Here is a 72089-nt window from a genome sequence, read left to right as displayed (position 1 = left end):
GACACTGTACCAATAGGATGAATTAAAACATCTTACTAACAAAGGTCAAGGAAAAAAGTAACCCCGTCGATTCCTGAACATGTATAATGTAAATTTTACATAAATACCAGTTTATCACATATATCACACAAGATTTCAAAATGGATCAAACATAGAAATAAATATACCATTGCATTGTTATTTGGAAAATCATAACTAGGATTAACCTAGCTTAATCTTATCTAGCAATATAGAAATCACCGTTTGTCAAGTGATCTAGGTATTGAAACTACTTCATCAACATTGAATTATCCGTTTCGAGGTCTATCCCTCACGTGCCAGCTACGCTCAACTCCAATTATATTTGACTAGGACTGTCAGTTTTCATACCGCATGCCGATAGTTGAAAGCCACAATAAAAAAAAATAATGCTGAAAGTGGAGCTGAATACCAATCAGTCAATCACATTATGTAGAGGGTTTCGCGTTTTAAAAAAAAACGACCCTGAAAACGTAAAATTGGTAACAATTGTGTTCATATTTTGTAGATATTGAAAATAGAATTTATTATTGTTTTTTTTCTGGTTTAAAAGACTACACGTACAGAAAAAAATTCGCTGAATGTGCAATAATGCAACTACAGATGAAAGATGTTGCACGCCCAATATGTCGCTAATGATTTGTTTACACCTACAGCATTCATCGATTAAATACTTTAATTGCCTGTGCTATTTAAGTAGCCATTTCGTTTCAACGGTTATCTTATTATCATTAGGTCTGCTATTGCACATTGGGGTAAGTGTTTATTAAGAAACAAAAATCCGTCTGATCTGAAATTGTCAGCTTATGTTGTTTGTCAATGAATTTAAGTTGTTTGACACAATTGATACTTTATTTAAATTGATGGTATTGGTAGTATATATAGTCCGTTGTGTAGCTCGGTGAATGTGATGAATATTTTTTTATGAACATATCGACGTAGACGCAGTCATGGTCATCGTCATTATACATCACCTGCTCTGCATGATGTCTCTATTAATGATTTGCTGTCATTTAAATAAAAGCCGTTAGGTATTCGTCACATTCATACGAATCTTTATTCATTACCCCTTTTAAAACTTCATTCTATGTTCTCTCTATCAATACCCATCCTACGTCAATATTAAAATACCCAAATGTTGCAAAACACTTGTCATACCTCCATGAAAAATATGTTTTTGTCACCGCAGATAAAGCCCTAAGCATGAACATTTTTGTGTGTAAAACTCAATTCATTAAATGCTTGATAAATGAAATAGGTATTGACATTCACTTGGAAACATAAAGGACTGGTACCTTTTGATAGCTATTATTTGTGTGTTTCTCTGTTTTGTATGTTCTCCCATTTATTTGTATTGTAGTCCTATCATGTTTAATTTTTCATTTTAATATCATATTTAACATTGTCATAAAAACGGGAGGTTTGACTAGCCACAAGACCAGGTTCAACCCACCATTTTTTCTTAAAACGTCTTGTACCAATTTAGAAAAATGGCCGTTGTTATATTATAGTTCGTTTCTGCTTGTGTTGCATTTTAGTGTTGTGTTTCTGTTGTGTCGTTGTTCTTCTCTTATATTTGATGTGTTTCCATTAGTTTTAGTTTATAATCCGGATTTGTTTTTATTCTCAATCGATTTATGAATTTCGAACAGCGGTATACTACTGTTGCCTTTATTTATACCCTCCCGACACTTACCTTAGAGGAAATCCTGGATAATCATATAGGTCTGTTCTATTTCAACTAAAGACGAAGAACTGGATCTTCCATCACTGTATTGGAGACCTAAACAGCATATACCGTACAAACAACGGTATGTTGCTGGGTCTTCCAAGTGCTCCACGAAACCTTTTTTAAATTATTAACATCTGTTTCATCAGCATTCGAAACCGGGCTTCAAAGTTATTGTTAAACTGTCTATTCCAGATATACTACAAAAAAATCAAAGATTTTTTAGAGTACATACAATCTAAGACTCTTTCATCTTGTAGTATTATTGAAGCATTTGCCTTTTCCTACCAATTCAAAACTTAAGGATAAATTGAAAGAGTTGGTATTGCTTTCTTTCATAAAAAAAGAAAGACCAACGTAGATACAAGTACATTGTCTTAAGGAGGGATACATTTTACTTTGTAAAGGATCACTCTGATTAAAAAAGAATAATTCTCTGAAACTGAGATTATCAAGATGCTTGATTTCTTGATTGACAACATATTTGTTACGTTTGGAAGACGTATTTTCCATCAGACTGTCGGCATTCCAATGGGAACCAATTGTGCCCCACTTCCTGCCGACTTGTTTCTTTACTATTATGAGGCTGACTTCATACAGGAATTTCTTAGAAAGAAAGATAAGAAGTTAGCAATATCCTTAAATTTACTTTCCACTGTAAAGATGATGTTCTCTCACTAAATTATTCCAAATTTGCTGACTATGTTGAACACATATGTCCTACCGAACTAGAGATAAAGGATACAACAGATACAGTTAAGTCGTCCCCATATCTTGACTTACATCTAGAAATTGACAATGAGGATCGATTGAAAACAAAAATTTACGACAAAAGATATGATAACAGCTTCCCAAATATCCGTGCTTCCATTTACTATCATGATTTCCTTGATAGAAGTTTGATGCTCACAAGAAAGCTATAAAACCAAGAGTTCCAAATGGTGAAGTTCAAATCATTCCTTCGTAAATTTTATGGACGCCATCACGAGTTGGTTGACAGTTATGGAATAACCGTTTCACAGATGATATCCGATATGTTTCTTACGTCGTAACTACAATCCCCTTCCCTTTTCATGAATGCGACCTATTGATTTAGACTACTTACCGGTATTGTAATAACATAAGCAACACGACGGGTGTCACATGTGGAGCAGGATCTGCTTACCCTTCCGGAGCACCTGAGATCACCCTCAATTTTTGATGGAGTTCGTGTTGCTTAGTATTTAGTTTTCTATGTTTTGTCATGTGTACTATTTGTCTGTTTCATTTTTAACCATGGCATTGTAAGTTTATTTTCGATCTATGAGTTTGACTGTCCCTCTGGTATCTTTCGCCCCTCTTTTATTTCACCGTTCTAGTTACTGTTGTCCAATCCAAAGTTTCTTTATATTGTTTACAATTTCTGTTAGCTTGATTTCATTGTTTTTTTTTTAGTTTATGTACTGATGTTATCTGATTTTATTGGTTTAAATAGAAAACTGATTTGGTATTTTGTCTCTTTCTTTTTTACACCTTGGTTTGACGATGCATTACTTTCTGAACGTTCAATGAGTTATTCGATTGTTTCCAATGTTTATATTGAAATAAGGAGATGTGGTATGATTGATGATTCTATCCCCAGATCAATGAAGTGGATGCATACAATTCTAGACAACCAAATGGCCTGAAATAACCAAAAAAAATCAATATCGTACATATACGTTTAGTCGGCTATAAAAGAATCCGAAATTAACATAAGTCTATCACTAATAGTTATCCCACAAGGACGCGGTGTGTCAGTGTAAGATCACCCCGATTACCGGAGGCCAGAGGGTGATCTAACACTGACACACCAAGTCCGAGTGGTGTAACCATTTTACATCCCAGCTGTTTTAGATAAGACGAAAAACCATGAACAATTCATAAAACCTAGTTTAGAACGCCACACAAACATATAATTATTTATTACTATATGATGTAGACCCTTTATGACCCCGAACACGATGAGTAGATATCAAACAATGCCAACTCGCCCCACTTGCCACTCGGCCCTCACTATATGGCCACTTTATAAATAACTCGCCCTACTCTTGTTTACCGACTCGCCCCACTTTTGAAAAAGTGTAAAATCAAATTGAACAATCATTCTGACAACTCACTTATTAACGAAAAAGGTTTAAACCTCACTACATAAAGGTCTGGTAACTCGCCTCACTTATAAAAATATCTTGCTTCCTTTAAGTATGTTAAAGTACTGTTAGTTCGTATCCAGTCGTCCTGGTGTAGTGGTATGTGCCATGGCTTGATATGCTAAAGGTCTTGAGTTCGAATCCCAGCATATACACTGGATTTTTTCTACGTCAATTTTGATAGATAGTCTTTTCCGTATAAATAATTATAAGTTTTATAGATTTGACATTCCCGCCAAAATGTTACAGAACAAAGAAAAGCATGCATAACAAAGAAACTCAAACTGGGGTGATCTGGTAGAACAAATGAGCTGGGATGTAACATTAGAACTCATATCAAACATATAAATAAGAATAAAATACTCTATGATTGACATACATGTACATGAACAAAAGTAGGAACATTGTAGAGAACGAAGGAAAATGATTTCAAAATAATCCTACAAAATTACATCAGAAATTGATTTTTTTCTAATAAAGCGGACAGAAAAAAAAAAGATATTGCAATGGATTTTTTTTGCAGTGAGTAATATTTAGGTGAACGGAAGTCAAATTCACATTTCAGCAACAACATATAGCACTGTTCTGTGCATCCCAGAACACAGTGCATATTCTGAATTAACTCTATCCTCAAACATAAGCTGTTTTATTGAAAATCAAACCCGTCTTTTCGGCTGTTTATGGTTACTTCGAACTTATGTATTAGCATATTTTAGGAGCCTGAAGCTAACAGTCAAAATTTCTCATTTAATGCATACAAGTACAAAAGCACATGCTACTGAGTGACGATTCCCCTCTGAATAATTTTGAATATAAAATCAATGTTGACAAATTTTCGTTTTAGTATTACACTATCGTGATGAAATTTTGTTGTTTGATTGTAATCCTCTTCTGCACAATTCATGTTACTACTGGCGGAAGTAAGTATTCTTTATGTATCATTACAGGTATGTGCTGTCCTTATTTATACACCGTGTTCACTAAAGGAATAAACAAGATTGTTTTGACTGCTTTTTTGTTTGCTTTAAATTTTCTTGTTTTACGTGTTCACTATTGAGAAAAAGACGAAAGTTTTTACCTGATTTCATACCAATACATAATTGTATTTATGTGCTAGACCACTTTAAATCAATAAAATTGAACTCATAAAATGAAAAAGTATACAACGCTTGTATACAAGAGAGGTCAGGAATCTAGCAGTTGATTCATATAGTCCGTTTCTTGCTTTGTTGGCGTTGACCTTGTTGACGTTTAGTGATTCTGTTGTTTCTGGATTTTGTCCTCTCATAGTTGATGTGTTTACCTCGGTTTAATTTGTTACCTAAATTGGTCTTTGAGTAGTGAAATTATGACTTAGAACAGCAGTAACACAATGGAGCTACATGAAAAGCAGGATAAACTTACCCTTCGGGAGCACCGAAATCACCCCCAAATATTTGGTTGGGCTTGGGTTGTTGTTGTACCCCTCTTTGTGACACTTTGTTCACGCATCGATGTCAATATAATGATATTTGATGCGATTGTCGTACAAGTGAGAGGTTTAGTGCTATAAAACCAGGTGCAATCTACCATTTTCTACATTTGAAAATGCTTGCACCAAGTCAGGATCAGAAAGTTGTTGTTCATTCGTTTGATGTGTTTTTTCATTTGATTTTTTCATTTGATTAGGAACTTTCCGTTTTGAATTTTCCCAGGAGCTCAGTATTTTTGTGATTTTACTTTATAATATTGTTGCCTTTATTGTAATTAGCGGTTTCACGATATGGGTCATGCTGAATCTAAGACAATGATGTTTCCGTAAATTAAATTCGAGTAAAAAATATAAAAAAAAAACCACTTTATTAAATGTTTCTTTGAATTAAATCTATCAGAAAAAAATGTTGTTCATATAAAAAATTATCAAAAAAAGATTATGACTGAAACCTATTTTTGTAAAAGTTATTATGTATGGAGAATTTCATAAAAGGTATCAAAAGCCCTCTCCCTTTTTCCAAAGTCCGGTATTTGTTTCCTTTCTGTTAAATTCAATTATTTTCGTGCGTCTGGCCTCATACCACAACTATTCTTCTCCTTTGCTACAGTGCTTCTTTTGATAAAAGTCTAAGACCGACTAAGGCTATTTCGAGGTGTGGTCGGAGGGGTCCTGATCCCGAAATCCCGGGCTTAAAACCATGAAAAACCGAGATGCAGAATTTAGAGAATTCATATCCCGAAATGCCAAAATCGAAAAATATATTCCCGGATGCCGTAAGGATCAATCCCCAAATCCCGAGCATAAAAACACCCGATCCCGACGCTCCGAAAAAAAGTCCTGCCTCCCTCTTATCTCTACCTTACTTTCATTTTTGCCAAATCACTATTTTCCCTTTCAACAATAAATTTGTATGCCCCATTTATGGGCATTATGTTTTCTAGTCTCGTTCGTTCGGTCGTCCGTCTGTCTGTCCCGATTCAGGTTAAACTTTTTGGTCGAGGTAGTTTTAGATGAAGTTGAGCATGTTTTACTTTTTTTAAGATATATGCAAGTGGTATGACCCCTTAAATAGTAAACAATTCAAAGAAAACAATAGATAGAATCAGGGGCTTTCTATACTCACATAGAAAGTCCCTGTCAGAATACAGAGAGTCTATATATATTAAAGTAGTATAATCGTAGTTTACATGTAGATAAACGCTAAAAATAATTGTCCTCTCTAAGGATGTATAATGGTTGTGGTTCTTGCGATCTAAACACCATGATATGAAACGCGAAAAATAATTGTCCTCTCTAAGGAGGCATAATAGTTGTGATTCTTGCGATCTAAACACCATGATATGGAGAACGCTCTGTATGGCTTATTTATTTTTCATTTTTGTTATCCATCATACGATTGGTTGTGTCACATGTTTTACTTATTTTAATATATATGCAACTGATATGACCCATTAAATAGTCATTTCAGAGAAAACAGTAGAGAGAATACAGAGAGGCTATATATATTAAAGTAGTCGTAGTTTACATGTAGATAAAAGCGAAAAATAATTGTCTTCTATAACGAGGTATAATAGTTGTGGATTTTTTGCGATCTAAACACCATGATATGGAGAACGCTCTGGTTGGTTTATTTATTTTTCATTTTTGTTATCTATCATACAGTTGGTTGTATTTGTGCATGTTTTAAACCGGAAGTCTTATCTATGACCAAAAGTCAGTCCGATGATGGAATCATATCCGGACTCCTTTTTTGTCGTTTTTCTCCCAAAATAACTCAACCTGAATAATCATAAGAATGGATGACAGATGCGACTATGCATGTTACCTATAGGACACAGAGGCATGATGATTGATTTATTGTGGAAGGAAGAGAAGCGACACACAAATTGAGGTCTTCTCGTTTAATAGTATAGATATTAAATGCATGCCAATTTGATAAAACTCATTATTCTGCAGTAGTCAATATACGAATGTGCAAACAAATTTTATTGGATTTAGAGCATGGGTTTATTCACAAAGCGAAAGAAGCACATCATATTACAATATTGTATAATGCAGAGATTGTAGCTCATAAGGTCACATTGTATTTAAGAACTTTACTCTTTAGGACTCACTGGGAATTGCCTGGCTTCGAATGGCAAATGTGGACGAAAAGGTCTGACTTGTGATGATGCGTTTGGTAAAGGTTGGATCGAAAAAGGGAAATGTTGTAATGGAGGACCATGTTGTAAATGTAAGCATGATCGATATTTCTTGTCCCTTCTATTTCAAAATGAAACATAGGCATGTGTTGGAATAAAGGATCATGTTGTAAATAAAATTAAACAATATAAAACGCAATATATTATTGTCTTTAAATTAAACGTACATATATGACACAATTATCCAAATTATAATAACAACAAAATATAACAAAATATTATTAGAACACAAGGTTCTCAAACAATTGCGATATTATACATTTGTTTTTACATTTTTATAGGAAAACAATGCCGATAATGTTTACTCTTGTTTGTGAATTCAATTGGACTTATCATGAAGGATACAACAGAAGAACAAAATTAAATTATAAGAAGTTTATTTCTAGTTTCGGCTAAGTTTTATAGATCAATACCCGTAACTTTATAAATATAATTTGGAAAATATCAATTTAAACACGTCACGATTTGTTTTATGTGATCTGGAAAAAGTTAATAAATGGAATCATTTAGCAACCAGTCTTATTGTTGGCTACTTTTCTGCAACTTTGTCTACGTGACAGATTTTTTACGTGATTCTTATGACCAAGTTCCTGGTTGGAGACCACAGTCGACCTGCTCTTTCTCAATAATATGTTTACAGTATGTTGTACTTTTGGGATGAATTATATCAAAATAATGGAATATTTCATCTGTTCTAATTTAAAATATGGACAATTTTAAAATTTATGTTAAGGGAATCTAGAAAACTGTTGACAGCTTCTGAAATGGTAATTTTTTAACAATTTTCAGCTTGACCAAATCACTACCCGTGTATAAAAACTTAGATATCTAAACTTAAGTCATATCACTGTTATTACTTAAGTCTGAAAATGTATATTTTACTTTATATACATCGATAGCGCTGATACAAATACGGTATGCATAGTACTCACCTCATAGCAATCATATTATTTTGCGAGTATACAGTATATTGGTCATTCTATTTCAAACAAGTTATATCACCTTTTGTGTAATCTCCTAGACAGAATGTATTACTGTTTTTCATTGATAAATTTTGTTTTAGATATAGGAAGATGTGGTGTGAGTGCCAATGAGACAACTCTCCATACAAATAACAATTTAAAAAGTAAACCATTATAGGTTAAAGTACGGCCTTCTACACGGAGCCTTGGCTCACACCGAACAACAAGCTATAAAGGGCCCCAAAATTACTAGTGTAAAACCATTCAAACGGGAAAACCAACGGTCTAATCTATATAAACAAAACGAGAAACGAGAAACACGTTTATATTACATAAACAAACGACAACTACTGTACATCAGATTCCTGACTTAGGACAGGTGCAAACATTTGCAGCGGGATTAAACGTTTTAATGGATCCAAACCTTCTCCCTTTTTCTGAAACAATAGCATAACATCACAACAAAGAAAAACATACGATAAAATATCAATTGGCAGACTTAACTCAATTTGTTTTACCCTATTTAGTTGTTAATGGCTGCCTTATACAGTACAATCATTCTATATAGGTTTATCACTGTGTGTATGTCGTCAAAATACCATGGGATTAATTTGACGAAATAGTACTCTTCTCCGTGACAGGTATACATTACATTTTCATCCTGCCAATGTTATACATTTAACCTAATAATATTTGTTGATGTCATCAGTCAATTCAATGTTGTATCTATTTTTTTAACATTTTTAACTCTTATTGTGTTATATAAATAGTATCATGTGTTCCCTGTCCTGAAGGATATGTGGAGTTAGATGACCAAACCGCTAGCCGTAATTGCTACGTTTACGCTAAACCGGATCGGCTTTACGAAAGATGGACTACTGCTTCGGTGAGTATGTTTTATGTTGTATCAGATTTAATTTCCACTTATTCAGGTATTGTTGATTTTGAATGGTTGATATTTAATAAAATATGAAGGCACACATTTCTGAGAAATAATGCAAACGGATCAATCTTTTTTCATGTCTACCATTATTTTATTATCAATCAACAAGCTGAACATTCTCATATAGTCAGGCTTTGTCGAAACCATGAGATCAAATATCCAAAAAAATATATAATTGTTCCCAAAGCCACAGGATTAAGTAGCCACGAAAATGAATGAATCTACAGAACTTAAAATAACCTGACAAAAATCGGTAGTAATATTTAGTTGCAGTATCGATAAGTTAAAAGCTGAACAAGTTATTATTATCGTGCTTTTCCGGTGTAAAAAATGTATTTTTTGTTGTATTATCTTTATTTATTTTTAGACTGTTTTTAAATTTTAGTCGATATGTTCCCGGACACCAGGAGCTTATTTATGGAGACCAAATAGTGAAGAAGAAACTAAGGCTGTCTATAAACAGTTTACAGTCCGTAAGTTATTATTAATTAATACTCACTTTTAACATCAATCAGTTAAACGACATGTATCTAAACACATAGGTTTTGTAAATCTTGATTTTACAACCATTCTATAGCACAAAAGATTGAGAGAGCAAGTTATTCCGACTTGATGATTTTTTTGTCTTAAAAAGTGTTTGAAATGTGCTAAAACAACAGATAAGGATTGCATTTTCAAAGCTTAGGTTGCAAATTTAATATGCATAAATATAAAGATTTGGGTTTGAAGTTTGGTTGTTCCTGTAAAAAACTAATTTCTAACGGTAAAAAAACTCCTTTATTTATGAAAATGTTGTTTACCGTGCCCGGAAATTAAGAAACAACCCTGATAAACTTATCGATCCTTTAAATAAACTTATCCTTGGTTTTGGATACTCAATGCTCTTCAACTTTGTTCTTGTTTGGCTTTATAAATATTTTGATATGAGCGTCACTGATGAGTCTTATGTGAACGAAACGCGCGTCTGGCGTACTAAATTATAATCCTGGTACCTTTGATAACTAATTACCAATTCAACACTGTAATTCGATCTGAATATTGTTTTTATTTGTATAAATATTGATTTTGAATTTGGTAAATTAAAAGGAAACTAAATATTTTTGTTAAATTCATATGTACACATTCATGGATATCTGTGGATACCTATATCTTGGCATTGCACAATGTCAGGTTTTTCTCTGACTGTTTATGACGTCTTCACACTAAATCCATTCGATTTTGGATGTGTTCTGATTGATAATTTATTCGTAGATACATGATTTTTTTATTAGTTGTTTGTGGCTTTGAACCAGCTGTCAGAAACTGCAAGTACTCTCAGATCTGTACCTTCTTTCTTTTTGTTGTTAGGATTTACAGGTATCCGGTCACGTTTACTTGTATTTGTAGTATTTTTACTTTTATCCATCTGACGAGTTAAGCTTTTTACAACTCATTTTATAGTTTGTTCTTATTTTGTACTGTTATACCACTGTCCCATGTTATGGGGATCCTGCTTACATGTTTAACCCCGAAACATTATCTTTGTATGCGACTGTCCTAAGTCAGGAACCTGAAATTCCGTAGTTGTCGTTTGTTCATGTGTTACATATTTGTTTTTTGTTCATTTTTTGTACATAAATTATGTCGTTGGTTTTCTCGTTTGAATTGTTTTACATTGTCATTTCGGGGCCTATTATAGCTGACTATGCAACATTGGTTTTGCTCATTGTTGATGGTCGTAGGTGAACTATAGTTGTTAATCTATGTGTCATGTTGGTCTCTTATGGAAAGTTGTCAAATAGGCAATCATACCACACCTTCTATTTTTATATTTACGATTCAATACGTTTCATGCATTTCTTATTATTTTGCACTAAACAGAGACAAGTGGAAAAATCGAGGAAACAAACTAAGGGAGTCGCATGAGCTCCAAAGGGAGTGATACCGAGTGATATCGAGTGATATTGAGTGCGTCGACAGGATATGCGTTTTCTGAAATACATCCTACATGTTCCATATGAACCAATACTCAGACAGAATTTTATAATCGGGAAAAGGAAAAAATTGGAAACGTTACAGATGAAACGACTTTTCCAATATTAAAAGATTTGAGAATGCGAAAGCATATGGTTAGTGAGTTGAGATACAGACCTATCATACGGGTCAGATTGTGAGGACAATGAAAATTTTGTTTATTTAAGTTTTAGTTGTCTTTCATATAACTCTGTGTGATAGGTTTTGGGCACGTCTAAGACAATATGTGCTAACTGACTGTGATTATGAATCTTCCTACAAGTCCTATGATACTAATAATAAGTCAATTCCTTTTAGCGAGCTTAGAATTCATATGGACTGGTGCAAATGGTCAAAACGGAAATTTTGTATTTGCCGTCGACAATGGTGTTTTTAACTATGCGAACCCTCCCTTTGGAACCAGTAAGTTTTATCTTTTAATATAATTAAGTAAAACAAATATTGTTTAAAATGTACTGTTTATAATAAAATGTCAGGTATGTGTAATAAAAGCAGAAGGATTTTGAATTCAGAGTTTGGGATATATGGATAAAATTGATGTGAGATAAACGTCAGTGGGAACACAAAAAAGACATAACGAGGTCAAAATACGCATGGTTCTGTCATCAACAAAAGAAGTCTTAAATCGTCCCGAGGTGGCAAAATTTCTTATAAAATTATTTAAGAAATAACATTCATCACTTCTAATATAAAGGGATTTCTCGAATGAGAATACAATAAACAAAAGTACAGCAGTATTAATATCCGTTAAAAGACGATACAACGATAACGATACCACAAATAAGGGCAACAGTACATTACCGATGTTCTGATACCATAAATCGATAAGGAAGACAAACGAAGGTTAAACAAAAACAAAGGAAATCACAGAAACAAAAGATGGAGCAATACAGGATGTTTCGAAAATGTTTGCGTCTTTATATATACATACACCTTCCACCATACAAATGTACATTCAGTTAAAATGTGATAATATGGAATGGGAAAATATCAATCAAATTGAATATAAGACATCTCTTCTGATATCTACAGATCTAAGTCTAAGAAAAGACAGAAACATGTGGCAAGTGAGTTGAAACATTGATATATCGATCATTTCAATCAACTCATTTGTGATGATGACATGTTATCTTATATAGTGTCATTTTCATTCGGTTATCCTCATATCTCTTTTAGAGCGGTTTTTAAGTATGAAGCGCATCCCTATTAATGGAGTTGATAGTGTGGGACATACTCGATTAGGAATATACTTCATACACAAAAACTAAGATATGAACAAATGGAGTCATCACTACAGAAGATAACATGTCAACATCGCGAATTAGTTGACCGAAACGATATGTCTTTGTTTCAACTCACTTACAACAGGTGAATGTATCAATTGAGAGATGTAAACATCATACGATTGGGCAGAGGGTATGTTACGAACCATGCATCTGGTAAAGTAAAATGTGTAAACTTGAGAGTGTTATTCTAAGACGAATTTTCCTAAAATGACTTTTGTTTTATAAAAGCAATCTCTGCTGTTTTCCCGAAATGACAACATTTCTCCGATGAATCCTTTTAATGAGATGTTTACCTTGAATGACGTATTTCCCCCTTCGTGTGTTTTCCCAAAACCATATCAGATAGAGAAAACTGTAAATAAATATATCAATTGAGTCAAATGGCCGAATGATCTTGTGTGACGATTTTTGATCGATTTCTTGCTTTTCTACAAAAGCTATTGGATATATTTCTGACAACGGCTTAGTTTATCAAACTGTCAGTTTGATTTCCTTATCTTTTTTCTGATTTCTATTTAGTTGATTTATACAATATTCAGCATTTATTTTAAAATAAATACCCTTTTTTGTGGGTTTTTTTCAGCGTTTGCTTTCAGAAACCGCAACTGTCTTGGTATTTCCGGAAATAGTCAAGGATTTCTTTGGAGTGATTTGAGCTGTACCTATTCGAATCTATATATTTGCGAATTTCCAAGGGTTAGTAGGAACATTATTTGTGAAATTATTTGATAAAATTGAACATTTGTTGTATCTTATTAAAAGAAAATCACTTATCTACAATCATTTGTGTCATCATGTTTAATCAAACATCAATCTGATAACAGTAATATTATTTTGTCGTTTTGCAAATTTACCAAAATATCGGCCATGTTGTTTGTTAGACTAAGTTATAAGACAAACATTATTAACTGGATGATTGTAGTAAAGATTGATTAAACTTGGATTAGTAGTTTCAGAGAACATTATTTTAAAAGACAACAACATATGATGATGACACGAGCACGACAGACAACATACGCCAGACAACATACGACAGACACAAGGTGAACTAAAAACAACAAAAGACAAAACAATAGTCTACAAAATATATAGAGCTGAGTAAAATTAACTCTACCAAAAACTAGTGATGCTATAATGTGCTCCTGTAGGGTAAGCAGATCGTGCTCATCATGTGACACCCGTCAAGTTGATCAACAATAATGTAGTTTCGATTGATTTCTATTTTTTAAGCATCTTTTGTTGTACCATTACATTTTAGTTTAGTTATATTGATCACATATATTTAAAAAAATAAACAACATTTCAATAAATATTTGTTTCAATCATTTTATGTCATTTTAAAGTAATTTGATTTTGATAGCTAAAATATTTTTTCTTAACGATATTATTGTTTTTTTTTCTTCTTCAGAAAACCTGTCCATAAAAGTGTATGTTGTCAGCGTAATAGTATAACCACAGAGTTTTGGGATGCGTCGAGTAATAAGATAATAAATTTGTCATATCTTGTTTGTATTGTTTTTTTCTTATGTTTTTTTAAGTATAAGTACCGAAACAGATGAAGTCTGTTAGTTCTGTATGACAATACACATAAAAAAATGGCCAAATTCATATAAGGTCAACTTTGACTGAGGGAGTTGAAATCTTAGTGTCTTTATAATTCCAAAATATCTTAACAAAAAAAAATATAAAGGTTTGTTTATATCATGTTAGTACCGAAGTACTGAATACTGACCTGATGATACCCTCGTTGGACTGATATTCCACACGCAGAGGTATCGACCCACTGATGTAAAACGTTATCAAAGGTACGAGGATTATAATTAAATACGCCGGACGCGCGTTTCGTCTACTTAAGACTCATCAGTGACGTTCAAACCAAAATACTTATAACGCCAAACAAGTACAAAGTTAAAGAGCATTGAATACCCAAATTCCAAAAAGTTGTGCCAAATACGGTTAAGGTAATCTATTGAAAACAACACGTCAAATAATTTCATGCATCTGAAGTGTTTTTTTTTCTGGATTAACCTTCGTCAGGAACGCAAAGCCAATCGATTGAAATCCGAGGGATGTTTAAGTATCAAAACAGTTAAAAAGCTAAATGGCAAAAACACATAAAATAAATGGCCAAATTCATCCAAGGTTAACTTCGCCTGAGAAAGTTGAAACGTTAGTTTCGTTATAATTTCAAAATTTGTTAACGGACAATTTAGAAAGGTTTGTTATAAATCATGTCAGTACCGAAGTACTGATTACTAAGCTGATGATACCCTTGGTGGACTGATTGTCCACCATCAGAGGTATCGACCCACTGATGTAAAAAATTGAGGAGAAAAAAACACGTCAAATAATTTCATGCATCTGAAGCGCTGTTCTGAATTAACCTTCATCAGGAACGCTCAAAGCCAAAAATTTAAAATCCGAGGGATGTATAAGTACCGAAACAGATGAAGTCTGTTAGTTCTGTATGACAATACACATAAAAAAAATGGCCAAATTCATATAAGGTCAACTTTGACTGAGGGAGTTGAAATCTTAGTGTCTTTATAATTCCAAAATATCTTAACAAAAACAAATATAAAGGTTTGTTTATATCATGTTAGTACCGAAGTACTGAATACTGACCTGCTGATACCCTCGTTGGACTGATATTCCACACGCAGAGGTATCGACCCACTGATGTAAAACGTTATCAAAGGTACGAGGATTATAATTTAATACGCCAGACCCGCATTTCGTCTACTTAAGACTCATCAGTGACGTTCAGACCCAAATACTTATAAAGTCTAACAAGTACAAAGTTGAAGAGCATGGAGTAATCAAAATTCCAGAAAGTTGGGCCAAATAAGGCTAAGGTAATCTATTCCTAGGATAAGAAAATCTTTAGTTTTTCGAAAAATTCAAAGTTTGTAAACAAAAATTTTATAAAAATTACCATATAATTGATATTCATGTCAACACCGAAGAGCTGATAACTGGTCTCGTAAAACCCTCGAGGACGAAATGTCCAACAGCAGTGGCATCGACCCAGTTGTATAAAACGTTATCAAAGGTACCAGGCTATAATTTTGTACGCCAGACTCTTGTTTCGTTTACCAAAGACTCATCAGTGACGCTCAGACCAAAATAGTTATAAAGCCAAACAAATACAAAGTTGATGAGCATTGAGTACCAAAAATTCCAAAAAGTTGTGCCAAATAAGGCTACGGTAATCTATTCCTGGGATAAGATTTTTTGAAAAATTCAAAGTTTTCTAAACAGAAAATATTTAAAAATTACCATATAATTGACATTCATGTCAACACCGAAGTGCTGACTTCTGGGCTGATGAAACCCTCGAGGACGAAACGTCCACCAGCAGTGGCATCGACCCAGTAGTGTAAACGTTATCAAAGGTGCCAGGATTGTAATTTAATACGCCAGACGCGCGTTTCATCTACTTAAAACCAAAATAGATATAAAGCCAAAGAAGTACAAAGTTGAAGAGCATTGAGTAATCAAAATTCCAGAAAGTTGGGCCAAATAAGGCTAAGGTGATCTATTCCTAGGATAAGAAAATCCTTAGTTTTTCGAAAAATTCAAAGTCTGTGAACAAAAATTTTATAAAAATTACCATATAATTGATATTCATGTCAACACCGAAGTGCTGACTACTGGGCTGGTGATACCCTCGGAAACGAAATGTCCACCAGCAGTGGCATCGACCCAGTGGTGTAAAACGTTATCTAAGGTACCAGGATTATAACTTAATACGCCAGACGCGCGTTTCTTCTACCTAAGACTCATCAGTGACGCTCAGACCAAAATACTTATAAAGCAAAACAAGCACAAAATTGAAGAGCATCGAGTACCAAAAATTCCAAAAAGTTGTGCCAAATACGGCTAAGGTAATCAATTCCTTGGATAAGAAAATCTTTAGTTTTTCGAAAAATTCAAAGTTTTGTAAACAGAAAATTTATAAAAATTACCATATAATTGATATTCATTTCAACACCGAAGTGCTGATAACTGGTCTCGTAAAACCCTCGGGGACGAAATGTCTAACAGCAGTGGCATCGACCCAGTTGTATAAAACGTTATCAAAGGTACCAGGCTATAATTTTGTTCGCCAGACTCTTGTTTCGTTTACCAAAGACTCATCAGTGACGCTCAGATCAAAATAGTTATAAAGCCAAACAAATACAAAGTTGATGAGCATTGAGTATCCAAAATTCCAAAAAGTTGTGCCAAATAAGGCTACGGTAATCTATTCCTGGGATAAGATTTTTTGAAAAATTCAAAGTTTTCTAAACAGAAAATTTATAGAAATTACCATATAATTGACATTCATGTCAACACCGAAGTGCTGACTTCTGGGCAGGTGATACCCTCGAGGACGAAACGTCCACCAGCAGTGGCATTGACCCAGTAGTGTAAACGTTATCAAAGGTGCCAGAATTATAATTTAATACGCCAGACGCGCGTTTTATCTACCTAAAACCAAAATAGATATAAAGCCAAAGAAGTACAAAGTTGAAGAGCATTGAGTAATCAAAATTCCAGAAAGTTGGGCCAAATACGGTTAAGGTAATCTATTGAAAACAACACGTCAAATAATTTCATGCATCTCAAGTGTTTTTCTGGATTAACCTTCGTCTAGAACGCTTAAAACCAAACAATTGGAATCCGAGGGATGTATAAGTATCGAAACAGTTAAAAAGCTAGATGACAAAAACACCTAAAATAAATGGCCAAATTCATCCAAGGTTAACTTCGCCTGAGAAAGTTGAAACGTTAGTTTCTTTATAATTTCAAAATTTATTAACGGACAATTTAGAAAGGTTTGTTATAAATCATGTCAGTACCGAAGTACTGACTACTGAGCTGATGATACCCTCGGTGGACTGATAGTTCACCAGAAGATGTATCGACCCACTGATGTAAAAAAAATTGAAAACAACACGTCAAAAAATTTCATGCATCTGAAGCGTTTTTCTGGATTAACTTTCGTAAGGAACGCTAAAAGCATAACACTTGAAATCCGAGGACAGAATAAGAATCGAAACAGTTCAAGTCTGTTAGATCTATATAACAAAAACACCTAGAAAAAATAGCCTATAATTTTTTTTTTATAAACCCAGTCAAATTTGGATGATCGCTATGGAATATCTGTGAAACAGATGCATATCTGTATAAATCTTATCTTTTCCTTCATAACGACATCGACTGAATGTGTCGTTTCGTCGAATCGTTACTTTACATCTTTAACAATACGAGTGTACCATTAACAGCCAACAAGTTAACCCCAATATTTTGGTGGCGTTCATGTTACATTTCTTGTTTTTGTGTAGTATGTGTGTCTATTCCCGTTTTCTATTTTCAACATTTCCGTTGTCTGTTTGTATTCCAACGTTGGTTGTTCTTCCTCTTTTTATTATTGAAATTTTCGTGAGGCAATTCTACATTTTTAAAGTGTATGATGTATTTATTCTATTGATAACTTTTTCATGTATAGCAAATTCACACTCAATTGAAGGTCTGAATTCCTTGAACAGTTTGAGTGAAAAAAACACCAGTAACAGTGAATAAAAATATAAGAAGCTGTCAAAGGTCCGGTTTGACTGTAGGAGTTTGAATCACATTATCAGATGCAGTTTCAATCAACATTGCAGTAATTTGAGATTGTGAAATGATAAGTGTGACTTTGTTCATTGACAATTGTTGTTTGTTGTTGAGTTCGGTCTAAACTAAAGCCCACTTTTATGAAGATGCAACTCAATACAAAAGACGGTCAACACACACCAAATTTCAGCATTGTTTAATTGCAAGTTATTTATTTTATTTTAAATACGCATTTATATGAAATCTATTAAATTTGTTACTTTTGTCATCCCAATTTTTGTACATTGTGCTAGCTTGGTGGCTATTCAAAGAGAAATGTGCAGTGGGCACTTAAATCTGTGTCATATATAGATAACAGAAGATGTGGCATGAGTGCCAAAGAGACAACTCTCCATCCAAGTCATGATTTGTAGAGGTAAACCACTATAGGTCAAAGTACGGCCTTCAACACATAGCATTAGCTCACATCAAACATCAGGCCTCAAAAATGACTTATGATAAACCATTCAAACGGGAAAACCGATGGTCGAGTCTATATGAAAACTAGAAACAAGCAACTCTTATGAACAAACAAAGGATAATAACAGAACATCAGATTCCTGACTTAGGACAGGTGCAACAAATGCAGCAGGTGTAAACGTTTTAATAGGTGCCAACCTTCACCCAACTTGTGTAACATCAAAACGTAGTCTATTAAGAATGTTATCACAGTTTGGTCTAATTTTGTGCTTGGGTGCCATTGTCCAAGATTACTCTGAGAAATGAACATGTATAAACATAGTTTAATCTGGTTGTTTTAACATACACCATAAAGCATTGAAATATCTAATTAAAATATGAAATTTATAAACAGTAAAATTCAAAGCCCTACTTTAGAAGTGTTTGTTTTCTGTATCAATCAGCTAAACATGATTGAAATCTCCTGTGTTTAAAGGTATATAGATATTAGTATAGAAAATAAATTTTGGAATACGCTACATCTTTTTAAATCTGTATTTAATGAAATGGGAAGAGAGCTAAAACTTTTCTGGCTATTTCATATCAACTTTTTGACGAATTTTAATAAATGTATGAATGACAAAAAAATGTCTAAAAATAGTACATTGATGTTCTTTGTTTTTCGACACATTAAATATATTCCTTTTAGATTTTGATTTGCATGAAACGGAATAATTCAAGTTTTTCCTAATACTAATAATCTCGTTGGTGTAGTTTTCGAATTGACAAAATACATCAGTCTGTTAATGTGACAGCTATAAAAAAAAAACATCCGAAGTCCATTTAAGGATGTTTGCTCCTCAACTTTTTGAATTTCTGCCAGATTTTCGGAATCCTCTGGTTTTATCCATGTATTAACATTAAAAAAATTTGCACACTAACCCCTACTTTTCTTTTTATATTTTTATTACATATTATTTAAAAAGCCATATTTCAAAATCTTATGAAATCCTTGTTATTTTTTCATAGTTTTTTTAAACAAAAAAGGTACCAATGTTAAGTGAAAGAAAAATCTAGAGAGAATTATTTCCGGCCAAATTTTCAACGGCTTATATCTCATAAACAGGAACACGGACCCTCCATTTTTTTCTGCTTTTTTATTTTCTTTATTTATATACTTTTAATTTATAACAGTCTTTTAAAAAGCTTGTTATTTTTAAACAGAGTAGCGAACATCCTTAAGTTCTATTTTGTTCCAGCAAATTATAAAAAAATCTACATTTCGTATTAAAGTTGCGTTGGTTTGAAATAAAAGTTGAAATAAAGCTCTATATCTATTAATTTTTTATTATAAAATTATAAAAAAGAAGATACATGAATATGTTTTAGAATGATATTGCAATTTGTTGTCTAGATTTATTTGTCCCACTACGCATATAAACTGACGCGTACACATACATTACATCCATTTCTGCTGACACAATCCTCGTTGAAGTTGCATTGATTCCTAGAAATACACATGTTTTCGCAGCCTTTATGATGAGTTGAATCAACTGGACCGATTGACCTGATACGATCAACAAGACTGCCTGAACGAATACTGCCTAATGAAGCCCCTGGAAAGGTACGGTCTACTGAGGATCCTTGAAAGGAATGGTCCAAGGAATCACCTGGGAATCTTTGGTCTACTAGAAACTGATCTCCATTTTATTGACAAAGTCGTCTACAACCAACCCTTCCTTGTTGTCTACATCTTAGTTTGCATTCCAATGAAAATGAATCTTGTGAGACTACTTGGTCAATATGAGCATTGCCAATTGATAAATTTAGAGATGTGCACCTTCTATTACATCCTATAGTTTGGCAATAGTATCCTCTTTCTCAATCTAAACGGCTCGAGCATTCACTATCACACTTTTTCTTGGCTGGATAACCTACTGAAATAATAAATTTGGAAAATTATTAATGATGAAATATGAAATAACGTTAAACTTCTAACTTTTAATTCTTTGTTTATTAGTTTTAAAAAATCATAGTTTTTTTTCTTTCAAAGTATTCCTTATTTATTTATGATTACTACTACACACGTATCAAATGTCATTGTCTCGCATCATAAAGGTGAATTTTCGTCCATATAAAAAAAATGCATTGAAGGTGATAAGTAAGCTTGTCTTTCGGTAAAAGATAGGTATTATACTGAAGTAGTTATTTTTGGAATGTTTTATATTTATTGACAAATACAAAATACTTTCGGATTTTTAATATTTGGGTTCGAATGTAACTTAAGGAAGCACAATACAAAAGCAACTAAATTTTATCAAAATTTCATTTTCAGCTGTTTTTGTTACTTCTTAATATTCCAAAACCACAGAAGAAAAATTTATTTACATATCTTGCACTGTTAATGAGTTTTGATGATAATTAGTTTTATAAACAAATGCACGTGTCTGACTGATACAAGATAAAAACATGTGGGCAGTACTTTGTGGTTAATCAATAGAATCATTTGATAGCTTTATGATCACTGACCAGCAATAAAAATAACAGTTATGAAAAAGAGGTGGATTAGGGATTTATGAAAAAATGAAGTTATTGAATTCCAAATAAAAATACATTTCTTTATTGGATCTGCCAGGAGAAAAAAAATCCAACTATTTGGAGATATAGAGGGAATCAAAATATAAATGTACAGATATTAAACAAATATAATTTTACAACAATTAATGTTTCTGATGTTTATACTAGAATTTCTTAAGGAGAATGTTGAAATATGGATTTTTTTTAAAAGAAAATATAAATTGAATATTTCATTATCAAACTGCAAAAATAAAAAAAAATGTATTTTGTGTAAAATACCATATCGTCATTGTATACAATTGCAATTTTAGAAATCCCCCATATGGATCCTCTAGACTGACCAACTGATCATTTTGTGTACACATGCATAACTTACTTTTTTTAACAACACAAAAATCAAAGCATATTATTTTATGTACTAAATGAATAAAATCCATATTGAAGAAAGTAAATGCAATGTGTAATTAAACTTCTGAGATCATTAATAGTAAAGGTTTATCATGGTGGGCGGAGTTTTTACCATATCTGTAGCAACTGACTTCCAGAAAGGTCACTAATGATATAACATTTCCCGCCAGATCTGATTTTTGTTGCGTAGGGTGTGCATTTTCTTTATATATTTAGAATTGCTGAAACGGAATTCTTTCTTACTGGTCAAAACCTAATTGATTTATGATTAAAGGCCAATCTTGAAGTATCCCCATGGTACATGTGTGAATTATATTGAAGTTAATGGGGTACAAATAGGAAAATTCTTATTTATTCAATTGTGACACATTCATTTTTGTCATGAAAATGTAGTTTTAAATGAAATAAGCTCCTAGATGGGTGCCCCTATATGCCTGATCTTCACACATGTTGTTCCTTGACCAGTTATCTTCAAAACTGTGTCTCAGATTTCCAAAAACATCAATAGAACAAATGTTATACCAGATTAAATTTAGTGATCTCTTATGAATTGAGGTTGCAAACTTCATTGGAGGTTTATAAGAGAATAAAATACAATAGGAAAAATCTGAGACAAACTGTGTTGTACAAGAATCTATAAAATATTTTGGGATGCTATACATAACAAAGAAGATAATTTCACTCAAGTGTGGACATCACAATATAGCAACTAGCTACATAATAATTAATTATGTAATAATTATGTCATAATGAAATTATCACCATTTGAAAGATTAATCTTTCTTCTTTCTTTTGGTACCTCATTTATAAACTTCAAAGTTGGAATGATGAAAATACACCAGTTTATAGTTGTCTGATTGGGGGTTAAAAAATCTTTGTATTGTGCTATCTTAATGAAGCAACGTCGCTACTGTAAGGGTTTTTTTTTAAGTTTAATAAATGATTATCTCTGGTATCTTGCTAATTTAAATGGCTCTCTCTGGATATTTTCTACTGTTTGTCAAATTAAATGTCCATCAGCATATCATACAAAATAGCTTCCTTGTCAGTAGGGAACTACTCTCTGATAATAATTTTTGAGAAAATATTAGACAGTGAGAGATCATTAAATGTTCAAATTATATAGTAAATTTCGGTATTTTGCAGGATTGCTATTCTCGTTTAAGTCAAATTTCATAGAGGAAGAAATGGTTTTCATAACTTTTTTGCATATTTTCACCAAATTTTACTTGTACTTTATAGAAAAAAAAGTCTATCGATAGAAAACGAATTATATTGTAATCTATATATTTCTGTATATTGGAAAACTTAAAAAGAATAAAAATAAAAAGCCTCGACTAATGAAATAGTTTATACGAGGTGTAGTTTATTTTAATGTACAATGAATCAATCTTCTAAATGAAACAGGTAAAATCCTGAAAATATAAACTTTTACATAGCTTTTGTAAAACGTTGCAATTCAAACACAGATTGACGGAGTTCATGGAACTCAACTAGGAAATAGTTTAAAAGGTAAAACCGACATACTTATGTCATTTCATTTCTTCTGTGTGGTTTGTGGGTAATAAATCAGCTAACATGTATAACAAGCACGCCAATTACATAATCAGTGCAAAAACTTTTAAACAAATACAGTAACTGTAGTTTCTGCTGGTGTGTTTTTTGTTTTTTTTATTAAACAACAAATTATTTTTATTATTATTATTATTATTATTATTATTGCATAGCAATATAATATTTCCCACAGAAAGTAACCAAAAGTTAGCGTGCAATAAATTCCAATATTGCACAAGTGCAATAAATCTTTAAAATTAATGACGTCATCAACGACAAAATCTTAGTTTAAACCAATTTTTACTTTCAAATAATATATTGCTATACAATAAAAGTGTTATTGCATGAATATTGAGGAATATTCATGCAATAACCCTATATTATTATTATTATTATTATTATTATTATTATTATTATTATTATTATTATTGTTATTATTATTATTATTATTATTATTATTATTATTATTATTATTATTATTATTATTATTATTATTATTATAAACAATAGTTCATGAATTATCATCAATTCCTTGATTTTTCACTGCTTATTCACGGTGGGTATGGTTGTCCTGCGAGAGAACGTTCTGTGCTGGTGATTCGGTCCTGACGGGTGCTGGTGATCAATGAAAAAATGTAAACAAAGACGAAAATGATGATTTTTGACGTTTTCACTCATAAAAAATGGAAGAAAACAGTTGAGATTTTTCAATTTTGTTTCTTATGGGTTCATATGTAAACCATTAAAAAGTTGACTCTCTAAACTGTTTCAGTAAGCGTAACACAAAAATGCTCATTTTCAGAAAATCTAGCACTGAAAAATAAAACAAAAATGCTCATAGTGTCCGCTTTCTACAAAGCAATCCACACGACAAAACCATTTTGTGAAAAAACATTGCAATTTATTAAAATTAAGCATTTTCTCAATTTATTCATGTCCTGATACTGTGCTGGTGGGTCCTGTCATTGTGCTGGTGGGTCCTGATACGGTGCTGGTGATTTCGGATAAGAAGTTGGTCATATTTGAAACAAATGTTACAAAATCAATAAAATTGGGCAGATAATTGTTGTCAATAGGATCTATGACTCCTATTTTAGCTCTTGTGCATCCATTTGGCTGTTTAATGTGTGTTTTCAAATGATCGTAACTTGTATTACATAATTACATAAAAGGGCATCATCTGTCGTCCAATATCAGATAACAATATATAGTATCTAAAATAAGAATAGTTTTATTAAGATATTAAATGCCCCTTACATTGATGCTTCAACAATGATCAAAGCCCATGTCGCATAGACATGTTTGTTAGCGCTCCGCATACCCCTCCCCACTTCCACCCAACCAACCCTCCTCATTTCCTGCTTCATTGTTACAGTGGTGTACCAACACAACAATTTATCACATAAAATAATAACACAAAGACACACATTATTGGTCAACGAATGCTCACAGATACTGAAAGCTAGTTCAAAGTCGCATTTTCAACTAATAGATAAACCATGTTCTCATATACAAAAATCCTAATCGTGTGTATTAAAAAAGTCTTAAAACTTAAGTTCACATTTTTAATGTTTGATGAAGCAGAACTTTAAAAGTGTGCAGTGAATCTTGTGCTCACAACAGTTATTGTCATTATTATTTTTACTTAAGACTTATAAAGGAATTAAGAAGGTACCAAAAAATATTTTACAGTTCAATTTAATGATCATGAATGGAAGGAAATGGTACGGAAGTTTACATAGGACAAAAAGAAATTGATAGTATTTTTTGGCGAAAAACTTAAACGCTTCTTTGCATTATATAGTACAGCTCTTCTATAAAAGCATGCAAAAAAAAAAAAAAAAAACTTTGATTGACTTGCTTGCTATGTTTGCTTGGATGTTTTCAAACAATAGGTTGGCGGAGTTTCAATACATACTGGGATTTGATTGGACAAAACAAACTGACAGGAATTGAAGTTAATGTTTATTGTCCAAACAAATTCTAGTATATAGTAAACAGACATTTGTCGTTTACAAACATCCAAACAATCATAGCAAGCAATTTTATCAATGGTTTGCTTTGCATATATATAAATAGAAGAGCTGTAAATTCTAAAAAAAAATCTTGTTGTCGTAGATGGTTAAATTCTCAACAAAATCTCAATAACTTAGTTGTAACGAATAAAGGTTTTAAATCAAATTTTCATGGACTTTTTAGCTTCCACCCTGACAAGGCATGTTAGCTGTTCGTATGCTATTGCACCTGACGCACGGAAACTTTCACATTTCCATCTTCTTTTCTGAAATATTTTACCCAGCTCATACTTGACAGGATTGTTATCCTAGTAAAAGGTGTAACCAATGAATTGAACACAAGTTAAAAATTCCACAATACTATACAATCCATTTTATGTGTCAATTTGTTCGAAAAAAATCGAAAAGAAGAGAGTTTTTTTAATGTCATGATTATCTGTCGCTTTCTAGATCTATGCTTAGCATTTGTTTCAGATGACATGGACTCCTCACCCTGGTGATCCTGCTGCCTTTCATAACTTTATCCGTATACATATATTAATAGATAAACAAAAGGCTGCAACTGGTAGGTCGAAGAAAGTACTGCAAATAAACTTTCTTTTCGCAATATGTCTAAAAAAAACCACGAAAACTGAGTGAAAGAAAGAGAAACATCCCTCTAAAATTTCGGCAATTTACATTTTATAAAATCTTTTCAATATTATAGCAATTTCTATTTTTTATATTACAGAATACTCAATGAAGCCGAAATGTGATAAACAATGCTTAAGTGACAGAGGGTGTGGACTAGGATACTACTGCAAAACCGTAGGATGTAATAGTTTTTGTAGACGTGTTGAAGTCATTGGACCACTAGATCGTGTACCAATAGACTCAATAATTCCTGGTAATACAGTCTCATCAGGATGCTTAAGAAGTTGTAGATTGACAGGAAAACAAGATTGCAGAAGATTTTGCCAAAGAATGGTTGATAATTCCAGACTAGACCACATTCTTCCCGGCGGTTCAGTAGATCGTATTACCCTAGGCGGTAAAGGAGATAGTATTATTCGAGGAGGTTCATTAGATCGTATTATTCCAGGCGGTTCATTAGATCGTATTATTCCAGGCGGTTCAGTACATAATCTTATTCCAGGCGGTTCAGTAGGCCGTGTTATTCGAGGCGATTCAGCACGTCGTATTATCCAAGGCGATTCATTAGACCGTATTGTATCTGGTGGTTCAGTTGATCGATTTTTCCCAAAAGGCTGTGTCGACACTTGTTTTTCAAGGAAACAATGCGTCTTCAATGAGGATTGTCAAAACAGAAATGGATGCAATAAATGTGTTCGCGTTAATAGCTACACATGATTATGACATGATCAAAGGCCAGAAAATCGTGCAATGCTGTTCTTACTTTATCCAAATATCGTGATATTATGATAGTTTTTATATTTGTAAAGATACCGAAATAAAATATGTATTGATATAGAATTTTAATCTTTTTTTTTTATTAAACTGGAAAAGAGACAAGTAGATGATGTCTTAACTTACCAATTTTACACGAGCCTCAAATGGTCAGTATGTCAGAAAAATCAATGGTTTCAACGAACATATTTCTTGAAAGATCTAGAACAAAATTATGATTCGTAATTGCTTCTTTTTTTTATTTATATGAAATTGAGGGTCAACTTATATTGATGTCATCCCTTCAAACATTTTATAAACCCAATCAAATTTGGATGATCGCTATAGAATATCTGTGAAACAGATACATACTTGTTGTAGCCTCCTCTTTTCCTCTAATACGACATCGACTAAATGTAGCGTTTTATCGAATTGTCACTTTACATCACTAACAGTAAGAGTGACGCATGTGGAGCAGACAATATCTATCCTTTCAAAGTACACAAGTTAACCCAAAGCTTTTGGTGGAATTCGTGTTACAATTCTGGTCTATGTGTAGTTTGTTGAAAGTTCTTGTTTGTCTATTCCCGTTGTTTTTATACATTTCAGTTGTCTGTTTGTATTCCAACGTTAGTTTTTATCTCCTTTTTATTTAAAGAAATTCATAAGTCAATTCTACATCTTTAATTTGTGCGACGTCTTTATTCTATTTTTAACTTTTTCATATATCCTTAGCAAATTCACACTCAATCGAAGGTCTGAATTCCTTGAAAATTTTGGGGTGAAATTACACCTCTAACAATGAATAAAGATATAAGAAGCTATCAAAGACCATATTTGACTACAGAGTTGGGATCACATTTATCAAAGGCAATTTTAATCAAAATTGCAGTAATTTAATGATAAATGTGACTAACAACATGTTCATTCTAGAGTCGTGTCTAGAATAAAGCCCACTTCTGTGAAGATGCAACTCAATATAAAAGACAATCAAAACACACCAAAGTTCAACAAGTTATTTATTTGATTTCAATACACATTCATATGAAATCTATTAAAATCGTTACTTTTGTCTTCCCAATTTTTGACATTGTGCTATCTTAGTGGCTAATCATAATCGGACCGTATGAGTATACGCGTACGGTCCAGCTAACCAGACATGTTTTGAGATCATATGGGTTAAAAACAAATATTTATCAAAATCTTTATTTTTAGTTATACAAATTGTTATTATTACAAATAGATGGATGAAGTGAATAAGCGAACAATTGACATTAAATATTTGTTTAATTGTATATCTGAATCCTATTTTGTTACTCTGGCCCAAGGTGACACTAGTCTTGCTACCACAAGGAACGTCATATTTTTTTTTACATTAACATGTTTTGTTCATGCATGTTCCTTTGCATATGCATGTTTTTGTAAAGTTCCTAAATATTCTATGACAATTATCCTCCCACATTTAATATGTTTACTTCCGATAACTTCAATTTCAATGAGCATACTGGGCTGCAATTAATGAATTACTGACATGCTAAATACAGATTAAATAAGCGTGTTTTTTTTTAAATAGTTAAAATATTAAGGTTTTATTTCAATTATTATTGAAGTTTTTATATTAATTTGAGATATAAGTTATGTTGATCTGTTATATACATTTGTATCTAATAAACTTGACCAACTTCTTAATATTAGTCAGACCGTACGCGTACGGTCCAACCGTATACGTATTTTGAAAAAGTACGCATACGGTCCAGACCGTACGCGTACGGTCCAAATACTCATACGGTCTGGAACATTTCTAAATTTATCAAAACACAAAATATAAATACTGCTCAAATCTGATTTTCCGTGTTGTTAAAAACAGGCATATAAGTCAAGAGAAATATCAAACATGAAGATTATGAAAAGAACATTATAGGAAAGTTGTTTAAGTTCAATCCCTTTGTTTGTTTCTACCTTTTAAAGCAAGACAATCATACGAATCTGAGATGTTCCTTAGTGTTTAGAATAAAACGGTTGACGTGAGGGCATGGACCTGAGCCAATGGTAGAAGTCTACAGATTGCTTGAAAACAATCGTATCCCAAAAACGAGAAACAAGCAACACTTATGAACCACATCAACAAACGACAACCACTGTACATCAGAATCCTGACTTAGGAATAGTGCAAACAAATGCAGCAGGTTTTAACGTTTTAATATGCACCAACTTTTACCCAAACTGACACTAGTGTACATCGAAACATAGTCTATTTTAAGAATGTTATCAGAGTTTGTTCTAATTTTGTGCTTGGACACCTCTGTTCAGGATTACTGCGAGTTTTAGGATGTTGTGAGTTTTTAGGATGTTTTCATCATGGTTTTCTAGGAAATGAACATGTATGGACATAGGTTAAGCTGTATGTTTCTGTCACATACACCATAAAACATTGAAATATGAAATCAATAAACAGGAAAATTCACAGCCCTAATTTAGAATTAAATGTATTCTATATCAATGAGTTAAACATTTTTTATATCTTGATATATGCTGAGCAGTTAAACATGTTATTATAGGATTAAACACATTTTTTCTAGAGGTTATTGATGTGTAAACCGGGGCGATTAACTCACAAACTGAATAAAAGTCCGAAGGACTTTTATGTCAAGTTTGTGAGTAAGAGACCCGGTTTACACATCAATAACCTCTAGAAAAAATGTGTTTAATCCTTATAATTCTTCAGCCAAAATACGCTATTATTTATTTACATTATTTGTTTGATGGCTGCTATATTTCCCATCAATGGCATGTCGTAACTAACTTGCGGAGTACGTCGCCATCTTGACTTTCTAAAAACCATAACTGAAATGTTCAATAAATGCAACAGAATCTAAAATGAAATAGCACCTACCTCAAAAACTTCATTTTAATTCAATATTATCCGAATTTGAAGCGTACACGTAACGAAATAATCTTTCCCTTGAAAATTTTTATCCGTTTGACGTCGTGTTTTGCTATGACATAAATTCGCCAAATCCTCCATGAAATTTCGCGGAATTTTATTTAAATTTTATTTAAATTTTATTTTTATACATTTTCGAAGCTTTAGTGCATTATTTTAATTCTTTTTTTTTTTGTTATATATGCATTAGAATAGAAAAAACTGTTACGCAATTGCTTTATAATCTCAATTTGCTGAAAATCCCAGTATCCCTGCAAGAATGTGTATCGCGCATGAATAGATTACAAAAGTAGTTTCGGAAACATGGTTTATCGAAGTGTAAACCTAGAGAAAAATTCTAATTGACCAATCCAATTCAAGTATTTATAGATATGCAAATGATATAAGAATTATATATATATATCATATATATAAGTGAAGCCCAGATGGTCGGGTGGTCTAGTGCATTGTATACGGTGCATGGATTTGGTGTCAAGATATCTCAGTAGCATGAGTTCGAATCAAGGCGAATGAAGGCAAAAGCAAATTTACAGATCTAACATTGTTGGGCTGATGTTTAGACGAATTTTACATTATATATATGTATATAATGCAAGGTTAAAAATGTCAAATCTGTCAGTCCTTTGTAGACAAAAACATACAAATAGATAACAAACTGTGGTATAATTTAATTCATGATTAACTGATTCAATTAGAATTACAGATTGTAAACAAAAAGAAAACAAATAAATGTATGCTGTCCTGTAAATAGGTTAAATGCCACAAAAAACAATACAAATACAAGTATTAAAGAAGTGCTAAAGAGAAATTGTAAATTTAACCAGTTACTAGCAAAAGTTGCATAACAAATGTGAAATTAAAACCATGTGTGTTGCAATTATGTATAAAAAAAAATTGAATTACTTGCATGTACATTTCTACAAAAATATTCTATGAATCAATAATTTGTTTAGTAGAGACCATAATTATCAGGAAAATTATGCACTGGTATTTTGTAAATTGTGTCCATACAACCATAATAAACTCTTAAAATTTATATAATATTTTCAATAAAAATTACTACAGCATCCTGCATGAATCAAAATGTCATGTGACCTATTACAATTTTTTTCAAAGATTCATAGACTTAAACATGTACATAAATTACGATTAACACTACTTACTTACTTACTTCAGAGTATTATATAAACCTTCATACAAGTATGAGGGTCTGGATGGGGGAGAGAGGGGGGTCCTACACTATTTTATAATTGAATTTTTACGCTATTATCTTTATCCTGTATTTATTTCCCCTTTATTCTATATTCTTTTTATTTCAACACACCATTCTCTTTCTTTATATTTTTGAATTGTCTATTTTATTTGTTTGCCTTTCATTCTACAGTTTTTGTTCATTATTCTGTATTCTGAAAACCCCATCCAGACCCTCTAGGATATACTCTAGTACTGCATGGCAGATATAAGTATTCATCATCTTTTACAATTTCTTTTTTTGTACATTTTGAACAGATATTAAACTTCAACTGAGATTTCCTCCATCCTTCATTTTCATACAAACATTCTTATCTAAAAATAATTACATGTCAACATATATGTTTTATCTAAAGCACCAAAAAATAAAAACAATTTCCTTCTACTATCTACAAATATTTAAAAACTACTCTACAAAATTTTTATAAATCTATACAAAATGTATATCAATCCATGAAATACAAAATATCTTTCGAAAAAAAGTAAATATTTTGTTTACTGGAAAAAAAACTTGTTAGCAACGGAAAAATTGAGAATTAGATGTTTTCTGGTTATCTAATGTAAAGCACTGAATCGAATAATTTGTAAGTCGATAAATTACAAATAGATTGGTCTAGAAAGCCTCGTCAATAAAAAAGACCTATTGAACCTATATAATCATAATCTGTGACCTTTAATGCAAATATTTCAACTACTTTTTAAAAATTAACATTATGAATAAACTCATCAAAAATTCATTTTTGAACAATAATATATATTTCCTCTCTCTGCATTGAAAACCTTGGTTATAAACAGTTATGAATCTTATTTCTAAATTAAACATTTTTGTCAAATAAGCATAAAGCAGAGAAAATATTTTTCTCTTGTTATGCAAAATATAAAAAAAAATATACAGTTCTTTGAAAGACATGCAGATCTAAGGAAGACAGATACTCATTTTTGGTTCAATCTTGGCAAGAATGCAGTAATTTATGCAAAGTTTCATTCACATTTAAAAGTAACTTCAATTTTGCACTTTCAAATTAAAGGTATGCTACTACACAAATTGCTTTTATATTTTACCAAATATATGATGTTCTACATAAGAAAACATAAAATGTTTTGACATTACTACATACATTACATTTATATCAAGAAAAATTACATGATAGACATGTGTATGTAAAATATCATGCACATTTGAAAAAAAAACCAAAAAAACAATCATGACAACCAAAAAAAAACTATTCTTGACAACAAAAAAAATAACTCTTGACATCTGAACAAAATGACAATATGATCAACGTGAGAATTCAAATATGTTCCCAATATAAAATATTACTGACCACACAGGAAAAATGTATCTTGGGAAAATTGCATCAATGAACCTTAACAGGCAATGTAAAGAAAAAAATATATCGTACACAACATTATGTCATTATAAACTAAAGAAATGGTAGGAAGACAATAAAATGTATATATGAATGACTAATCTTCGAATTTAAATGATTCCTTAAGAAAAAAATGTCTAATTCCTATCCAATATAATATTGTCAATTATGATTTGATAATACTTTATTAATAGAAAACTGTACTGTATTGTCAATCTTGATTGAATAATGGTACATGTATAAAAATGCATTGATGTATAAATGTCAACTGTATTTGGATCAAAATATTCTAATTTAAAATTGTTTTGCTGATTATGATTGGGTAAACTATTCTATTGTTAAAAGTGTATCGTCAATTCTGATTGGGTAAAAATATTCCATTGAAAATCTGTATTGCCAGTTCTTATAGGGGAAAATACAGCTGCATCAAACCCAGGACCTGAAAAAATATTAAGATGTCCTCTATTTGGTAAAAAATCTCTCCAAAAATTGAGATTAATTTATATAATAAACAAACATTTGTTTAATGTCAATGTCAAATGTATCCTTTAGAGTTCCAACAACAATTTCTGCACACTTTAAACACAATTGGTTTATTTCAAAAAATGGCCACTAGGGAACAATACAATGAAGCAAAAAAGTTACATGTACATTAATATGGCAATTATTCAAACTTTGGTAAACATAATATGGGACTTAGTAATAACAAAATTAAATAAACAAAATTAAATAAATGATTAACAACCTTTGATTCATAATATTGCACATAAGATAGTCTCCAGAGGATTAAAAAAAATAATATATATGTTTTTTTAAACATGTTTGGGTTGTTGTCTCTTTGACACATTCCCCACTTCCATTCTAAATTTTATTATGAAATATAATTTGAGCTGTGTTAGATAGAAAACGACCTTATGCAAATGAATATCAAAACATCGAACTTATTTTGAGTTGAAAAAAAAATATCCATGCAATGTCTGTAACTACATAAATGTATATGAAAATTGAGTTGATATAATTCGTCTTTTATTTTGCATTTGAATATTCCAGAAAACTACATAAATGTATATGAAAATTGAGTTGATATAATTCGTCTTTTATTTCGCATTTGAATATTCCAGAATCAATCGAAGACTTGTACATGTACATGTTTATGTGCACTTGCATAAGGTCAATTTCTATCCAACGCACCTCATATTTTATTGCAAAAATTTAAACAGGAAAACTCATTTAAATTTAGAGAAATTCAGTATAATTTTTGTTTCATTAAACTTCAATTATTCTTCACATATTTATAGTAGGTTTATATTTATATGCTGAATTCTATATTTGCAATGTTTAGTACGTTGAATTCTATATTTGCAATGTTTTGTACATTGAATTCTATATTTACAATGTTTTGAACGTTGAATTCTATATTTGAAATGTTTTGTACGTTAAATTTTATATTTGCAATGTTTTGTACATTGAATTCTATATTTGCAATGTTTAGTATGTTGAATTCTATGTTTGAAACATATCATGATTAAATAAGGATCTGTATGTTCCTGCTCTTTGTAATTGCCCCCCAATAGCAAGAGAACAATCTAGCATCAATCTTTAAATACATTAAGATATTTAAAAAAATGTTGGTATGAAGTTACGAAATATATCGCTTATCAATTAATAGAAATTATCACTTGTCATGTACATGTATGTATTTACAACCTAATGATTCAATACAGCAGTAAATAGATCAAATAAAATAAAATAATAACAAATTGTATTACTATATAAATTGAACCTGACTGAACTTGATTAATATGACAACATATAAAAGAAATATTATATGCAAGTTAATTTTCTCTTCCTCTTATGCATTCAGGAAACATAGTAGTATTCAGAAATTAAAATATTCAAAATCTGAACTTGTAAAGAATATTCCTATATATAATGTTGCTGTCAATCAAAGTCTAGTCAGGTAAAATCAATGAAGTAATAGTTAACAATGAGGTATATTATGAATAATAATGGTAGATTATAACTTTAAATAGTTAGTCATGCATGAATAATAAGCCAGCAGCAGCTCATTTGAGAGTGTAGATAAAACCGGGATTTATCAATTAAATAACAAAAAATATTGAAAAAATATTTTGTCCAAGCAAAATTCTTGGTATCTTGCTGAGTCTTAATAATTTTAATTGATTAACTCTGAGATATAGAAAGAATTAATGCCTTTTCTTCTGCTTTCATTTTGTAATATCAAAGTTCTTAAAAATTTATCATTGTTTATTAAGAAATTAGTTAAAATATTGTAACCGCTATATGATTATATGTTAACATAAATATATTGTTTTGTAGTAACCATAGTAATGACTATGTATTTTGCCTCTTGTTGCACATGTAAATATGTGTCTGAGTGTTTCCAAATAAAGTATATTGTTATTGTTATTGCTTTAGTTTGGTTTTTTTTCATGAGGACAAAGAGATTTTGTGTCAAAAATTGATACATTATATCTTTTCAGTCTATCTTCTTTCTTATGGTTTCAAGACCCTGACATTAAAGGGGCACTAGCTGTCAAATTCATGTTCACCAATTTGACTCAAGTTCTCATATTAGGTTTATAACAATGTACAACTTTTATCCAAATTATAAAAAGTCTAAAATAAACAAATTACAGGGCATGGGTTCGATTCGGTGTAGCTTCGTTTCGTGTGTATTTTAGTTTAGACGCCATCTAATTAACTATAGAGATGACTCCGATACAACAGACAGTCACATAACTGGATATTAGCATAAACATAAATATAAAGAGATATATGGACCTCGTGCGAATAGATTTTTTATGTCTGTTTGATTGCAATTCTAAGGTTGAAAAAATAAGTTAATCTTCAATTTTACCTGTATAAGAATGATTTTTTGAGGATATTATCAGTCAATCAAATGATTTACTTTTGTTTCACTTTCAATTTGACAATCTTTTTTTTAATAGGCCAACACACATCTTTAATGCACAATCCATCTCTAGCTAAAGGGTTAAATTGAAGTTCACATGAATACGAGTTCAATGAGGTTGAATTATTCACTTGCAAATCATAATTCATCATAAATGTTTCTCAGCTTATTTTGACAAAATTGAACCATACTGGCTGCTTATAGCAAACTAGCCTTTCACTATTTTGCTTCTATTAATGATTGAACAAATAAACTTATATTTTTTTCTTATGTATCTCATAGCTAGTGCCCCTTTCAAACAAATATTTGAGAAAGAACACAAAATCTCAAAAAAGTTTAGAATAAATAATATATTTATGACATATATATACCCAAATCTTCCTTTAAATAATATCAAAAATAAAGAAAGTATCATTCCAAGATTTTAAAGCTATTGACATATGCCACTAAAAAAAAGGGCTGTTCCACAACATCTTACAAAAAAAAAACAACACAAAAATCAAAAACAAAAAACTACATTAGAATCTCACAAAACTGTAAATTACTGAGAACTGAGTGCTATAACTTTGCTAAGTCAACAAAAAACTGCTTATAAAAAATAAATAAGCCAAACAAACAAAACTTTTAAATCTGGAATGTTTAAGTACACTCAAACAAGCTACCAAGGCAAATGAATATAAACTTAAATATGGAATACAAAATATATTTGGAATAAACTGGATGGTGATTACATTTGAAATAAAAAAAAATAATAACATGCATAACAAAAAAATAAAATCTATTTTGTATCTTATTATATTGTGACAAAAATATCTCACATTGTATTTAATAAACAGTTCAATAGAGCCAATTAAGGTGGTACCTAACACTACAGGGAGATAAGTCTGTAAAATCAGCTAAACGTTTTAATTACGTTGTGTTGTTAAGGGAATATTAAGCTTCTCAATGATCAAAATTAGTGTTTGTCAAACTGCTATATAACCAGTGTAATTTTTCTGATAAAATGGTTGGTTCAAATTTTTTGAAATTTTTATATTTTTGTCAAAGGGTCAAAGTAAATACTTTGCCAAAATTTTATGAAAATTGAACGAGCCAAATTAATCTAAGTGAAAGTGTTGGATACCACCTTAATGAAGTAAACATTATGTTTTTCAAGGCTATTCCACATCTGTAAAATATCTACCTCTTGGACAATAAAAATGTGTGATACAGATTTAAGTCATATACTTGCTTCTTTCAATAGTAATTTTGGTAAATGTAATGAAAAAATGCCTCATTTTAAACTTTAAAAATGGGCCAATACAGCTCAGGACTTATCTTTTTTTTTTCATCTAAGCTTAGTATACATAAAAAGGCCTTGCAATACATAATTCATTTCTTTATTTGTAGAAAAGAACAAAAAATAACATCTTCTTCACTTTTTTCAATAATACAACTTTAAACTGATACAATATACATTTAAAGATATTTTAAGACTTTCACTTTACGACAGATAAGTATCAAAAATAATTTACAGAAAAAAAATATCACTTGAGAAAAATACTTATTGCTTTAGAGTATTACATAATAAAGAGTATTATCATAAATGTATTTAAAATATTTATTTATTCATCAAGCCTTTCTTATTATTTAATTGTAGGAACTATAAGAACATTGAAAATAAGTTTTGAAAATCTTGAAGTGTAAAAAAGGTAATTTTGAAAACAATTTTTCATTCATTATTTGAAAAGTGGATTTTGTACTGAGTTCATTTTAAAACTCAAACTAATGATTTATTAGACCTACATGTATCACCCTAAACATTTTTTGTCTAATTAAGGGGGTAGACCTTGGTTCAGGGAGATAACTCTTTAAATCAGTTAAGCGTTTGTAAAAGTCAAGTTCATCAATGTATTTTAAGCATTTACCTGAAACAGATTGAAAATAATCTATGTAACCTAGAAGCTTAGAATATATTTTTGAAAATGGTTGACACAAACGTACTGATGATTTTAAGAGTTATTTCCCTTAACCTAGGTCTACCTCCTTAAGTCCTAATCTGTCACATGAAGGTTTTCAAACAAAGCAAAATAAAGAAAAACATTAAGAAAATGCAAACATGATGCTGGCTTGACTTGATATACAAACACTAAAGTCAGAAAGACTAAACTTTATTTGGATTTTTGTATTTTTGAAAACAAATTCACGAGTAACAGAATTAAACATTGAAAAATTAATAATCCTATATATCATTATAAAAAGAAATAATTTTTTTTTTTCAGAATGAAATCCTTCAATTGTGAGTAACAAACATGTATATGCTTGCTTCATCTCTATTTATAGAATCTTTCGATCATCTCTTTTTATACAATCTATACAAATCTTCTCATAAGGTTAACTTTACTCAGAGCTCCATCACTCAACATTAACATTGAAGAAAGGTTGCCTATCAGAAAATGTAGAAATCTTGCAACACATATAAAAATAAATCTATGCATGAATAACAATTTCTATCATTCAAATATATTCCAATTCTTCTACGAAATCCTATCTCCTCTTCCTCTAATAATATCAAACACTTTTAGGTGTATTGAATCCGTTTTTGTTTGGTACATTCATGTACACACTGCCTTCATCACAAGAATTATATTCTCTGACTGGTTTACTTGTGACTTTCTGACTAGATTCACCATTAGTAACTTTGGCTATAGGGTTCCTGCACACAACCAAGTCTATAGCGTTCCCAGCTTCTGTAATTAATGGTATGGCTAAACAACAGTCAAAATCTCTTGTTCTTATTCCATTTACCTGTAAATAACAACATATTTGATACAGTTAGAGCTGACAATTGAATATCATATTAAAGAAAATAACAGTATAATAAATTATAAAGTAAACTCTAATCATATCATAATGTTGGTTTGCTATCACAATGACATCTACCCTATTTGTCATTTTATTTTATTTTCTATTTATAATTAGAGGCTTTAAGGAACATGCCTCCTTAACCATGTATATGGGTTCCTTTGGTCAAAAACACCCCAAATTGGTAAATATTTTCATCAAGTGCAATAACTCCAATAGGAGGAATTTTGGCCAATAGACTTATTTGTAGATCTTGCCTTGCTGATATTTTTTTTGTTATTTACAGATTTTATTTTTTTTCAGTATTATTTTTAAAGATATCAGGCAAACTAATAAAATAGATAGAACATTCAAAAGATCTTTGACTACCGGCATTTAAAAACATCTAATAGTTGCCATAAAGTATAACAATGGTTAGGTCTAATCCCTTACTGATAGAACAAAACATGGTAAACAATCTTTGTTCTGCAAGGTCATTCATCTATAGTACAAATATTTCTTAAAAGTATTAAGTTGTGGTAAATATAGGGATTTGTGAGTTTTGTGTAGGTTGATTGCTGTTTCATGAATACATATCTAAACACCTTCTTTCAATCACATGTGCAATGAAAAACTTCAATAATAACCTGTAATATTCTGTCAAACTGTACTAAACCAGCTTTTTCTGCCAGTGAGCCTTCTCTTACACCACTTATATATACACCCTTTTCATACATGCCATCTGACAGACCAAATCCAAAATCATCTGCGCCAGGGTCCTTCACCATCTTAATTTTATGTAGCTGAACAGGTGTTGGTGAGAATATGGTCTTGACATGTTCTTTGTATGCATTTGGTCCAAGTTTTTTCCCAGGTTTATTTGTGGTCTTTTTTCTGCTTCCTGCACTGCAAAGTTCATCCTCACTATGGAAATCTTTGGCCGTGCTGTGAGAAAAGTTTTTAGTCAAAAGTGGTTTTGCTGTTGTTGACCTTGGCCTGTCCAAACTAGCGGACGATCTCTGTTTCAAACTTGCATTAATTTGTTTCAACATTTCTGACCCATTTTCATACTCCCCAAATGAACCTGTCCACTCATCAGCCCCATTTGCATTTTCACTATGACTACTGTTGCTATGGTTTTCCCACTCAAAATCTGATTGGTTAAAATCTGCCAATCTGTCTCGACTTGTGTCAGTATTGTTAGAGTTCACAGCTTTGATACCTGAAACAAAAACAAAAAAATCAGTAAAATCAATTTTCAAATACATTAAACCTCAACAAAATGAATGATTTGGGATAATAGAAACAGACTTATTGTGTCACTCATATATACATATCAATTATATATATGAGGTAAGGTGGATTCTCACAGTCTTATTTTAACTAATGCACAAGAACATGTATTACTGTGGATTCATTTTTATTCGTGGTATACCAATTTTCGTGGGTTTCGTGGGTCACAGCGAACCACGAATTTAAGATTTCAACAAAGAATAATCCCGAAAAATATGTATGGAGTCGGATGTTTATTTCCGGTTTTGTTATGCAGTTCTAGTATAGTGTTGACTAGCGATAAACATTGTAACATAACATGTGTTTTTTATTGAAAGAAGATACAAGTATTTTAATAAATCAATAATAAATATATCTAATATCAGTGATCATTTACTTTTTAAAATTGATTAAAACTGTTCATGGAAAATAACTGCAAGTTGTTAATAACCGTGTCATAGTTTGGTTAACTAGTGATTAAAAAATCAATAGGATTAAGTACGGGCATATTGCCCGTAGGTAATATTGTTTATGACACCTTTTACTTATATGATTGTTTATTATATCGTGATTAGGGAAATGAGTTTTCAATCATAAAGTTTTGAAAGCCTTATAGAATTCCGACAATAATTTATATATTGTAAAACAACCAAATAATTAGTTGTCTCTGTCCATTATTGTAATAGAAGTTTTCAATGAACACTTTAACCTAGAATGACCAAGCGAGGATTTTGACAATTCAAAACTTTTTCAATGAATTTCTTCTTTTTTATTTGTTTTATTATTGATCAAACCAAGGAGGTTATATGATCTCCTAAATCAAAAAAAAAATTCACGAATTACGTATCTGAATTTTTTTGTTGTTGTAATCAGCGATCCACGAATTTACGTATACCACGAAACGTCTTTTTTTCTCTATCCACGAAAATTAATACCCACGAAAATAAATGAATCCACAGTATAGAAATTCAATGACTTATTATTTGTTTATTATTATTGTTTAATTGTTGTTTTTAAAGCTTTCTCAGATCAGAAATTGTAAGCATTATAATATTTTGAAATATAATTGTCAAAATTTATTCCATGTTGCAGTCCAGCAGTATGGTAAAGTTTCAATTCAGTTTAAAAAATATGAACTTAAATGTGTAGCTTTTCTACTGATCCAAATGAAAACAAAATATTTCTGCTTGCTAACTCTTTTTTTTTTTATAAGTAATGGTAAAATATAAACTAAACTTATAGCATTACATTGCATTTCTCAGACTGCTAATGTTTCACACTAAATCTGTTGATGCACAGATTGATATTTGTTCTTGGAAAACATGGTAATTTGACTTTGAACTAGTTTTTGTGACTGTGAGAACTCTTAAGATTGGTACTTCATGTCTTTCGTCATTTTGTAAGTTGGTTTGTTAATAGTTTGTTCCTATATTACAGGGCTGCCAAGTCTCACACATTTCGCGTGAGACTCACGCATGTTCATGCTTTTTTGGCGGCATTTTCCTTTGATCTATTGTTTTTTCTCTTTGATCTTTTCAATTTTGGCCAAATCTCACGCATTTGCTTCATAAAAAGTTGGCAGAACTGATATTGTGCTGTTAAGCCACTATTCCAGTTAAGAGAGAGGGTTGAGCTAACACATACATGTTAAAAGCAGGACACATTCTTTAAGTGGCTATCCCAAACCAGGCACCTGTAATACAGAGGATTTTGATGTTTGCTGTATTGTTTTCCATTCGTCATGGTGTTAGTTATTTCTTTTGAATTGTTTCATTTTTTGTTTTATGATCTGATTGATATAACACAAAATTTCCAAAAAGGTTATAAAAGTTATATGCATTAATCTTAATTTAAAATTACCACTTTTATTTTTGCTGGGTTTTGGTAACAGCTGTGGTTTTCCATTAGATAGTACTGTTCCTATATTATGATAAATCTGTCCTGTTTCTGGAGCAGAGCTATCCCATGATTCCATAGCACTATCAACACTAGCGACTGGAGTTGTAGACCTACATGTATCACCCTAAAATATAAGTAATATGTCAGTTGATCTACACAATAAAACTTATTGCTTTTTAACAGCTCTTCCTTGTTTTGTATATTGTAAATATAGTTATAGTTGTTGCTGTATTTCCATCTTCTGTGAACAATTAAATTTGTCCAAAACCCTAATTTTGCATAAAATAAAGGTTCAATTCATAATAATTCCTTGTATAAATATCAAGCTGATGTTAATGCAACTTCATGGTATAAAATTATAACCATAAATTAGTGGTGTCAACAGTTAACTGGTAAACCGTCAGAAAGACCGAACATAGAAAAACCAAAAAAGCTAACCAGTTACCCGGTTAACCAGACTTTTTCAATTTTAATAGATTTGATATAAACATAATTAGTATACATGGTTTTTTTTAAACAGTAACTTTATATCAGTAGTCCGATTAAATTTTACAACATTTTCAAGAAGTTTATTTATCAATTCAATCTGAAGTTATTACAAACACCATAGTAGATACGGTAGTATTAGATTATTAAAAGTCAAACTTCGCCAGGAATCCTTACCATTCTTACAGATAAGTCTTATAATGCCAAAGGACAAACTTCAATTTATCTTATCATTACAGCTCTTCTATAAAAGCATGCAAAACAAAACTTTGATCAACTTGCTTGCTATATATAGAAGAGCTGTAAAAACCTACATTTGTTAGGTACTATAATGTCTTCAAACATCAACTAAAACTATCTGTTAACCGGTTAATCGGTCAAACGATTATCCGATTATTGGTTAGTCAAATCTGCTCTATTTGACAACACTACCATAAATAAAACCGTACACTGTCCAGACAAACAGGCCAAAGGTTTGAAGATAGCCAGAAAACTCAATGCCCCATCTATTGTAGTTACATTTGTATTTAAAGTAATAATCAGTTGAATGTTTCTACAGTATTCAAAACTTACCAACTTCTTTCCTTTAGTTTCTGAAAGAGAAGAATTTGAAAAATTAACATTAACTAAGGGAATTGTACAAACAAGATCAAAATTAATATTTAAAATTTTGTTGAACTTTAAAAATATTAAAACAATAATTAACACCAGACAGTTTTCTATGTTTATAATTGATTGCTGTTCCTGACAAAAACCTAAAGAGCAAGGTGGCAATTAACTTTAATCTTATTTGATGTTGCACTTTGTAAATTCAGCTGTTTCTCAAAACATGCCTCTTTTGGGGAGATCTTGAATATTCATAGAAAATTAATTTTGTTTACATACTGGTTCCCAGTTATGCTCTCTGTGTTCCATCTCACAAAGACATAACTTGGGAATGTTACCAGTAAATAAACATGTGCATATTGTTTACATTGAATTCTGTGGTAACCATTCATTCGAGATTGGGGTAGTTACGAAAATTAGTGTTAGTTTAAACTCTGAGAAGTTCAGGGCATATAAACGTTGAAAATATGCCACACAGCCCTATATTTTGACCTTTGAAAAAAATTGTGTTGCATATGAACTTTCAATTCTAGGATAAGATTTTTTTCAAAACTTCATAGTAAAAGTGGTACAGTTTTAGCCATAAAAGGAGTTCCTATGGGAAATCTCATTGTCAATATTTACAGAAATGCAACCTTGAATGTCTTAGAAAGTGTATAACCCTTTAGTATACTCACTAGACGTCTCAGCAGGCCTGGCTATCTTCAAAGTCACAAGTTCAACAGCACATTGTAACATATTAGTGGCTTCTGTAAGAGTTTTCCCCCTTGTTGTATCACCATTTATAGCTAATAACCTGTCCCCAATATGGATAGCACCAGTTCTGCAAGAACAGGGAAACAATTACTTTACAAATTGCATTTGAAATACATAAGATAAGTATAGAGTTTCATCTGACATCATGCAATGTCCAATCCGTTTTTAGACATTAAAGAAAAACTAAAGCATGTGTTGCTCACCTTGGTCTATGTGCATAATAAACAAAGGACACAGATAGATTCAAGACAAACTTGTGTTTTGGTGATGGTAATGTGTTTGTAAATCTTACTTATCTGACTATAAAGGGCAATAACTCCTTAAGGGGTCAACTGACCGTTTTGGTCATGTTGACTTATTTGTAGATCTTACTTTGCTGGACATTATTGCTGTTTACAGTTTATCTCTATCTATAATAATATTCAAGATAATAACCAAAAACGACAAAATGTCCTTAAAATTACCAATTCAGGGGCAGCAACCCAACAACCTTTTGTCCGATTTATCTAAAAATTTCAGGGCAGATAGATCTTGACCTAATGAACAATTTTATCCCACTCAGATTTGCTTTAAATGCTTTTGTTTCAGAGATATAAGCCAAAATCTACATTTTACCCCTATGTTCTATTTTTAGCCATGGTGGCCATCTTGGTTAGTTGGCCAGGTCACTGGACACATTTTTCAAACTAGATACCCCAATGATGATTGTGGCCAAGTTTGGGTAAATTTGACCGAGTAGTTTCAGAGGAGAAGATTTTTGTAAAAGTTAACGACGACGGAAGATGACGACGACAACGGGCCAGGTGAGCTAAAAATCACATCACTAAAACACTAACCGTACTGCTAAACCTCCTTCTACGAGATCTGATATAATAATAGGGTCCCCTGGGGTATCTGTACCAGATATTGTTATCCCTAATGGGCCTCCTCTTCTCTGCATTTCAACTGTATACATCACACATTCTTCCCCACTGTCATCTATAGGACAAACAAAGACATAAATGTAACATGATCAAGTTTTTCCTATGGATTAAAAGTTCAAACACAGTTCAGGATCAATAATTTTCCTCAAATCTTTCTTCTTATACACAAGTTTCAAACTGACAATAGCAACTTATCCTTAAAAATTTGTGTTAAACTTATATGTTATGTCTTCAAAAAAATATGATTGTCATTTGTAGTGAAAGAAAATTTGTTAGTATGACTTATGGTCACATTGATACTAAGATCTCAAATTAGAAGTTTATACAAATAGTATGACAAAACTTATATTGACAATACCTTGAAAAAATATATCTTTATCAGAAAAAAGAGAGGAGGAGAGGAAAGGAAAGAGGCAAAGACAACATGTCAGGGTCTTTTATTGGACTCAATTGTCATTCGAATTCTGTTTGATAACTGTCTCATTCCCAATCATACCACATATCTTTATTTTCAAAAATGGGACAGCAATCAGTCCTAAGTCAAAGAACTAGAGGCTCTAAAGAGCCTGTGTCGCTCACCTTGGTCTATGTGCATATTAAACAAAGGACACAAATGGATTCATGACAAAATTGTATTTTGGTGATGGTGATGTGTTTGAAGTTCTTACTTTACTGAACGTTCTTGCTTCTTACAATTATATCTATAATGAACTTTGCCCATTAGTAACAGAGAAATATATTTGGTAAAAATTTACATAAATTTACAAAATTAATGAAAATTGTTAAAATTTGACTATAAAGGGCAATAACTCCTTAAGGGGTCAATTGACCATTTAGGTCATGTTGACTTATTTGTAGATCTTACTTTGATGAAAATTATCGCTGTTTACAGTTTATTGCTATCTATAATAGTATTCAAGATAATAACCAAAAACAGCAAAATTTCTTTAAAAATTACCAATTGGAGGGCAGCAACCCAACAACCGGTTGTCCAATTCATTTGAATATTTCAGGGCAGATATATATTGACTTGATTAACAATTTAACTCCTTGTCAGATTTGCTCTAAATGATTTGGTTTCAGAGTTATAAGCCAAAAACTACATTTTACCCCTGTTCTATTTTTAGCCGTGGTGGCCATCTTGGTTGGATGGCCAGGTCATCGGACACATTTTTCAAACAAGGTACCTCAAAGATGATTGTGGCCAAGTTTCAATTAATTTGGCCCAGTAGTTTCAGAGGAGAAGATTTTTGTAAAAGATAACTAAGATTTACGAAAAGTGGTTAAAAATTGACTATAAAGGGCAATAACTCCTAAAGGGGTCAACTGACTATTTCAGTCATGTTGACTTATTTGTAAATCTTACTTTGATGAACATTTTTGCTGTTTACAGTTTATCTCTATCTATAACAATATTCAAGATAATAACCAAAAACAGGAAAATTTCCTCAAAATTACCAATTCAGGGGCAGCAACCCAACAACAGATTGACCGATTCATTTGAAAATTTCAGGGCAGATAAATCTTGACCTGATAAACATTATTACCCCATGTCAGATTTCCTCTAAATGTTTTGGTTTTTGAGTTATAAGCCAAAAACTGCATTTTACCCCTATGTTCCATTTTTAACCGTGGCGGCCATCTTGGTTGGTTGACCGGGTCACGCCACACATTTTTTAAATTAGATACCCCAAAGATGATTGCGGCCAACTTTGGATTAATTTGGCCCAGTAATTTCAGAGGAGAAGATTTTTGTAAAAGATTACTTAGATTTATGAAAAATGGTTAAAAATTGACTATAAAGGGCAATAACTCCTTAAGGGGTGAACTGACCGTTTCTGTCATGTTGACTTATTTGTAAATCTAACTTTGCTGAACATTATTGCCGTTTACAGTTTATCTCTATCTATAATAATATTCAAGATAATAACCAAAAACGGCAAAATTTCCTCAAAATTACCAATTCAGGGGCAGCAACCCAACAACGGGTTGACCGATTCATCTGAAAATTTCAGGGCAGATAGATCTTGACCTGATTGACATTTTTACCTCCATCAGATTTCCTCTAAATGCTTTGGTTTTTGAGTTATAAGCCAAAAACTGCATTTTACCCCTATGTTCTATTTTTAGCAATGGCGGCCATCTTGGTTGGTTGACCGGGTCACGCCACACATTTTTTAAACTAGATACCCCAAAGATGATTATGGCCAAGTTTGGATTAATTTGGCCCAGTAGTTTCAGAGGAGAAGATTTTTGTAAAAGATTACTTAGATTTATGAAAAATGGTAAAAAATTGACTATAAAGGGCAATAACTCCTAAAGGGGTCAACTGACCATTTCGGTCATGTTGACTTATTTGTAAATCTAACTTTGCTGAACATTATTGCTGTTTACAGTTTATCTCTATCTATAATAATATTCAAGATAATAACCAAAAACAGCAAAATTTCCTCAAAATTACCAATTCAGGGGCAGCAACCCAACAACGGGTTGACCGATTCATTTGAAAATTTCAGGGCAGATAAATCTTGACCTGATAAACATTTTTATCCCATGTCAGATTTCCTCTAAATGCTTTGGTTTTTGAGTAATAAGTCAAAAACTGCATTTTACCCCTATGTTCTATTTTTAGCCGTGGCGGCCATCTTGTTTGGTTGACCGGGTCACGCCACACATTTTTAAAACTAGATACCCCAAAGATGATTGTGGCCAAGTTTGGTTCAATTTGGCCCAGTAGTTTCAGAGGAGAAGATTTTTGTAAAAGTTAACGACGACGGACGACGACGACGACGACGACGACGACGACGACGGACGACGGACGACGGACGATGGACGCCAAGTGATGAGAAAAGCTCACTTGGCCCTTCGGGCCAGGTGAGCTAAAAACCAACAAAACCATGGCAACAAGACAAACATCAGTCCATAAAACACTGATGGTATTCAGCCTGGTTTAAATGTTTTACTTTTATTCATTTTATTTGATTTTTTCTTCTTCTTTTTCATTCCTCTCAATAATGAACAGAAAACAGATATTTTACCTGAATATGGGTCATCCCTCTTTAGACGTAATTTGATGATGTCATCAGTGGATTGTAACAAATGTAAAGCATCTTCCACCAGCATGTTCTCTGTTTTGACATCATTAATAGCCAGCAGCTTATCACCTGGCTGGATTGATCCACATCTGCCAAAAAATAACATTTTTTTTCATTCAGATTTAAAAATGTTATCATAAATTACAGTACGTTACTGCATTGCTGATAAAAATATTTTGTACAAAGAAATGGAAAATGCTTTATGATACCTACTTTCAATTTCTATTCATACTAACCATGATAGCATAATAGCGTAGTTTGTCACTTCCGGATTTTCTTCATCAGTTTGATTTTCTGTTTTGTTTTTATCCTTAGGCTAATATAAACTGTTATCACAGATCTATAGAGATATGTGTCGCTTTTTTATAATGTTGATAATGCAAATGTTGAATCAAAATAGCAACACTTTAACATGTAAGTTTTGTAAATATTCAAAGTCAATGAACCATGACTGAAAGTACATGGCTAAAAAACTCCATGGAAATGAGATGTGCCAATGCTAATACAACTGTATACCAAATACCATTGACTTAGCATAAGTACTTCCCTTTAAACAGACCTAAACAAACTAATACATGTAAACTAAGCAAAATTTCAAAGTCAATAAACCATAACTGAGGGGGCCCTGGTCAATTAATCTCCATGGTTATGAGACATTCCAATGCTTATTCAACTGCATACCAAATATCATTGACCTACCACTAGTGGTTATCCATAAACCAACCTAATCATAAACTAATACATGAAAACTAAGCAAAAGTTTCAAAGTCAATGGACCATGACTGAGTGGGGAGAGCAAACAAATCTCGATGGAAATGAAATATGCCAATGCTTATTCAACTTCATACCAATTATCATTAACTTACCACTAGTGGTTCCCCATACACTGACCTAATTACAAACTAATACATGAAAACTAAGCAAAAATTTCAAGTCAATAGACCATGTATGAGGGGGCAGGGCCAAATAATCTCCATGGTAACTGCATACCAAATATCTTTGACTTACCGCAAGTGGTTCACTATGAACTAGACCTAATCACAAACTAATACATTGTTGACATCGCTGCAGTCGCTGCAGGAAACAGCATACCTGTGTCTCGCCTTTTGACTCCATCAAGCGAGACAAAAAGTGCCATATAGCACCAAAATATGTCGCTCTCATCTTATTACAGCAGCAATCTCTTGTGTGTTGTTAATATAACTGTAAGTATTTTTATAACAAACCTGCATATCCTCTTTGGGGATTCTATCATATTGTAGAATTACCAGATGTTAATTCACTGTTGTTTGAAATTTAAACAGACAGAAATGCATTACAGACAGACAGATGGACAGATTGACAAAGGTAAACCAATATACCCCTCCTCTTTTGGAGCAAGAGTATAAAATCTTTGTTCAAAAAAGTACAAGTGATTAATATTACCTGTGTGCTACACTTCCCTTCTTAACATCTGTGATGATCAAATGGTCATTGGCTTTACCACCAGCTCCTAATAAAGAGTGAACATTTTTATTACTTATGTGTTATTGATAAACTTAAAGTATCTCTCTTTGTGTGCCAGTTTTTTTCAAACTGGCTTATCATCTTTAAACACATTATGTAACACTATCTAATCAGCATTTTCTTCTTTCTTTCATGTAGTACTGCCACACCATGGCCCAAGATTAAGGTGGAGGGTTGAGTGGTCATAAAAATATTTCACCCTGTCACATTCTGTAAGTGCCTATCCCAAGCCAGGTGCCCAGTGGTTTTTAAATGGTTGTTGTATGCTACAATTGTTTTTCCTGTCTTTTATGTTAGTAGTTTAAATCTGATCAACGGTTTTCTCTTGCTGGTTGTTTCACATTTGCTACAGTGGAATTTTAAAGTTTAACTATAAGGTAAGCATTATTCTTATTGTTGAAGGCCATACAGTGATGTGCATTACTATACCTAACAAATATAAAAAACAAGTGAAACTGCGAGCTACTGCTCACTGATGATACCCCCGCCACAAGTGGATAATATTAATAGTGTAAAAATATGCAAGTGTTCGGTAAACAGGAAGTTGTCGAGTGATGAATCTGAAAACGCATCACACGGTATAGCTGACTTATATAAATCCTGAAACCAAATTTCAGAAATCCTTGTATTGTAGTTCCTGAGAAAAATGTGACGAAAATTTTCAACTTGGCTATGTGTAAAATCATACAAGTGTTCTGAGAAAAATGCGAAGAAAAATATTCATTTCGACGGACGGACTGACTGACGGACTGACGTACTGACGGACTGACGGAAGGACAGACAGAGGTAAAACAGTATACCCCCCCTTTTTTAAAGCGGGGGTATAAAAATAGTTTGCAGTATATTGCTGCCTGAACTAACTTACTTCAAGAAAGCATATCAACACATGTCAGCAAATAGTACCCTGTACAACCAGTCTTGAATTTTCTTAAATGTTCTTTTCTATTCTAACTGTTTAGTTGTTATTACTTACTTACTGCCTCAAATAAACCTGAAAAAGCTGTTTTGAGCATTTTGCAATGTTGATAAAATTTATGAATTAACAAAGAACAACTATCTTGGCTGTAAGTAAAATAATATTTGTTAAATATGACTTACCTGACAGGCAAACACCTAGACCTGTTTTCACCATTGGCAGTTTGACCACAAATGTCCCAGATGTCAAAATCACAGATTCTGTAATAAAAACAATATTTTCACTTTTACAAGAAAATTATTTGTTAACTTTTCAGTTTCACATAACTATTCCCCCTTTTGAGAAACTTTCTAGAGTTTGACATACAATCAACCTAAATAAGTTCATCGTTGAACAGAATTTAACACATTTTTATTAGTAAATAGATACAGGCTCATTGTCAGCTTAAAAAATATCTAATGATCAGGTGAACATATCTAAACATCATTTTGTTAAAACTTAGCATAACTTCAATTTTGGCTATACCTTAGCCTATGAAATCATGAAAAAGTACATATCAAATAAAATCTCTGGTTATACATCGATAATTTCTACATACATATTGTTGATTCTTTTTTGAACCATCAAAGGGATTGAAAAATCATACCAATTTTGCAATTTCATGGGTAGAAATATATCTTAACCACCTTCTTCCTTCTGGCAAAAGACCTTCTAAAACCTCAAGATTTGTTTCTACTGATTTGAATTAACATGTTTGGACTTTCTTTCTTAAAAATATATATATATCACCATAAATGTTGTGGTTGAAAACTGAAATGAAATCACTTGACTTTCTATTGAGCTAAATTTTAAATCTGAACCATTTATTAAAATTTAATATGATGTATAAAAGGAGATTTGCATTATGTGCCAATTAATGAGACAGCAACCAAAGGACACAAGAAAAGCCAATCACATCTAAGGGTCAAGATATAGTCTTCAGCAATATGTAAATGTTTATAAAATATATTAAGCCATAAGTGGCAAAATAATCAGAAATGATGGGTCCACCAAATGGTGAAAGCAGAATCTGAAGCAAGCTTTAAATAAATTGTAATTCAAATATCTGCCATCACCACATATCAATCTGCAAAAAATATCAACCCATAATATAACAGTACACGGATGCCCCCATCCGCACTATAATTTTTTATGTTCAGTAGATCGCGAAAATGGGGTAAAATCTCTAATTTGGCATTAAAATTAGAAAGATAATATCATAGGGAATATGTGTAACAAGTTTCAAGTTGATTGGACTTCAACTTCATCAAAAACTACCTCGACCTAAAACTTTAACCTGAAGCGGGACAGTTGTATGGACACACAGACCAGAAAACATGAATGGGGCATAAAAAAACATTAATTTTGCTGTTAAAAATATTTTATAAGTTATATGTACATGAAGTAATCTTGTATTAAAGAGCTCATTGAAAGCAACTTTTAAAGGCTTTGCTTGTAGAAAACAATTAAATTAAACATTCTCTTAACAACAAAATTTTAATAAACCTATGAAAATCTATTTTTTTTAAACTTTAGTAAATGAAGATAAAATTACTACAAATAGAGATGGATGTTTATAATCATTCTCTAATTGTTTTCTTGGTAAAAATCCTTAATTATGTAGGTACAAGTATATCAGTGGTCTAGAAACGTGAAAACACTCTCTATCAATATGCAAAAAGGCAGTGCTTATCCTACCTATATGTGTCATTTTTTTAGCTATATAGTGACTCAAAAGAAGGATGTTCATTTACCAAATACTTATGTTGACAACCAATGAAAATGAACAGCAGTAAACTGACACCTAAGACAGTCACTTAAATGTCCACCAATGAAATTGACTGATCCAAACTATTAACATAATCCTTAGTTTTGTCGACCAATGAAACTGACTGATCCAAACTATTAACATAATCCTTAGTTTTGTCAACCAATGAAAATAACTGTCATGAAATCATACTAATGCACATAAGTGACAATAGACCACTTTCGAGTTCATCTGTCACCAGAAAAAACTCTTCAATTATGCGCGCCTTTATGACGTCACTTACCAGATAGAGGGGATCGCCTGTATCCCTGCACTATCAAAGTTCATCAAGCGTCTTAGTGATCGTGATTGTGCAGGATAAACTAGAAATAATGGCTGTTATGAGGTACTTAATGACAATTCCCTAATGACAGCAGTGCTGATTGTCAATTTTGAGAATTCAATTTGGCGAATAATTCATACAATACAGAAGTATAGTTTTTCAACCACTCGCTCAACATTAGAATGGAAGTGACGACGCCCCTAAATGTACAAATGACGTTTTCTAAAACCAGAGTTTTTGTCGGAAATGCATCGAACTCGAAAGTTGTCTATTCCACAACAGACAACAAACAAAAGCTTACATAGGTCTTTTGTATCATTTTTAGTATATTTTTATTTCCTGACAAGAAAAGTGAAATCATCTTCTAAATAATCTTAAAATAAGATAAATACAACAATAAAAGCTCTTCCATGGAAATTCCATACTACTTCAGAAATATATGCTTCAAACACAATAAAGCTGTTGAAAATAATCTATTCAGTGATATTGTTGGCTTCTTTCAAAACCATCTCTACCCTTTTTTATTGGGAAAATATGTGTCATTTTTATCAAATTGGGAAATTTATAATGAAAGATGAATTTGACTGGAACTTCAATTTGCAGACCCCCTTTCAAGTGGTAAACCCCTATTTGAAATAAGACCCCTTATTGTCAGTGATGATACATAAACAGACCCTCAAATCTGCACATATAGTCATTTTAGGCATGAAAATGGTTTAAATGATTGTTTTTCAGTCTGTATGCATGCACAATTACTACTGAGACTCCACTGTTTGGGAAAAAAGTTGTCTTTTTGGGAATAATTTTAAGCCATTTTTTTTTTTCAAATTGGGATTCTTCTTCTCCAGGGGAAAAAGAAAAAGCCTTTATTCTCCAGTAATTTAAGGCAAACAATATCACTAGTCTATATTGCAATTGAATTTTTGTGCGGGTAAATTTTACCTTTCTTTAATCCTGTATTTAAAAAAAATTAATAAGGAATGCAGAAAATATTACTTTGTGCACTTTTTTTTTTTAACAGATTTAAATCTTTATCAACTTACTTTGTTATTAGGAGATACAGAAGTATTATGACATGCTTCTTTCGCTTTGTGAATAAACACATGCTCTAAATCCAATAAAATTTGTTTGCACATGAGTATATTGACTACTGCAGAATAATGAATTTTATCAAATTGCATTTAATATACTTCATTAACTCAAAACACTTCCAACCTCCTAAATAATGCACATGGTGTTACTACAATGTACTAATTCATTTATTGTGACTGTAATGTGTTGCAATTAGAATTTGACATATTTGACCTAGATACAACAACCATTCATGCTGGTTGTTCAAAACTTCTCCCTCTAAAAAAATCACATTGCCAGTCGTTTGCTTGTTTAAAAACAAAAAGGGAGGTTCATGGAAGAGCCTATACAAACGCCATACACTTATACACATCGGACATAGAGATAACCTTAATTGTCCTAATCAGAATTGAAATAATTGATAACTAATCGCTCGGCCAAAAATAATCACGAATATAATGCCTACCCATGTTAAAACTACAATAAAGTATAGCTTGCATCAATTATTTCTTAAATAAGATTGAAGGTGTGCAACTTCAGCTTCTTGAAAAAAAATAATGTGCAACATTTCAGTTAATTTCTCTTTTGTAGTAAATGGGTATTTACAGATTAGAGATGTGTACTCTCTTTAAGGAGGTAGACCTAGGTTAAGGGAAATAACTCTTAAAATCATCAGTACGTTTGTGTCAGCAATTTTCATAAATATGTTCTAAGCTTCTTGGATACATAGATTATTTCCAATCTGTTTCAGGTAAATGCTTAAAATTCATTGACAAAACTTGACTTTTACAAACGCATAACTGATTTAAAGATCAGAGTTATCTCCCTGAACCAAGGTCTACCCCTTAAAAAATGACAAACCTTTGTTGATTTGTTTCTGTCTCTATGACAATTACAAAAACATCTAATTTCATTAACATTAAACTACAAACCTGTAACATCAAATTCCACTTCCAGATCACATCGATGTCTACATTCTCTTAACAGCTGATTCACTTCGTCAATAGTTTTATCTGACAAACTCTGTCCATTTACTGTTAATATTCTATCACCTTCTTGCATCAAGGCACATCTAAATAAAAAAATTACATAAGTTATAAAAAATACTATCTTATAATAAAGAAAAATCTTTCAATGCTTTGAATTTTTTTTAATGATTTGTTGAAAGTTTTCTGTGTTATCAGTGTTCAACATTGCCACAAAACAATGTATTACATTCTTAAGGCCATGTCCCCTTAATTCCAGTTGAATCACTTATAAGCCATTAGATGTAAAGCAAAATAAAATGAAATATTTGCCACTGGACATTTAGCAAACAAATATTAACATTACCAAGAATTTTCTGTAAAAAATATCATCTTATCCACTGTAAACTAGAGTACTAATTCTAATTTTTAAAGATGTATTCATACTACCAATACAAATGTACAAAAAAATTAAAAAAATATCTTAATTGTTCAATTATTTCAATTACAGTTAAAATAATAAAGCATGCAAACCAAGAGTTTAAATGCCTTGCTTGCCAGCTTTGTTTGGTTGTTTGCTCATGCATTGTAATTAAGATTGACACCTAAATTCAATGGTTAGGTGGAGTATAACAGTCTGTTTACTATACACAAAGGTTTGATTGGTCAATTAATATCAAAATTGTTTCCATTATAATATTCATTGTCCAATCAACTCTTTTTTATATAGTAAACAAAATCTTACTCCGCCTCTCCATTGAATTTAGGTGTCAATCTTAATTACAATGCCTGAGCAAACAACCAAACAAAGTTTGTAAGCAAGGCATTTAAACTCTTGGTTTGCATGCTTTATTATTTGAACTGAAACACTTTAATTCATAAACATTTACTTGTCTGCAGCACTACCAGTCTGCACATAAGATACAACAGGGGCTTCCCCAAGAACTGAGGAATCATTAAAACTTCCATCTACTGTTAACCCTAATCCTCTGTAATCTGCATAAAGTCTGATCTCCATGGTTTCTGATCGTCCTATCTGGTTCCCAAGCATGATGGATGTGGCAGTGGAGGATATGGAAACTGAATATAAAACAGCAAAATAAATGTTTCATACTGAGCACATTTTGTAATAACTTATCACAAATTTATCTCTTACTGTTGATATATTTAGTTTTGAAGCTGTCAATTTTTGAACATCGTAGAAATTTTGTATGTTTGTGAAAACTTGATTTCGTGGTTGTGCAAAAGTCTGCAAACTAACACACAGGAAAATTTGTACTCCATTGTTGAACAACTGAATTAGTGGCTTTACCCACAAAAACTAGGAAAATAGATACCCCATAAATAATAATGAATCCACAGTTTCTGAAATGATTGAACATTTTGTCTTGTTGCTGCTTTCAAATATTATGTGAAGAAATTTTCAATATGTATCAATATTATTCTATATGAGTGTTTTTACTTTCCCCATAGCGTATTCAGGTGTAGATTATCTCTATAGGAGGAATTCTGACTTCTCAAAATCTGTCGCAGTAAATAGAAAACATGCGCATTTACTTTGAGCATTTTTGACTGAAGAGTTTATAGTACATGCCATTGTCTGAATATATACATGCAATAGATGTATTGTATTTGCAAAGGAAAGATGGGGAAATTTTATATATACTTTACTTAATGTTTCATTCTGAATAGGAATAACACACTTGTAAAGTCAAATTAAGAAAACAATGATCTGATATGAAACTAGAATTTGTTCATAATACAGGGATGCCCCACTCGCACTATCATATTCTATGTTCAGTGGACAGTGAAATTGGGGTCAAAACTCTAATTAACAAGAATGTGTCCACAGTACACGGATGCCCCACTCGCACTATCATTTTCTATGTTTAAAGGACTGTGAAATTGGAATAAATTCTCTAACTTGGCATTAAAATTAGAATGATCTTATCAAAGGGAACATGTATACTAAGTTTCAAGTTGATTGGACTTCTACTTTATCAAAAACTACCTTGACCAAAAACTTTAACCTGAAATTTGCACTATCATTTTCTATGTTCAGTGAACCGTAAAATTGGGGTCAAAACTCTAATTTGGCATTTAAATTAGAAAGATCATATCATAGGGCACATGTATACTAAGTTTCAAGTTGATTGGACTTCAACTTCATCAAAAACTACCTTGACCAAAAACTTTAACCTGAAGCCAAAAACTTTAACCTGAAATTTGCACTATCATTTTCTATGTTCAGTGAACCGTAAAATTGGGGTCAAAACTCTAATTTGGCATTTAAATTAGAAAGATCATATCATAGGGCACATGTATACTAAGTTTCAAGTTGATTGGACTTCAACTTCATCAAAAACTACCTTGACCAAAAACTTTAACCTGAAGCCAAAAACTTTAACCTGAAATTTGCACTATCATTTTCTATGTTCAGTGAACCGTAAAATTGGGGTCAAAACTCTAATTTGGCATTTAAATTAGAAAGATCATATCATAGGGCACATGTATACTAAGTTTCAAGTTGATTGGACTTCAACTTCATCAAAAACTACCTTGACCAAAAACTTTAACCTGAAGCCAAAAACTTTAACCTGAAATTTGCACTATCATTTTCTATGTTCAGTGAACCGTAAAATTGGGGTCAAAACTCTAATTTGGCATTTAAATTAGAAAGATCATATCATAGGGCACATGTATACTAAGTTTCAAGTTGATTGGACTTCAACTTCATCAAAAACTACCTTGACCAAAAACTTTAACCTGAAGCCAAAAACTTTAACCTGAAATTTGCACTATCATTTTCTATGTTCAGTGAACCGTAAAATTGGGGTCAAAACTCTAATTTGGCATTTAAATTAGAAAGATCATATCATAGGGCACATGTATACTAAGTTTCAAGTTGATTGGACTTCAACTTCATCAAAAACTACCTTGACCAAAAACTTTAACCTGAAGCGGGACAGACGGACGGACGGACGGCACGACGGACGAACGGACGGACGGACGGACGGCACGACGGACGAACGAACGGACGCACAGACCAGAAAACATAATGCCCCTCTACTATCGTAGGTGGGGCATAAAAAGATTATAACATAGGTAACAAGTATGAAGTTTCAAGCTGATTGGATTTCAACTTCATCACTGCTATCTTGACCAAAAACTTTAACCTGAAGTGAGACAAATGGATAGACCAATGAACGAACGCACAGACTAAAAAAAAGGTGCCCCTAAGTGGACATAAAAATACATACAAGTTTCATATGATAATATTATATTTACATGTAACTGTATTTTAATAAATATATTTCTGACATTAACAAGCATTCTGTGAGTATTGCATGGCAATACATAGTCCCCTACTGTTGTATTGGAAGTAAATTCTCACTTGATCTATAACTTGTCAGGGTGTAAACTATTTAACAAAAATCAAGTCAATATCAACAAGCATGACAAAAAAAAAGTCCTGAGAACTAATTATTTAAGTGAATTTTTTAAGTCCAAGGACCAAACCTCTGCACAAAATCAATAGACTGGAGCTAAATTTGATCCCAATCTGTAACTTGTCATGATAAAACTATATACATGTACCAATTTTCAAACCAATACCTTCAAGCATGAGGAAAAAACAATGCAGAAAGCATATTATTTATAAGGGTGAATTTTCTAAGTGAAAGGACCATAACTCTGCACAAAATCATCAGACTGGAACAAAATTTGGTGTTGAACTGTAAGTTGACTGTAACTTGTCATGATAAAACAATACAGCAAATACCAAATCAATACCTTCACGGATGAGGAAAAAATGTGTGGAAAACTACATTATAATCCTGGTACCTTTGATAACTATTATTATCAGAGTGAATTTTCAAAGTCAAAGAACCATAACTCTGATGTAATAATTTAGATAATTTATGCTGATAACTTACTGTTGGATGCCTGTCTCTTGGTCAGCTGTCTCTTCCTTCCAGACAACCTCAGTGTACTGGTACCAGATGACATGTTGTATGCGGAACCTGTAGAGTTATACATATTGAAGCTACCAGGAGTAGAGAGAGAGGAGGGTATGGCTGGGACAGAAGCTGCATTGGACATGCTACCAGTGTTGGAACGAACTAAAGTGAAAGTAGATATAAATAGCTATGTAAATATGAAAGTAAAGGAATATATATAAAAGACTATAAATTTCTTCTATATGTTATAATTATGAACAGAATGTATCTATGGTTCTAATTGTATATAGAATATGTGCATGCAGTATACAAATATATAATGATAATAATACATATACAAATAGGGAATAATTAACAGGACACTTTTAAAAAAAACATTAAAAAATATAGCAAAACAATTTTAAGACGGAAAACTAAAGAAATGATATTGGGAAAGGCATGTCCCATTAAAATATACAAATCTTGCAAAAATAAGCATATAAGACCTTCATCAAAATATTACTCATTTCATTTTAAGGTCATTTAAAGTAGCTTAAAGTGCCAAACAATATTTTCATGTTCAACCTGCAACAGATCTAAGAAATACAAATATTGTAAAATCTGACAAAAAATTGAAGATGTCAAATAACAGTTGATAACTGTATGGCAATAAATAGACCATTTCCGAGTTCTGTCCTTCAACGACAAAGTTTGTCAATTGTGACATCATTCACCAAAAAGAGGGGAATGCATACCTGCCAACTGTCACTATTTGCGGGGAATTTCCCCCATGGAAGCTCCCAAATGGAAATTTTGAAAGAGCAATTTGCCCACAATTTTAAACAAAATAGTTAATTTTTCAACGACTACAGGCTTTAAAAAGTATGAAGAAGCCAAAAAACAACACTTAGATACATTTGAAGCCCCCTTTAATGTTTTTTTAGGACTGTAAGAGCAATCTTGCAAGTAAAACCCCCATGGGCATTTTGAAAAGTTGGCAGGTATGGGAATGCTTTATCCCTGCACTATCAAAGTTCATTAAGCATCTTAGTGATGGTCAGTATGCAGGATAAACTAAAAATATGCACTGTTCAGAAGGTACCTTCATCACAATACCCTATTGAAAACAGTGCTGATTATCAATTATAGGAATTTAATTTTCCAAATTTGTGCAATATTGCATCAAATTCTTGTAACTACTCTCTAAACATAGAAAGGAAATGGAATGCACAAATGATGTTCAATAAAACCAAAATGCAACAAACTCTAAAAAAGGTCTATTCATTATTTTGACCTGAAGATTTCAAACAAAGAGATAAATAAGCTTTGCTGGGTGATATACATGTTCGAACAATAAAGAAATTAATTTATCCTACTTATGTATATTGTTTGTTTTTATTTATCATCTTCTATAAAGCAATACATAATTGATTTCTTTCAATATATGTCCTATTTATAGATTTATGAAATGGATTGTTACAGCTTAAACATATATAATTACTCATGCTTACTAGCCAGCAAATATAACCATTAAAAACTTTAATGTCAATCAAATATGCATTTAAGACTGGCTGCTAATTTTGCAAATCTCTTCTACATGTAATTCTCACAAATTGACTTATTCAAATAATTCCTAAAAGAATACAACTATATGTTAAACACTTTTTCTATAACTACATATAGTAAATAATAGAAAATACCTAAGTTACTTTTAATCCCTCTTCTTGATATTATATCTCTGGATGTATGTTGTTCCACAATCTTTGCTGGTAATATTTCCAGGGTAACCACCTCATCTAGACTACATTTTAACAGTTGTGTAGCCTCAGCAATAGACATGTGTTCAACGCTGGTCCCTTCAATGGATCTAATTAGGTCACCTACATGTAATGCTCCACACCTGAAAGTAGATTTTTGATCTAAATCCCCACATTATTTGATTGAATAACAAGATAATCTGAGATATTAGTTCAAGTTTATCAGAGAAGAAAACTAAAGAGATTTATTTATACCAGCACCCTCCTCTTAAAAGTCCTTCGATCTTTATAAAAAAAAATAAAAGTATCATATTATTGTCTTAAGGTGGTACCTAACTCTGTAAAGTCAGCTAAACGTTTTAATTACATTGTGTTGTACAGGGAATATTAAGCTTCTCAATGATCAAAATTGGTGTTTGTCAAACTGTTATATAACCAGTGTAATTTCTCTGACAAAACAGGAGGTTCAAAATTTTTGAAATTTTTATATTTTTGTTAAAGGGTCAAAGTAAATACATTGTCAAAATTTTATCAAAATTAAACGAGCCAAATCATTTTAGTGAAAGTGTTGGGTACCACCTTAAGAAATAAATTCTTTTTGTAAGAGATGTTCATTGATGCAAAAATTTAATAAAAATTTTAAATTGGCAATGTTGTCTTTAGCAGCCATATATAGCAAATGAATATTATTTTCAATTATCTGATTTGTTCAATTGCTCACATTTTGTGTGATAAAATCATAAATTCAAATACCAGTAGGGTTTTGAGCCTATATCCTATAAATGCATGTAGATTAAGATTTTTGTTGGATTGCTTGCTTTGTTTGTATATAAACGTTTACTAAAGAATTGTCGTTATGAATGACTTCTGCAAACAATTAAAAAAGTTAAGTTAAACCTGTATACATTTTTTTAAGATTTAATTAGACATTATTAAATATTCAATTTCATTGTTTATACAACCAAAGCAAGCAAACCAACCAAAATCTTAATTAATTAATTAATAATTTGGTTATTAAAGTGTCACATATTGATTGCAATAAAAATAATTCATACACAATATACATACATAATAAAACAACCAATATCCAGCCAAAAACTGACTTACGAGACACTATGTTATACCAAATACATATTTACAGATTAAAATAGCGTAAAAATTAAATATTAAAATTAATATACGTCTTTTCCACAAATAAATAATCCTGAGCTTGAATCTCTAATAATTAGTTCTATAAAACATAAAACCCTTTTATTTGTCTTAATTCTACATGCATTAGGAAATTAGCTCTTATAACTTTAAGAATTTGACATTGTGAGAACAAATAATGGGGAAAATTGTCATTCTTATTTTTTTTCAACTGTTTTATGATTGTACAGTAAGTCCTTTTCATAATATTTCTTTAAGCAATTTAGAGTAAATCTATCAGACATTCCAATATACCTGTCTGCTAAGCTCATAGGGTCTATACCATCAATAGACAAACACCATTTCCCCTGATGTGAGGTCTGTGAGAGACCTAGACCTAATGATGTCCCAGGTACTCTGCCTATTTCTACCAACAGTGGTCCTGTAGCATTTTTAATGGTATCTGTAAATAAAAGAGAAAACATAATGAAAAGGAATTTACACAATGATGAAATAAAGCACTGTATGGCATAGTCAGCTGGTATAACCCTGTCATCAAAACAGGTTTGTATTGTCGCCTGTTGTCAGTTGAAATTGTAATAAAATTGAGAATGGAAATGGGGAATGTGTCAAAGAGACAACAACCCGCCCAAATAAAAAACAACAGCAGAGGGTCACCAACAGGTCTTCAATGTAGCGAGAAATTCCCGCACCCGGAGGCGTCCTTCAGCTGGCCCCTAAACAAATATATACTAGTCCTGTGATAATGAACGCCATACTAATTTCCAAATTGTACACAAGAAACTAAAATTAAAATAATACAAGACTAACAAAGGCCAGAGGCTCCTGACTTGGGACAGGCGCAAAAATGCGGCGGGGTTAAACATGTTTGTGAGATCTCAACCCTCCCCCTATACCTCTAACCAATGTAGTAAAGTAAACGCATAACAATACGCACATTAAAATTCAGTTCAAGAGAAATCCTAGTCTGATGTCAGAAGATGTAACCAAAGAAAATAAACAAAATGACAATAATACATAAATAACAACAGACTACTAGCAGTTAACTGTCATGCCAGCTCGATACTTCAACTAAACTGACTGAAAGATTATGATTTCATCATATGAACATCAGGCACAATCCTTCCCGTTGTTGACAACCTTAAATCCATTTGCAGGCAAATTGAAAAGAAAATTTCTCATCTTGCTCAGGTTGCTGCCTCTCTACTAACATGAAGTTTTGTCCATGTTTTGGAAAATTCCATGCAGGTTTGCCAAAGTTTTTCAAATTATATCTTTAACTTATTGTTGACTGCTAGAAATAAACTTAAATCCTTTTTATCAGTAAAATATCAGAACTTGATAAATAAAATAAAGTTAAATAAAAACTTAACTCTTGAAATATTTTCTTGATTATTACTTTTAAAGGTAAAATATTGATAAATGAAAAGAACAATATTCAAAATGTTTCATCAAAATGCTTACATATCTTGGTTATAAATAAGTTCTGTCAAATTTTCCATAAATTCAATGAAAGTTTGAGTTGCCACTGTGACTTTTCTTTAGAAATAATAATTACAATGAAAAAAACATAAAACTACTAAATGTGAGTAATGGTGGCAATTATGAAGAATACTCAAAAATTATTTTCACAAATAACTAACCTATAACAGACATATCATATTCGACAGTAAAGTTAGCTTCATGTCCACATTGTTGCAGGAACATTGAGGCCTCAGACAGGGTAAAATGTGCAACATTGTATTCATTGATCGCAACTATCCTATCTCCAACCTGTATGGACCCTTCCCTGAAAAAAGGAAGTAACTTGTAAATTAAAATACAAAATAAGATCATGTTTCCAGAACCCCCCCTTTATAAGTTGTTTAATCTGTCACTACATAACACTTTTCAGCAAATCTAATTATACTATTTGTTAAACTAAAACTATATAAACATCATAATGAAATTATTTGCAAAAGTATTTTGAGAGATATAGACATATTGGAAGAGGTGATAATTGCTATTGTATGACAATAATTTAGGATTTGAGAATGTCATCATATACTCATTAAAATGCTTACACAAGAGTTTACAAATCATAGAAAAATTTCAGACACACACAGACACAAGCAAATAAATGCCTCATACCATTTTGTTTTATGTCTTTTTTTTATGCAATAATTCATATAATATTTTAACCTCAACATAAAGAACTTCATTTTTCTATTTTTTTCACAGCTTGAAAAATAAAGACAAAGTAGCAAAAACTCAAAATTTTTGAAGGAAGTTCATGAACAGGATTTTCTTTAACAAATTTTGCATGATAATATATCTCATGTTTTTCGAATATATCTCATGTTTTTTTGAACATGACTTTAGCCACACAAAAAAAAAGTAATAGGATCTCATCCAATTTTTTCATAAATCAGGGCAGACAGACAAGTTTATATATATTTTTCTCCATAATTTGTGAAAACTTTTAGTAAAGAAAAACAGCAAGAGACTGCAATGAAACATTTGATGTACATGCTCTAAAAAATTCTGGACAGACAGAAACCAGATCTACGAATTTTTTTCCTTTATGACCTTAACAAGAATTTTCAAATGCTTTAATATACAATATGAACATACTTTGCAGCTTTCAATGAAACATCATCACACCTATTATAAGTATTACCTATCAGCAGATCCTCCAGGCCTTATTTGAGTGACAGTTAATGCTCTAGATTTCTGTGGGTTATTATGGTATCCTCCACGCAGAGTAAAGCCAAATCCTCCGCTATCTCTTTCCAGGGATACAATATGTTGTTTACAACAAACAGAAAAGGAACTTGAAAATGCTGCAAAAAAGCAGAATAAAAAAATAACAATTTTTTTTTAAAGACAAATAAAAAACTGAATATGTCATTTACTGAATGCTAGAAAATTTTAAGTGTTAAATAAACAATGACAGTCATTCAGTCTCAGCCATATGTGATGATATCAGTTACATTTGCGTAGACATTATAAAACTCCAACAGAAAAAAACTTCTGTCTTAATTTTATAAAGAAGTGTATATGATATGGCATTATTCTTAAATCTTAAGTTGATGGAAAATCTTTGAGCGTGTGTATCGTTGGTATCCAACAACTATATTATGTAGATTGATCTAGCTATTAAAATATGTTGGAACTTTCATTGATATTTTATTCTGTGGTTCTGAAAAGTTTGCATACAGTATGCATGATGATACTAGCCTATAGCAAATTTGTACTTTGTTGAATACTAAACTAAACCAAATAAAAGGCGAATTTAGTGGTTAGTGCATCGGACTACTAACACAAAGGTTCCTGATTCGATTCCCGTCTGGGATTTTCGGCTCTCCCTTAACACCATTTGCGAGTATGGTCTTGAGGAAACGATGATAGTCCATCCGACGGGGACGATAAATGGCTGACCTGTGTTAAGAGAGAGCCATCCGACGGGGACGATAAATGGCTGACCCGTGTTAAGAGAGAGCCATATCTCTTGCACGTTAAAGACACCCTTGTAGATTTTGAAAAAGAGCAGGCTAATGCCGCTACAAGGAAGCACTCGCACCTGCAAAGTGGAAAGGGATTAATATAAGTTGCAAAACTTGTTTCCCAATCCACTATAAATAAATATGTTTAAACTAAAGGCCAAGTTAATTTGATTTACAACAAATAATAATGAATCATCAGTATTACTTACAATTATCAGGAAGTTGGTATTCTACTTCAAGTATAACATGTTCTCCTGTATTCTTTAATAAGTTTATTATTTCGTCATGTTTCATTCCATCCGTCTTAATACCATTAACAGACAAGATGATATCATTTACTTCTAAGGAATCAGATCTGTGAAAGTATAAGATATTATGTTGCCTTTGTTTTGTCATTTTTAACTCAAGATATTGTGAAAGTAATGAACAATACTATTTCTGTCTTTTATACAGTATGTTGGGTTTTTTCAGATGTTTTGTTTTTTTTCTCCATCATTTAGATAATCAATGTGTGGTTTGCTTGTTTTCATATCTTGTATAGTCAAATTTCCTTGCTGTTTTTTTTTAATTTTATATGTAATTACCATTGTTAAAGCATGAAAAGGAATAAAAGCACTGTGGTGCAACATGGACAACTAAACACAAGCCTTAAAGGTTGCATAGATATCATCTCAATATAAGAAACAAATATTATCACTTCAAATTGTGCTATTAGTCGTATATCTAAAATAATAAAACATAAATGTAAGATGCACCTATGAGCAGTTCCTCCTGGTCTTATACTAGATACTGTAGGTCTAAACCCTTTATCTTCCCCTCCTGAAAATACACAATTAAACATACAATATTAATTCATTTATTTCGACTATGACATATCGTCGCTGGGCTTCTAAATTATTTTCACAGAAATAAAAAAATGTACAATTATTTTTTTCCCAAAGCCATTCTTCAACGATTTTCAAGTTTTCATACAACATTTTGGAAGCAAACTTTACAAACAACTGACATTGGCAATTTTGTAATATGTCTTATTTCACACATTTTGATTGGTCTAACTGTATGCTATTTTGTAATACCAAAGATTTTCTCCCGCCCAGACCATTGGTGTCAAAAAGTATTTTTAGCCAAAAAAATCATATACGACATTTTAGAAGCCCAGCGATGATATGCAGGCTTTCAATACAAAGGAGTTATGCAATAATGAGAGGCAAACTATAATCTTTTTGACTGCAGAGATTGGTTCTGGTTTTCTAAATTACTATACATTTTCTCAAGTTTGTCCCCATATATCATATGCCTCAATAACAAGCTGAATTCTAATCATTTATAAATAATTAAAAGGAAAAGTTGGGGAAAACATCAATAAAACATCAGCTAAAAGATTTTTGCAGGTTGAATTAAAAGTCATGAAAAGTAGAGAAAGGTTTGATATAGTGTAATGCCAGCTCTGAATCTGGTATGAATTCAATGCAGACAAACAAAAGCAAAATTTTCTAAATTTTCAAGCTATATATTATCAAAGAGTTTTGATATTCAATCCATGATATCTATAAGTAATTACTGAAAACGTTTTGCAAAATCAGATTGCTGGTGAAGACTGAAGAATAAAGACTGCATTCATTAAAAAATTGAGCATAACCTATGCATAAGCAATAGAAGGCAATTTATTTTCCTAAATGATCATAATAGTAATTAGTTAAACTTCATTTTTGGACAAAGGAAGATAACTCTAAATTTGGTATAACCTTTCATTGCCTTTTTAGAACAAATACTTGGTAAATTTACTTAATTTGATTTTCAATAAAATAATTTTCTCAACAAGTATGGTTCTACACATACAGTAACACAACATTATGTATCCTAATGTCTTAGTATACATTTGAATTGTTTTACATAGTCTTATCAGGGCCTTTAATAGCTGACTATGCGGTATGGGCTTTGCTCATTGTTGAAGGCCGTATTGTGACCTATAGTTGTTGATGTCTGTGTCATTTTGGTCTCTTGTGGACAGTTGTCCCATTGGCGATCATACCACATCTTATTTTTTACATTTGATTGATAAATTGTTTGAAATGTACATAACAAGTTGTAAAGAATGTTCACCTCAATGCAATTTGTTTCTGTGTAGTAATAACCAATAAGGTCTAGAAAACACAGCTTTTAAGCTAGTTTCAAAAGGGTTTCTATTTCATGAATGCAATTTTTACCAAAATTTACAAGATAACAAATTTGGCCTCAATTACTGCAAGTAGCACACTTTTGCGTATGCATCCCAAGCTACTAGGTAATGCCACTTTTACCATGAACTCAACATAATATAGTTCTTGACAAAATATCGAACTATTCCTTAATATAGAAGCTAAGTAATGGACAAATGAAAAGTCAGATAGACAGGTAACTACAGTATAACAACCACTGTGTGTAAGGGTATTATAAAATATTGCATTGGCATCTGAGTTTTCAAGTATTGACTCTTTCTTTACCTGATACAATAAATCCCAGACCATGTCCATCTTGTTTATACAGTTCAATGACAGCAATACCTTTCTTGTCATCTGTAATTAAAACAAATTAGATAATGCTTCATTTAAATATAAAGATGTACATATTGCAATTAAAATCTAACCACATTAGTAACAAGTCATAATAAGATTTTGCAAACTAACTTCACACAAGTTTTCTAATGCCTCTGAAATCTTTTATAAAATAGTATTTGTCAATGCACTAATGTAGCATTACCAGTGTCTTCCTATGAATACGCCTCAAACCAGGGATTCTTTAACTGCAGTGAATTGTGAGCTATAGCTCAGAATTTAAGAACACACTGTGATTTTGAGATGAAGATCAGTGTGACCCACTGTGAATTCCATATAAAGAACAGAAATATGAGTAATGTTCCTTTGTTGTTGATTTTGTTATGGTCTTGATGGGATAACGTGCAACAAATTCATAAACATAAATAATATTTCTTCTTTTCAAGTGATATTTGAATCTCCAAAATTCTCAAGATTTTGACAAGGCTGTTTCAGAACACCTGAGGTCTTACTTTCTTATTTGAATTGTTGGTCTTGAAATAATAAGATTCTATATATTCCATTTAAATTCACATGTACATTTATAAAAATGAATGTGAACTTTATATAAATATATACATGTACCAAAATTAGAACTACTGTAAATTAAGGAATGATTGTGTGCATTTATTATTGCGATTTAAAAAAAAAGACAAACATAAAAGGTCAATTATTGCAATTCAGGAAAATCTCCATACAGATATAAGAATGCCATTTCTTATTATTGTGATACTCAACCAGTAGCATTATTTGCATTTACATGTATAAAAATCTCGCAATAATTTCTGAATTTACAGTTTCATAACAGCAAATAATTTTAGATTTACTGCTTTTTATTTCCTAGTTTTATTTGTGCATGTGTGTATATGAGAAGGTGATGGATTCATAATTGTGAAATATCTGTACCTTCAGTTGAATCTTCAATTACTGCATTTTGATCATGTTTTCTTTCTTTAAGCTTCAGAGGATCTAAAAAAATATATCATACAAATGAAATAAACAGCTTTGGCTTAAACCATGGAAGTAATATTTAAAAGGAATAACATCGACTAATTAGCATGTATTAACGGCCTGCAGAGCTCTGTACTAAAGTCATATGATTTTATCCAATTATAGTCTCAGCGGTAAGACCCCTTTGGTTACTATCTGTGATACCGCGGTTGTAAAATGGCATCTGGAATTTCTTATCAGTCACGTGATTTTATCGAGTCCGGTAATTATAAAGTACCTGTGTGAAATCCGAGGTTTATTAATAAGAAGGTGGCGCTGTATCATATAAAACATCTACCTTCAGAAAGAAGTCGTATGATGTAAAAAACTTGAAAAACGGACGAGAATTGTTCAAACTACAGCAGTTTAACATGGAAAATTGTATTTAATTTAGCATATTTTTGCTTTTTACCGTTTGTTTTAAACTGTCCTAAAAGTATTTTCCGGTTAAAAGCGGATCCCGAGTTAAACAGATAAATACCGATGAATCGATCAGGTTTCACATGATGTTTAACAAAATAATGTAGGCAAATGTAGGCATAGATTTTTTTACTGTTGAAATGTGCAAAGTTAATCGAGATTGAATTAAAGAATATTTACTTTCAAGTATTCTAAATTTATGTATATTTCATAAATGTTATTGATTGCATTATTGAAACTGGACAACTAAAATGGGGATAATATTTTTGTAAATATATATTATTGTGGAATGCTTGTATTAATATAATAAGCTATACAGCAAAAATTATAACAAACCGACGAAATGGGCTTGAATCTATCTGTCTTACGGTAAATTCCTTTTTACACAAATTAGTTTATGTATCAAGAACTTAAATTGAAGGATAGAACCGTTTAGAATTGTGAATATTTTAATTGACTATAAATACACGAAGGATTTAGATTTTTGTATTTAATAAAGGGGGTCCAAACGTATTTTTTTAACAATCATCTTCTTAACTTACGGAAATGGTTTTTTAACTGTCTGTAAATATTAAAATTGAAAATGACCCAGCCTTGTTCTCCAATTTCGTATGTGATAGCTGTCGGTTTAAACTATTAAGATCAAACTAACCAAAAATAGGAAAAAAATGGACTAAAATAAAAATTGAACGAATGACTCTATTCGGCAGCGTACAGCAACGGAATGTAACGAATGGACTATTCGGTAACTTCGCACGTATATACGACAAAAACTTGTCTGTTCGTAATTCTCCGTGAACACGAAAATGACCGATAAGTGTCAGTGATTTGATCGATCACATGCGGAGAATCAATTTCCATGCCAGATATTGAACCAATTAACGAGTTATCGAAAGATGGGCGGTAACGCAGATGAAACCTTTGAAGTGACGACTATGTTATTCCTTTCAATATTACTTCCATGCTTAAACTAATAACTCTTTGAGGGATAAATTAAGTAGCATATAAAAAAAGAAGATGTAGTATGATTGCCAATGATACAACTCATAAACACATGTCAGATCATAAGGGGGTATATATAAACATACTGTGAAACATTATGTAAGATATTTCTATACATATTGTAAATATACAAACAGACTCTCTGTTTTTAACAAAAAATTCTTAAATGATAATTGTATTGTTTTATTGATGAAGATATCCTACTGTTTTATTTGTAAAAATGTAATATGATAAGATAACAGAATGACATTTTGAAATTTGAATTGAACATGTATGTTTTATGTTTGTTTTTATAAGATATTGTAAATTGCAGTGAATGTTTTATTGAATAAAGATAAAAAAAAAAATGATTGTAAGGGGGTCGAAAGATGTAAATAAATTATCAACTTATCATATCAGGTCATTCTGTCCCCAAGTAGATCTGTCCAACAAAGATTCACCCAAAAGTTAATCCGCCCGCATAACAAATAAAAAAGATTTCTTTTGATATATTTTAATCATGTTAATCAGTGAAAACATGATAAATGGAATTTGTGAAAGTATCAAGATTAATGGTAGCTAAAATGTAAATACCAATTTTTGATCTCCAACTACAGGAGATCTGTCTTTCCCATGAATACTGTGTTTCCCGATAATGGAAAGAAAAAGAACTACATCATAATGCTAACTAGATCAAATGGATGATGAGAAAACTCTTTCATGTTTGTAGTTACTTTGACATGTTTTTCGTCATAAAGAATCATACAATTTAGTGCAAATTTGTATGAGAAAGCATACTGTTTCCTGTCAGTTCGTATTTTTTATATGGGGACAAAGTCACCAATTATGGTAGAAAAATCAATAAGAAAAAAAAAATTCGAGAAAATTTCCTGAATTTTTCATTTTACTGATGGACTCAAAATCGTTAACTTTTTTTTCAGATCTACTTCCTGTTCTGGTTTTCACCACATTCGCGCAGAAATCTACTTCCTTTTCCGGTCTTGTTTGCATGAGACTTTGAATAAAATATATATTTATCAGTCTAGTAAAATTTAAGATTGGAACTCAATACAAATTCATTTTTAATAATTGTTTGGTATGAAAAAAACGTTACCTGACGAAAGCTTTTCTTTTGTTTACATTGAATATGAAGTCGTAACTTTAAGAACGTCACAGCTAAATCCCTAACAACAGAACCAAAATCGGGAACGTTACGGAAATACGGTATTTCCGTTTCTTTTATCAACATGTTTGAATTAAAAAAAATAATACATACAGACTTCGTCCCCTTTCACTGTCACAGGTTATGCCTGCCTCATATTAACAATATGTTAAGGTTCATCATAACAAACGGACAAATATGGCTGTATTTTCATGCCAAAAATTACTCTGAGTACAGACTTACCTGTGAAGTTGGACAAGTTTTAATGCCTGGCATCCACTAGATATAATAAAGTTAAATGCATTTTGTGTTTCAGAAAGATAAAATCTCTTTTGGATTTTGATGGGCATTTTTTTTTCTTTCATGCAAAAGGTGTGAAAATTAACTAAGTTGTGGTACAACTATGAGATGCTCCCTCAGGTAAAAAACTGGTTTGTATTGTTTTGATTGTCCTTAATTGACATGGACAAGAGTTATCTTCACAACTACAGGTGAGTTAAAGAGTTTATCTGAGTCAGTGAGTGGACAGTATCAAAGTAATTCAGGTGTTTGTTTATTTTTACAGCTTCTGCAGAAAGGAAAAAAAATGCCCATCAAAAACCAAGAAAGATTTTATCTTTCCTAATCACAAAATGCATTTAACTTTTATATATCTAGTGGATGCTAGGCATTAAAACTTTCCAAACAGCACAGGTAAGTCTGTACACAGAGTAGTTTTTGAGGTGAAAATACGGCCATATTTGTCCATTTGTTATGATGAACCTTAAATTGATGACTATGAACAAGATGAAGATAATAGACATGTATCAACATTCCAGTGCTTATCAGGTAGCACCTGCCACATATTAATCAGAATAAAATAATTAATTATATGCAGCATAAGTAAAAACCGTCGATCTTCACATTTCTCAAACATTGAAAGATAACAGTAAGGGGTAATAAAAAAAATTTACTGACAGACAAACATCACAAATTATAAGACCATAAGGCCTTAAGGGTATAACTCAAATATGTCACCTGGCTCATAAACTGAACCTCGCAGACAGTCCGGCTTCCACCCTGGCATCTTACTACATAATTCTCATAAATGTTGTCAATTTTAATCGTTTTCAATGTTTTCAAAAATTTTCATTTTCTTCTGTCTGTTCGGAAGGCTTCGTATATAGTTTTGAAAAACTCCGAGATATTCCGATTATAATTTCTAAATTTAAAACGTTATCGGACGTGGATAGTGACTATTCCGAATGATAATTTGTAACAAATCCTTTCGTTTATGCAAATTGATAGAAACAGTCAAAATGATTTTGTTAGTGATACTTTAATTTAAATTATGTTGTTTTTCTCTTAAGTCCCCTTAAAAGTTGACATATTGGACAAGAAATAAACCTAAAAGTGTGTCGTGACGTGAAAACACTTCTTACAGAAAGGATTTCAGCCAGTGTAAAGTGGTCCAGCAAACTTGTGTCACTGAGGTTAACTTATAACAAGGAATACATTATCAATTTATACAAAATGCGCTTATTTGTGATATTAAGTATGTGGTGAAATGATGTAGCCTAAACGCCAATATAAAAAAAATCATAAGAATTAGTATACATATATACAGAAAACGGGACCGATGATGTGTATATATTTAGAAGTCAACAGTACTGAGTCTTAAACGATGCGGACAAGTTTCTAAAACCAAGTTATCTAATTGTTAATCAGACCCAGTCCTACCGTGATACCCAATCTTATTTGTCTACAGTAAATAAAACAATTGCATCATATATATCCCTCTTTTACCGAAATCAAAATATCTGTCTGCTGACAAAGTAGTCATGCTTAAGTGTATATTGATAAAGCTAGACTGCTGTCCTTCAAAAGTGTCTTATTTCGAAAAGCAACCAGTGAACAATCCATAAAACTCTACTC

At 31.7% G+C, this 72089-nt stretch overlaps 1 protein-coding gene across 2 annotated transcripts; it reads right to left on the bottom strand.

Annotated features, from left to right (window-relative positions):
• Positions 1–30370: 30370 nt before the first annotated feature.
• Positions 30371–71326, bottom strand: LOC143077867 (glutamate receptor-interacting protein 1-like). Of its 2 annotated transcripts, none has more exons than XM_076252995.1 (21): positions 71193–71326; positions 67529–67591; positions 66533–66604; positions 64805–64868; positions 64259–64404; positions 63224–63386; positions 62208–62353; positions 60859–61006; positions 59359–59558; positions 57656–57841; positions 54611–54800; positions 53688–53827; positions 49738–49815; positions 48559–48625; positions 47077–47222; positions 43952–44093; positions 43037–43182; positions 42327–42346; positions 41229–41391; positions 38744–39318; positions 30371–38060 (listed from the first exon to the last, which is right to left on the bottom strand). In XM_076252995.1, the coding sequence occupies exons 1-21, from the start codon at positions 71239–71241 to the stop codon at positions 37824–37826; spliced, it is 3141 nt and encodes a 1046-aa protein (XP_076109110.1). In that variant the 5' UTR covers positions 71242–71326; the 3' UTR covers positions 30371–37823. The 2 variants fall into 2 exon arrangements, with proteins under 2 accessions (XP_076109110.1, XP_076109111.1); XM_076252996.1 differs by having other exon boundaries at positions 57656–57742.
• Positions 71327–72089: the final 763 nt, after the last annotated feature.

Source organism: Mytilus galloprovincialis, chromosome 1 (genome assembly GCF_965363235.1).
Source record: "Mytilus galloprovincialis chromosome 1, xbMytGall1.hap1.1, whole genome shotgun sequence".
In the NCBI taxonomy this organism is placed as follows: domain Eukaryota; kingdom Metazoa; phylum Mollusca; class Bivalvia; order Mytilida; family Mytilidae; genus Mytilus; species Mytilus galloprovincialis.
The sequence above is the reverse complement of the archived record's forward strand: the minus strand, read 5'-3'. Positions and strand labels throughout refer to the sequence as shown.

What these genes read in the sequence shown, in the direction of transcription:
- LOC143077867 (XM_076252995.1), bottom strand. Translation starts at nt 71,241, where the DNA reads ATGCCAGGGTGGAAGCCGGACTGTCTGCGAGGTTCAGTTTATGAGCCA. An exon ending in ATATGATATGTCTGTTATAG is followed by an intron (nt 61,007 to 62,207) that starts GTTAGTTATTTG and finishes TTTTATTTACAG; the next exon opens with ATACCATTAAAAATGCTACA. An exon ending in CCTATGAGCTTAGCAGACAG is followed by an intron (nt 59,559 to 60,858) that starts GTATATTGGAAT and finishes ATCTACTTTCAG; the next exon opens with GTGTGGAGCATTACATGTAG.